Source organism: Sceloporus occidentalis, unplaced genomic scaffold, assembly GCF_023333645.1.
Source record: "Sceloporus occidentalis isolate IW3139 unplaced genomic scaffold, rSceOcc1.0.p SCAF_36, whole genome shotgun sequence".
Taxonomy (NCBI): Eukaryota; Metazoa; Chordata; class Lepidosauria; order Squamata; family Phrynosomatidae; genus Sceloporus; species Sceloporus occidentalis.
The window spans coordinates 149105-212039 of NW_028317016.1; the positions used below are offsets into that span (position 1 = coordinate 149105).

The 62935-nt window shown below is 40.0% G+C and overlaps 1 protein-coding gene across 1 annotated transcript; it reads left to right on the top strand.

The window, feature by feature from the left end:
• The first annotated feature begins 33045 nt into the window (after positions 1–33045).
• On the top strand, positions 33046–51608 carry LOC149297830 (bifunctional heparan sulfate N-deacetylase/N-sulfotransferase 1). The gene is made up of 14 exons (XM_089488039.1): positions 33046–33558; positions 36310–36792; positions 37190–37277; positions 37710–37864; positions 41236–41421; positions 42114–42242; positions 46005–46187; positions 46878–46974; positions 47910–48033; positions 48739–48913; positions 49089–49259; positions 50864–50973; positions 51057–51159; positions 51489–51608. Exons 1-14 carry the CDS (start codon positions 33046–33048, stop codon positions 51606–51608), a joined length of 2637 nt encoding a protein of 878 aa, XP_089344165.1.
• The last annotated feature ends 11327 nt before the right edge of the window (positions 51609–62935 follow it).

Consider the following 62935-nt stretch of genomic DNA (forward strand, 5'->3'; position numbering starts at 1 on the left):
TAGACAGTATAGAAAGGGAAGGAGATTTACTTCGTAACCAGGTGGGTGGATCTGGGGGCTTGGTCTATACAGATAATAGGGAGAATATATGTTACCCCCCAAAACAAGGACAGAAAGCAATTGCAGCATTAGTGTTAAATGACAAGCTAAAGGTCATGTCTACAAATGCTCGCAGTTTAGGGAATAAGACCCATGAACTTGTAACAGTAGTGGCAACTGAGAATCTTGATATAGTGGCTGTTACTGAGACATGGTATAATGAGAAAAATGACTGGGACATATCAATACCGGGCAGTGGCGTCGCTACAGGGGGCAAGGGGGGGCAATTGCCCCCCCTAGGTTAATCCTTGCCCCCCCTGTTGCCCCCCTGCCGAAATTGGAATAAAGTCGCAATGCGACTTTAAATCCAGTCTTTTTTTTTTTTTTTATGTGGAGGAGAGAGAGGGTGCGGCCCGCGTAAGATCGGCAGCCAGGGCAACCGATCTTACTTGGGCCGCACCTCGAGCCCTGCTACTTACCTGTGGGAGGGTCTTCTGTACTCTGCATAGAGGAAGCGGAAGCTAGCAGAGAAGGCAGAGGGAGGCCGCGCCCCCTGCTGAAGTCTGTCAGCGGCATCGAGGAGCTGCCGTGCAGGTAAGGGGGTGGGGAGGGTGTTTGAATGGGTATGGGTGATTGAGGGAATTAATCTGTGAATGAATGAGTATATGAATGAATGTGTGTGTGATAGCATGGATGTGTAAGTGCTGGAACCTTGGCATGATGGAACTGTGATTGCTGTTAGCAATCACACTCCTATCATGCCAAGTCAGCCAGTACATGCTGAAACCTAGCTAGCTGCCCCCCTTGTGTATTGATGCTGCCAGCAGTATGGGGTCTGCACATCACTTACAGCCACCCTGTACCAGCATGTACTGGCTGACTTGGCATGATAGGAGTGTGATTGCTAACAGCAATCACAGTCCCATCATGCCTAGGTTCCAGCATTTACTGGATGGATGTGTAAGTGCTGGAACCTAGGCATGATAAGACTTTGATTGCTGTTAGCAATCACACTCCTATCATGCCAAGTCAGCCAGTACATGCTGAAACCTAGCTAGCTGTCCCCTTGTGTATTGATGCTGCCAGCAGTATGGGGTCTGCACATCACTTACAGCCACCCTGTACCAGCATGTAGTGGCTGACTTGGCATGATAGGAGTGTGATTGCTAACAGCAATCACAGTCCCATCATGCCTAGTTCCAGCATTTACTGGATGGATGTGTAAGTGTTGGAACCTAGGCATAATGGGACTTTGATTGCTGTTAGCAATCACACTCCTATCATGCCAAGTCAGCCAGTACATGCTGAAACCTAGCTAGCTGCCCCCTTGTGTATTGATGCTGCCAGCAGTATGGGGTCTACACATCACTTACAGCCACCCTGTACCATCATCTACTGGCTGACCTGGCATGATAGGAGTGTGATTGCTAACAGCAATCACAGCAAGCACAGTCCCATCTTGCCTAGGTACCAGCATTTACTGGTTGCCTTGGTATGATAGGAGTGTGATTGCTGTGTGGGCAGTGTGGACGCAACTTGTGATCTATGCCTGTAATTTAGGGGGTTTTAAATATACCTTTTAATGCCGTGTTTTTATGTGAATTCCAGTTGATCTATGCCTGCAAAGCTGGGTTTTTGCGTTATTCTGTAGAGCCATATCTATATATTTCCATACATTATTTATGTATACCTGCAAATACAGTGTTTGTATGTCTTATTCAGTTGATTAATACCTGCAATGCTGTTTCCATGTATTTATTTGATCTACACCTGCAAATACAGGATTTGTATGTCTGATTCTGTTTATTTGATATATACCTTCAGTGCTGAGATCACAAGTGAATATCAGTTGATCTATACATGTAAAGCTTGGTTTGTGTGTTAATGTGTTGATCTATACCTGCTATCGGCAACTGGGGCTAATATTAATATATATATGGGCAGCAGAGGTATCAATACACAAGGGGCAAAAACACTAAGGGGGGTATAAACGACAATGCAGTGTGAAAAATCCATCCTGATGTAGACGTCTGTGACGTAGATTGTGTCCTGCTGTTTGTGTGTTTTTGGTTATCAGTGTAGCAGAGCCTGTCCTTGGGTGTGTGTGTATAGGTGTTGGTGTGGCAGAGCCTGTCCTGGTGTGTGTGTTCAGTTGTCAGTGTGGCAGAGCTTGTCCTAGGGTGTGTGTTTGGGTGTCAGTGTGTCAGAGCCTGTCCTTGTGTGTGTGTGTTTGGATGTGGGTGTGGCAGAGCCTGTCCTGATGTGTGTGGGTGTCTGTGTCGCAGAGCATGTCCTGGTGTGTGTGTGTGTGTGTGTGTGTTTGGTTGTCGGTGTGGCAGAGCCTGTCCTGTTGTGTGTGTCTGGGTGTTGGTGTGACAGAGCCTGTGTTGGTGTGTGTGTTTGGTCATCTGTTTCTTGGCACTTAACTTACAGTAGGAATTATTTAATTTATATTTATCCAGAGATAAAATGCCCTCCTGAAGTTGTAGTGACTTCAGGGGACAAAACGTTCAAGGCCCTGAAATCATTTAGTGGAAAAGTTATTTATTGTGTTATAATATTTATTTCAAGGATTAGTCGCACTCAATTGTGGCTTCAGGCTTCCCATGTTGAATGATCAAGTATTATTTTAGCCCAATAACAAAAGTATAATTCCATAGCACATTACTTTTGGAAATTATGAATGCCCCCCCAGTTTGACTGTGATATCTTGTGTGCCCCCCCTATATATTGTTTCTAGAGTCGCCACTGATACCGGGGTAGTCTATATATAGAAAAGACAGAAAGGGCAAGAAAGGGGGGAGGGGCCCTATATGTGAAAAATAACATAAAATGTAACTTAACACAAGTTGGTGAGGAGAACATAGAATCAATTTGGGTTACATTACAGATTATTACTAGATAATCTACTAGTGGAGGAAATAGCTAAAATGGTGAAGGGGGATATTATAATCATGGGTGACTTTAATCTTCCTGATGTGAACTGGAAAACCAAAGTAGCTGGTTGTGCCTGGACTGCAGATATTCTGAACTCCCATTGTACAGCACTACAGAATTTGATTGTGCTATATAAAAGAATAAATAATAAATAACAGCTCCCTACTGGGATTATCTTTAAAACAAGTAGTTGAGGAGCCAACTCCATTTAGTGTTCACAAATGGAGATTTGTTAACGGATATTTCTGTAGATGAAAGCTTGGGAGTTAGTGATCATCAGTCTGTGTGGTTTAATATACGAACAGTGACTGAGTCATACCACACAAAAACAAAAGTTTTAGATTTTAGAAAAGCCGAGGGAAAGGGACCTCAGTTAGGGGCAGAGTTTCTACTTAGTATAGTTCATAAGGTTGAAAAAAGACCTAAGTCCATCAAGTTCAACCCTTCTTCCTAACCTTTCTATTCTTGATCCAAAAGAAGGCAAAAAAACCCTAATTAAGCTACTTCGAATTCTCCCATCAGGGGAAAAAATTCCTTCTTGACTCCAAGAGGCAATCGGCTTTCTCCTTGGATCAAGAAGCTCTAAAATATTAATATTATTCTATTTATATCCCTGTATGTCATGCCTTTCTAAGAAAATATCGAGGCCCCTTTTGAAGGTATCTAATGTATTGGATAACACTACCTCCCTTGGAAGTGAATTCCATACCTTAATTGTCCTCACTGTGAAGAATCCCTTCCTTTGTCGTCTATGAAACCTGCGCTACTTCAGTTGTCTAACTAATTTCTTTAACGAATCATTGGTAACGGGAGTCGTCCCAGGGGATTTGAAATTAGTGAATGTTGTGGCCATTCACAAAAAAGGTAGTACGGAGGAGTCGGGCAACTACAGGCCAGTAAATCTTACGTCTGTAGTGGGGAAATTAATGGAAACATCTGAAGTCACATGGGTTTCAAGATCAAAAACAACTTGGGTTTACCTCAGGAAGATCATGCCAAACTAATCTTATAATTTTTTTTGATTGGGTGACTAAAGTAATTGACCAAGGTGGTGCAGTAGACATTGCGTATGTGGATTTCAGTAAGGCCTTTGACACTGTGCCACGTAGAAGATTTATCAACAAACTGCAATCTCTGAGTTTAGATCCCAATATTGTTGAATGGATCAGGCAGCAGCTGAGTGACAGAAAACAGAGGGTTGTAGTCAATGGCGTATATTCAGCAAGATCTTGTAACCAGTGGGGTACCTCAGGGATCTGTACTTGGACCCATTCTCTTTAGATATAGGATAAGGCCAGGTACTGAGGGAAGTATTCAGAGGTTGGGCAGACGGATGGGCCGAATGATTCTTATCTGCCGTCACTTTCTATGTCTCTATGTTCTTTTTCTAGGTGATATATTCAATAATTGTCAGGGGCCATGGCTTACAAAAATCTAACACCTGTGCAGTAATCATTATAAACATAGTTGTCACGGTAACCCTCTGAACCTGAGGACACATGGGGGTAGGTTTGAGCAAATAGAGTGGACACATAGAGTGAGTCCTTACCTGCCTGCCCAATCCCCTCGTATGTCTAAGTCACCCTGTGCTCATTGGGGGCTCGGGGTGAAACCTCGTCTGGTCTGCCCTAACCAGACTTCCATGAACTAGCCGGGTATACATGGCTGGAAACGGTCCATCCGCCTGACTGGGACCTAGCCACAAATACCAGCACCGTCGCTCAGGGTCCCGACAACTGATCAAGTCACCTTTTGGAACATAACATCTTTGGACCGTAAGATCACCATCTGTACCCTGGGAATGACACCGCTCCTTCGGGATCACCCCAAAATAGTGACTGTTTGTCAGGTGGGCATTGCTGGCCATAAAACTGTATGGAGGTGCTGGGCTCTCTGGTAGTGAAGGGATTATACTCCTGATCTAATAATGTTTGTGTGTATAGATAGCTGTGATGTTTTCCACCTCAACATTAGTTCTGTCTGATGATTGGGGTGGGCTGCTATATCAACTTATTGTCATTCTCAGGACAATATTAGCACTGTGTAGCTAAGCTCTGGCTAGCCACAGTGCCGTTGTATTGTGGTCCCACTTTGTTTCGCCAGCGCTAGTCTTGTCCAGCGCTGAATGGGTTAACCGTTGGTGTCTCGGCAGAAGGAAGCACAATTTGGCAGGTGTACCCAGACGGGATGCAGATCGTCCCATCACAATACTCATCTTCATAACATCCTGAATGGAATTTGAGTATTTGGATGCAATGCAATTTTGTGTTATACTATGCTCACATAAAGTTAATATTCAACAAGATAAATTGTCCAGTTCACATTGACTATAATAAATATATTTTATGACATTTGGACTGAACACCTCAACTACTTCTTAAGTATTACTTATCTTATTGTTTAACAGAGGTTCAGGGAGACACATCAACTGGCACCATCAGTTTTGATCAGGTCACCATAACCTAGAGTCTTAAGGTCTTGCATAAAGACCTCAGAAGTGTTTTATATATATATATATATATATATATATATATATATATATATATATATATATACACACAGACACATAGTAATCTACAGAATAGACCAAGCATATAAAGTTTCCAATTAAGTTTTGTCCTGGAGTTGAAAAAGCAAAATTAATCCACAACCAAAAAAATTATCTTTCCATTATCTGCCTATTTTGAGCATTATCTTACACAGGAAATTGGAGAATGTCAACAGTTGTCAGCCTTCATCAAATTGATTAGTAAAGAGAAAACAGAGAAAAATGTGATAGTACTAAACATCTAACTTTTAAATTAAAAAATACCAAAAATAAAAATAAAGTTGTTGACTGCTAGAAAGTGCTACTAGAGAATTGTTGCAACAAAACATACATTTTACATGTTTAAATAAACCTAAATATTTTTACCAGGTGGAGCTAAATTGATAGGTTTCCAACACAATTTTTTATTCATGGTTCCACAAAGAGGGTTATGAGACGTCCTTCACACAGCATGGGAAATTATTTTAGCATGCTACAACTACATGACATTATTATTATTAAGCTGAAATAAGTTGTAACAATGATTTCCTACAGTACATATTTAACAGTTCCTCTGCTAGAATTCTGGATTCTAAGACATACTTACCCTAGACACTCCATTAATCTTTTACTCTACAACAATCTCTATGCATCAGTGTGTCAACGTAGATCATAATCATTGAGTTATAAACATGGATAACTATAAAGCATCAGAGACTTATTGATTTGCAGGGCTAGTAGAGGGGGCACCCAAGAAATAGTTTGTGGCACGAGAATCTCTAGAGCTGGCCCTTCTTGAGCCATAAGAACTCTTTTTTAAGGATTGCACTTTCATGTGACAGCATTGAGACACTGTGGTCTGCCTGTCATAACGAATAAGTATATGGCAGTGCTTTTTAAGATTTAGGCCAATAGCTCCACTAAAAAAGGACACTTTAAAAGTGATATCATATATCACATATGTGCCTTAAATGTGTATATCTACTTAGTGCATAACAAGAGGGTGCAAGAATTACGCGAGAATAGAAAAGTTATATGCTTAGTAACAGTACGATGTTTAATAGTCAAATATTCATAATTAATGCTCTTTTTAGATACAATTATGTTTCACCTACATCTTAATATATAGTGGTGTGTCTCAATATATAGTTGTGTGAAAAAATTACATTGCTTGGAAATGGCCTTATAACTCTTCCCAGATTGATGGTCAGCACCTGCAATTGCTTCTCTAAAATCATTGCTGATATCTTTCCTCCTTGAATGCTCCAGACCAACACACTATTAAAACTGTGTTGTTTATAGAGGTGGTCACACTCGCTGGCGATCAATTAATCAAGGGCATTTGATTAACAGCACCTGTCTGCTACTTAGCATCTTAATTTTTATGAAAGCATTAAGGGTGTACTTAGTTTTTTATACATGACTTCTCCATTTTGGCTTTATTTTTGTTAAATAAATAATGACATGGTGTAAAATGTCATGTTTTGTTGTTCATCTGAGGTTGTATTTACCTAATTTTAAGACCTGCTAAGGAACAGATGATTGTTGCTAAGTTGTGGTATGTTAAACCGTAGAATTCAAAGAGGGTGTGCTTTCTTTTTTATGCGAATTTATGCAAATTGGCTTTTATTTTATCCTACAACTCCAGTGGTTCTTAAAGATCTCCTTGTGCTTTAAAGGGAATTCAGTCGTACTACCAGTTTTCTCCAATAAAGTGTGTTACTCTTCTGCATACTGACTGGCATATTGTGTCCTTCTTTGTGAATATATATATATATATATATATATATATATATTAGCCGTATTAGTCCAGTGGTGACAATATCAAATAACAGATGGAATAAGTATCTTGTGATAATACCTTTTTTATTGGACTAACAGAATTTTGGAATGACAAGCTTTCGGGAGCTCTTCTCCCTTTCTCAAGTCTAAAACATTTCTCAAATGAAATGTTTTAGACTTGAGAAAGGGAGAAGAGCTCCCGAAAGCTATATATATATATATAAATTTTATTTTTATATAATGTATAATTAGATAGGTAACCACATTCGCTTAACCTAGTATAAGAAGAGAAACAGCTTAAATAATGATCCATCAATACCACTGAATTGTATTGAAATCCTTTTAAACGTGTTTTTAGAATAGAACGATCAGCGGCATCGTCTGTGAGTGTTTTTTCAATAATAAAAGCAGGGGTGGATCTAGGGTCTGGCCTCGGGAGGGGCACTCACGCTAAAAGAAACACCCAGACTCTCATACCTATACACACTCAGACACACAAACATTCCCAGCCACTCACACCAATAGACATACATTGGCACTCAACACTAACACACATGCACACACACACTTATACACACACCCAGACACACACTAATGTACTCAGATACCCACATTAACACACGCAACAAGACACTGACACAAATATACATTGAACACTACACACATGTACACACAACCCCCCAGACACACACCAACAAATACATCCAGACACTCACACTAGCACAACTAGACAAACACTAACACATGTATACCCAGGCACTCACACTAATACATACTTCCAGACACTAACACAACCAGACATTTACACTAACACAACTAGACACACTAACACACATGAACACAGACACTCATACTAACTAACTCACACTAACAATCCCAGTGTCAGGTTCCCACGGCCGCACTTACCTCCTTCCCGCGCTGCGTTCTCCTCTCCACGTGGGTCGCCAACATGCTGGCGCACAGAGGGGGGTCTGGCGTGCTGCGGCCCTCTACCCCACATTGCGGCTCGCAATTCGCCAAGAACATGAAGGGGGCCTTTGAAACAGAAATAGAGGAATGTCCTACATTTCTCACAGGCCCCTTAGGCGCGCATGCGCACAAGACGGCCTCTTAAAGGGGCAGCAGGCAGGGCAACTCCAGATGGGGTAATTAGGCACAATTATGATGTCAGAGGGGTGTGCCCCCCCCTACCCAAATTGCTCAGATGTACTGTGCTCTCAGTATACTCACTACTGTGACATTCTATCCTGTCTATTTGTCTCCCTGGATTCTGACCCCTTTGCCTGAATATCGCTTGTGAACCTACGCTGCCTAACCTGACCCTCTGCTATTCTTGACCACGATTACGTGTGATCCCTACCGGTACTACGCTTTTGGCTTTACCAACATATCCAGACATACACACATTTACCAAGGTACAAACACTAATGTACCCACACACAAAGGTTAACACACCCAGATACACATGCACTAACATAACCAGATATACACACATACCCAGAAACATATGCTGACAGACCTAGACACACACACATGCCTAGACACACACATGCAAACCCAGACAGACACACACAAAAAAAAGTATACCGCAGGATTTAAACTTCTGGAATTGCAGTTTTGTGGTCCTGTTATGCTGCATTTGCCGTGAGACTTCTTTTATTTTGAGATTTGATCCTTGGCTTGTCTGGCTACTCTCCTGCATTGTGATTCTGCTTTAGTTTCATCTGTCTGTGTACCATTTCTGGCTTGTCTGACTATATGCTCTGTGAACTCACATTTGGCTTGAATGACTAACTCTTTAGTGTAACAAACCTGGCTGTGTCTGGCCATCCATCCCATGGTATCCTGTGTCAGCTACCTGTGACTTCTGCCTGCAGTTTCCCAATACAGATATCTAGATACAACCATGCTTTGCTTATTACACTCAGCACCAAACTACCACCTGAATACACCTGAGCCTCCTCACTGCTGACATCGTCCTGTGCCCTTAGCTTTGCACTCACCCTTGTAAGGTGCTTCAGATCTGATGAAGTTGCATGATAAGTGCTTGTTAGTAACAAGTATTAGTGGATACTTACCTAATTCTCATGAAATCGCCTTGTCAATATTCCCTGGAGGAGATGTTGCAGGAGATTTGGGAAGTAGCACAACAACAAGGGCCTAGTTGGCTCCAGGAGACCTTGGGGGCCATTAGAAGGCAACAGAAATCTCCCAATGCTTTGTCTGGGGCTGCAGGGCCTACTCAATCTAATAAAACAGAAAGGGTAAAAGCACTAGAAAGATAAAACAATTAGGTAGTAATGGCTGGATAGTAAAACAGTAGTCACAAGGGGGTAGTGGTTGCGCTTCACACAGATAGTCATTATAAAAAAGAAAGAAAAGCACAATGGTGTAGTATGTGTTATCTAGCAGATGAAATAAAAAGCCAAATTATGGTACTCATAATTTATGGGGGCTTAATGATTAGCCCCAAGGTATGCGCTTGGGCGATATGATCCTCGCCTAGGGATATTCTTGCGTCGTACTCTTACGGTTCTTTTGAACTTTTTGGTGTATATTACGCCCAGTCCTTCTGCTGCTCCTTGGGGTTCCTGTAGGCCCTGTGACTACTCTGGAAATTCGTTCCAGCCCATCTACTCCAGGTAGGCTAAGGTGTATCCTTTAGCTGGAAGACACCTGGATTGGATTTGGAGGTTGGTATATGTATTCTCAGGTTTGGTCTTAGTGGGAATGGTATTTTTGGCATAGGCTGGAAGCACCACATCAGTGAGAAGGTGGTGGTTGTACTTTTGTTTATAGGTTTGGAATTTGCTGGAGAACTTTTGTGCCCTCTTTGTATACAAAAGTGTTAGTATTGGCATTTTATTTCAAGTTGATCAGTTATACAGGCCTTACTAAGCGTTTGTGTTTTTTTGGTATGGCTGGTGGGGGCAACGTAGACCCTTGGTTTGGAGTAGCTTCATTTGGAGCAGAACGAGCAAGTATCCAAGTAGTAAACATGTCAGAGTGTTTAATGAAAAGCTGCTGCAGCCTTAAAAATCCAGCATCATCTCCACTGATTACCAGTGCAGTCATGTGCTATTATGTTCAAAATATGGAGGGCATTCAATATCAGAGCATTTTTAGCCATTTATGTAGCGCTGTAATATAATAAAACATACTCCATGGTCCCCTTGGGGTTATATTTAAAGTTACCAAATTTTATTACTGAATTGCAAAAGATGTTGCTACATTTATATGGGTTTCCATACACATAAATACATGGGATGTATCTTACTATTAGGATTAGCCTTTGTATTCATTTTCATCCTTCAGATAAATTTGGGGGGGGGAGTTGCAGCTCTGAAAGGGTTAACTTATTTTAATATTTTAATAATGAATTATAATTTGAAATCTTTGGTTTCCAATTTTTTTTTTTCATTTGTTTATACTAGTTTTACTTTGTGGGCTAACATTAAATTTTAAATTTGTAATTTTACGTATGAATCTGATTTACTGTGTCATGTGGGAATATTTTTTTATTTAGTTTTTCCATTATTCTGCTGATCAACAGAAAAGTCACATTTTAAGTGTTTTAATACTTAAAGATAAAAGATTGCTTAAAATGTCTTTTAATAATTTGAGAAATAACAATTTGAGCATTTAGTCATTTATCCTCAAAACGTAATGACAGAGATTGCATGCATTCCCTGAAACCTACAGGCAGGCAAACTTATTTAAACGGACAAAAATACCAATATTTTATCAGAAAGTAGTGCTGCAAATGGTTTCAGCCATACTATAAAGAGTATGCCTGGAAACTCTCTGGGTTTTGCAGCTTCTCTGGGTCTTCTGGTCACCACAAAGAAACTCTTGGTGGTGGGAGCAGCATTGCGGCACATGCTCTCCCGCCAACAAAGACAACTTTCTAACTCAACATTAGCAGACATCAGATGGACTGCCTACCCACGTCCTGAAAACAGAGGGCTCCGGGTAACTAGAACCTGGATATTCCCAGGTATGAGTATAAGTAAACTATGGGGTAGGGGATTGCATTGGCTGAATAGAACAATTGTCACAAAATTGACATGACTCTTCTTTTTTTTTAAAAAAAAAATCTAAAAAATCTTTAATTATATGCTGAAACAAAAACACTTTGGGACCATGCAGCCGTTTAGGAATACCATGCAAGTGGGAGGGCATAGGAAATATGAAATGCTGGGGCAAAAGCTGTTTTTGCCCACTGGATAATCTACTTGTGTCTGGGTCCACATAAATATTGTCAGGACCGATGGTTTAAAATAAAACGAACCAAGCCTACTGGTTTTGAGTGGTTACTCAGCAATGCTTGATGTAGGGTATCCACTGGTGTAGTTCAGTCTCTGACTTGTAGTGTATTTTGTACAGGACTGTTCATTATATAATGGGTTTATTGGGTTGATATTCTGTGTGGTAAATATGTCCTTCAGCTAATATTTTGCCGAGCTAAGAAAGTTGCTATAGATAGGCCAGGGTTCACCTCCATGAAAACCTGTAAGTTGTCACTTTGGGGGAACTCTGGTCAACTTGGCCTCCATTTTATATTTATTATTATTATTAACGGTCTGAATGACAATATTTGTAAAGCTTATGAGTACATCATCATGGGAGATTACAATTGATAACACTTCACAAGTCAGTAAATATAACCTTACCAAATAGGGGTCATAGCATACATCATGTTGCACTCATTCAAGACATTTAAAACCAAATTCTTTTTTTTAAAGGAATGCAAACAAATTTAAACCAAGCATTTCGTCTGCTATGGTCTGTTTGAAAAATAACCAGATTTGATATCATCTGAACTGCTACAGCTCTGTTTGTCTTGAAGTGTGTGATTAACATAAAAGTTCACATATGGTCTATCATAATAGTATTTGCACTTATCCCTGTAGTCTATACATAATGTATGCAATTAGTGCATGACTCCCAGAGACAGGCCCGTATATTTTAGCCTGGGGTCAAGCTTAGCCAAATGGACCAGTAATAATGTAGTCAAAAAAACGTATCTGACTTTGTGAAAACATTAATGCATACACGGTATTTGCGTCCAAAAAAGAGGCAGCTCACATAGTCCAGAGAATAAGAAGGTTTGTGATGAAACAGACAAACACACTGAGAATAATTATTTTTTTTCTAAAAATGTTGTTTTTGTAAAGGCTAGACTGGTATACCCATATGGCCCATAAAAAATGCAGCCTCAGTGCACTTATTTGAATGCAGCCTTAAGCATGCATTTTTTCGCAGACATAACAGGAAAATACAAGCACTGTAAAAGTGCTGAACAGCATAGTAAATCATGATTTGCTTCGCTATGGTTTACTACCCCTTTAATCAACATTTTCATCACAAATGGACCCCTTCTGGACTCAGTCTTGAAATGCGTTATTGGTAGTAAAAAATATTTGTAAAATAATTAAAAAAATAGTAATTTAAGTTCAGAAATAGAACTGAAGCCCTACATCTGGCTTGTCAGGATGGAAGACACACAAGCTGGATCCCAGGCTTTCCCCTTTTTTCTTTCTTGGAGCCCTCGCATCCAGAATGCTTGCAAGACTCGATGTGCCCAGTGGCCTGAGTCTTGCTTCCCCCATCATTAGCTTGTGCCACATTATGGCTGCCTTGCCTACCTCTGTGCAAAATGCTATAAAAACAGTAATCTGGAGAAGAGTAGTTGGGCTTCTTGCATCAAAATCCCACCCACCCATAAAATGAATCATTTGCATTCTTTTGTTTAGTATTTAAGCTGCTAATTACCCTCTTTAAAATCCTTACAATCCACCAGAGGTGAAAATGCATACCGTACACCCTTTCTACTCCTAATCTACATACAGTGACTCACTCCTCATAGCCTAGTAACTGTTCTCTTTCTAATCTATTTTAGGCTCTTTTGTAGATCCTCTTTCCTCATCTTAACTTTGGCCCTAGGCTAGCTAATTATTAGTGTGGTGATATAGGGTCTTTTCAAATGCAAAAACTCCTCATTCCTTTCCTGGGGAGAAATGCCATTATCTCTGAAGAGCTAAAAAAAAAAAAAAGTTATTTTCTTATTTCATGTTTGGAAGAGATTGTATTTATTCCCAGGAAACCTCTGAATCTGGAATGAATCAGTGTTTATAAGAATGTTTCCTTTTTGTCTAAGAGAGCAGTTCTTCTGTAATGGTACAAACAGTTGAGAAATTTGAAAGCCACGCATGAACATTTAAACTTTCTTATTAGAGTGCTAACGCTTTTAAAATCAGTAGCATTTACAATCCATATGCTGCAGACTAAACTAACTTCAATAGTTAAATATTTAATTTATTTATTTTTGTAAAACACCACTGAAGACAGCTGAAAACATAAAAAAAAAACATGAATGGCGTGTCACTGATCCCACCAAACAGCCCACTATCCCACTTTTGGGGACTGTAGGGATCACGGGTAAGCTGAGGAGATTCTCTTATCTCCCTTATCAAGCCCAGCAAGATATGACATTGATTGTGCTCTATGCTTTTTGCAGCCTTGACTGAAAACATGTAGTTTAATACATTTTTAATTGAGATCCCTGTGCTCCAGCTGGGAAATCCAAAAGTTGTTTTCTGTTTGTGTCACTCAAGGACTGAAGTTGCACAACCCCAGGGTAAAGCATACTACTTTTTCTTCATTTTCTAAAGTAAAAGTGTAACCACACTAGCCCCAATCAGATGTCTGGGTTGCATAGCGATGCTCCGTGGTATGTGGTGTCATGTCAAGTCCTACCCCAATATGTAACATGTGGTGTGACATCATGGAGCATCTTTGTTGGAGCATATTGATGAAGTGAAGTGTGAGGTGTAAGTGTGTGTATGTGTGTGAGAGGGAGTGTCTATGTAGGTGTTATTGTTTGTGTCTATGTGAGTGCATATGTGTGTTAATGTGAGTGTATATGTGTAAGTGTGTGTTAGAGTAAGCGTGTGTGCGTGCAAGTAGATATGTTAAAGGATGTAAAGGGGCTGGGGGTTACTCAGCTGCACCAACCTATCCAGGCCAGAAGGTCTTAGCCCTCCCCTGTAGCTATGAATGCATATTTGATCTTCTAGATTTCCTTTACTATAATTTTTGCCCCTATAGCATAAACAGAACACATTTCAGCCTCCAGGGTAGCACAAGGAAGCTACACATATCAGCTACAAGGAATGCAGGGAATTTGAAAGCAGGCTAGGACACGACACTAGCATCCCTAGCAGCTAAGTGAATTGCTTAAGCAGTAAAAGACCAATGTCATCTATTAACAAATATCAAACGAGATTGGTGCAATAGTGTTATACATGAGACTTATCAATATCACTTAAAGTTATTTTCACTTTTATTATAGGCATTATACACTTCTTTTAACATGCAATTTAATTTTAGTACTATTGGTAAATTTTATAGAAAACCGTATGTCTGGCTGCTGCATGATCAGTATGCTGTGGAACAGGAACAGGGTTGAAACCCAAATCTCATGGTTGCATGATTACTATAAGGGAGATTGTAGAGATCAAGGTAAATAAAGGCAAATAAAATATTTTTTTTGAGCAATATATTATACTGCTTTGCTGAGGCATCGGGAGGCAATTAGGACTGATGGTTGACAAGCACCATTCCCCAAACTGCAGCCTTTATCTACATCTAAGCCTCAAGCTAAGTAACTAAAGCGCCATGCTTCGCAGTATTTGAAAATATAATTTAATTTTTTTCAGATTGCAGGATTGAGTATAGGCGAATAGGTGAATACTTCGGTTGCTGAGAATTATATAGATAACTAGAATGCCTATGTTTCATTCTAATACTTAGGGCTTTTACACCAGTATGAGGTTATCATATATATTTTTATGAATAACTATTAAAGCACTAATTAATACTCTCCAGGATAGGTTTATTTCCCATATATTCACAAGATGTCATAGGCTGCCTTGTATCACATGGTTTGCTGTCCCATAGGAGACTAAAAAGCAAATTAAATTTACTATAGTTCAGGGTTTTTAAAATTGGCAAAATTTCCTGATTTGCTTTTCTCATCATGTCATACATAGAGATTTTGTTTTGTAACAAACTGGATGAAAAATGCAAACAATTCAATAAATGTTTATACAATACTTTAAAAAAACATTGCCATGAAAAGAATAACTGATTTATTTTTAAACCTCAATAACAGCCCTTAAGACCAGACAAACAGATCTGTAAGATGTTCTTAACAAACATATTCTGCTTTATCTCACCAGCTCCGGCCACAGGTGCAATACTCAGATTCCGAAAAGAACATTGTGTGCCGATGATCAAAGTTAAAAGCTAGAACATCAAAAGTGCACTAAACTGAAAAGAAACTCATTCATATCACATTAAGGACACCTGTCACCTTTTTTTTCTTCCTAATGGCTCCAGACAGTATGTCTTCTTAGTATAAGGACATCAGGGACATTGGATTGTCAATACACCAAATTCTTATCAAAGAAACACTAGAAAGAGTATAAAAACAGTTGTATTTAAAAGGCAGCTCCCACAGTTTTTTTTACTTTATGTGGAATATTTAAATTGGCAGTAGGGTTCGTAAGTAGATATTTGTATAACAGAACGGCAGAATAACATACAAGTTTTGCATGGGTGTTTGTTAGTTCCAAGTATTCCCAGTGGCATCCATTGTTTGCCATGGTTCTGTTTCTCTTTTCCTAGACCAAGGAGTGGTACCAACCTGAGCTAAAGCCAAAAGCGCCATATGCAAAGCCAGAATATTGTGGTATATACAGGAGCATCTTGCAACAATATGTGGCTTGTTTAAGGACATTTGACACCATTCATGACATAAATATATATCTACGTGATTCCATTCCCTGGGAACTCCCAGGATTTAGCCCAAAATCTCTGAAGAGGGGGGGCTCTGGCTACCCGGAGCCTAGAAGCTTCCTGGTACGCGTGTGACACAATCAGTGTTGTGAACCGATCTCCAAGAGGCTTTCAAGTCACGAGGACTATCTTCTGAAATAGCAGAGGATTATGGATACTTAAGCACTTTGAGTGAAACATAGGAATAAAAGACAAAGTTATTACGTATGTGATATGTGTGATGACATCATGAAATACAAGAAATCACTGTACGCCTTGGAAAATATACCCTCAATTACCTTTATGCTAGAATTTTACCGTCTAGGCTCTTAAGGTGTCCGTTTCAAATAAAATCCTGCAAAATTCATTTTTTGACTTAGATTCTGAAAAAACCCTTCCCCCATGAACGACCATTGTTTTCTATCTGCATGGAACCTCTGGTAAAATTAATGTGACACAATCCAGATGTAACAGGAGCCTTTTCATGGCACAGAATAATACAACTATTGTTGTGTGCAGGGCTATTGATTAGATCTCTTACATCATTTCCTCATTTCCACACATTTTTCTGTCAATCAAGCATGGCATTGCCAGTCATTGCAATGTAACAACAGCATGGATATCCCTGAAGAAGTGCATACAGGGGCATAAATAGACTTATTTACAAACATCTTGGATTATATGGAGATACCGAATGTTCAGAATGAAACCATCGGTTGTGTAACAGTAGGATAGCGAATAGATCTTAGTTTTCACATAAGAAACCTGTTTGTCTAGGGTTGATCCAATATGGCCAGTGCAGAACCAAATATCCAATAAATCTTAATTTGAGAATTATCTGCAATTAATAGTATTTTAGCAGCACGACCCACTGAGAGGTTACTATAACCCCCAAACCCAATGTGGCTCAAACTCAGCAGTGATTGCTTATTCTATTACATCATACCCAAGTCCACTTAGTCTCTAATAGAAAAAACAGAGAGCTTCAGAGACACAGTTTCCTTCAGTCATTTTACTATATCACTCATAAGGATAAATGGAGGAATTGTACACCTGGTAAGTCTTGGGAGGACTCACAGCTTGGAAGCAACATAATTCCTTGCAATATTAAAAAAACCCAAAAATGTAAGGTAGGATATTCCGTTTGGCAGCTTCCAATACATCACTGCTTGGAATGCTTTTGGTAAATCTTTTCGTACATTTTATATCGGATTGTATAACAAAACAAACACATGATTAATATTAGGGAAGAGGTATTGGATGATTATGCCATTTTTTTTTTTTTGCCACAAAACAATTCCTTACTTTTAAATCAAATATATTCACAGGTACTTGTAGTTAGTTAATTTAGTTATACTAAAAGCAGTATGAGGACAGTTCCCCTTTAACTCCAGCATATACCTGTAATGTATTTCTTTTTTTCCGTTTGGGTTGTTTTTAGACATGGGGTTACACAATATGATCTCTATAATTGTGCTTTTGATTGGCTGAAATATTTGACAGTACTTTTTATTATATTTTCTCTGTTTTTGTCAAATCTGTGCAAATTCAATATATTTGCTCAATGTCCACCAACTGATTATATGTATTTTTAGAAACTATCCAAAGTCCGATTTTTTGCTGTTTTTAATGCTGTCATAAGAGTTGGGGGTAATAAATGCCCCTGACCTGCCATGCTGATGTTTTTGCCTAATATCTAAGTTACGTTGGAAATATTAAGGCTTTTGCTAGGGAAACTGGATTCAGTCTCCAAGCTTTATTTGAGATTTACAACTCAAACATTTGCTTCCGACAAACTCTTTGTGTACAATATCATTTACACTCCGGATTTGCGACCTTAGTCTGAAACAATATACTAGACCCCTTCTAGTCTGATCCATTGAGCCCTTGTATTTAGCAGAAACCATGCCTAGAAACAATTATTCAACCATTTTTAAGGGCAAATTTTGACCCATTTATATTTTCTCTAAGCAAATTACCAAAAAAGTGACATTTATTGAATGTACTTTATAGCCATAAGATTGCCATGTTGGAGAACTCTGTATTTTTTTTCTTCTTAAAAATCCAGCAGCTTTTAAACTTCAAGGTAGAAGTGGCAGAGCTAGCCATGTAACGAAAGTACAGGAAAATGTGAGGACCAAAATACAGATGCAAAATAGGGGCTTGAGCCAGCTAGGCTCCAGCTTGCTTTCCTCCATGCTTTAAGAAGGCCAAATAAGTATATTTGCTATACCTCAGAGGACATGCTTGCTGTGCATACTGGCTAATCCCCCACCCTTTCAATGCCTTGGGACCATACCTCTACATACTTAAATAATTACAGGATCTCTGCAGGTGCCTTTAATGGGCAACCTTCCAGTGGTCATATATGAAGGACTTCAATGAGGGTTTTCCCTCCAACCCAGGTAGCGATTTATAGGGACATCAGTGACGAAACGGGAAATCTAACGCAGAGAGAGACGGTGAACAGATGCTACAAAGATTTTCATACACATAATATGATTTAAAGATGCACAGCATTTAAGGGAACTTAATATGTACATACCCGGCAACTCTCATGGCTTGACTATGAGTTTCAAGGTTTTTGCTCCAAACTCACTCTCGGGGTGAAGGGCAGATTCTCAGGGTCACACAGTCTGGATATGACTCATTCATGCTCTACAATTACCTGATGATCTCTAAAATCTAAGTGGTGCTTTCACTATCAGTATGTCATGGTCGATATCCCTGTTTAAAAGCATGTTTTTAAGTCAAGTTTTCAGCGAGGATGGGTATTAGATGGTTACTTAGTTAACACATTTGATGAGTACCTACATAAAAAAGATGGACTGCTGGACTGTTTCAATAAATGGCTCCAAGGAGAGGGCAAAAAGAAGGGGTGACAGGGGACACCCCTGTCTAGTGCTGTTGAGAATCTTTATACATTGAGACAAGGTCCCGTTAACCCTAACCGTAGCTGTTGGGGCAGCATAGGGTGCCCAAATCCAGTCAATGACAATAGGTCCCAGACCCATAGCTGAAAGTGTCTCCCACAGGAAGGGCCACGTAACCCTATCAAATGTTATTTCAGCGTCTGTAGATAAAAGCAACTTACACTGGGAGATGTGGATCGCGTCTAGAGTTTTGATGGTATTGCCCACAGCATCCCTACCCGGGGCAAAACCCACCTGGTCCGACTGCACCAGAGAAGGGACATAGGCTTGTAGCCTAAGCGCCAACACCTTTGCCAAGAATTTGACATCAGTGTTGATGCCTCCTTAGGCATAACAGTAACAGTGACTGCCAAGGTGTGAGCATCCAGAGTCTGTCCCTCTAACAGGACATTTAACATTTATCCACGGAGATTGGGGTATTTAGAAGCTCTGCCTGGGCGGTTGGCAATTTTCATCAAATATCCGTTGCCAAGTATTCATGGGCCTGGCTCCCAGCCGGCAGCGTTCTGAGGTTATGGAGGGCTGAGTAGCACAAGTGAAACAAATCTGCAATGTTGAATCCCACCGCCCCTATTACGCATTTTCGTAATCTAAGCCTGCCCCTGGCATTTCCTAATTGTACGAGCTATTAATCTCCTACACTTATTTCCCTTCTCTTGAAATAAGTGCTCGGTAAAAGTGGCAGAGCGCATGAACCCATTGCTCAGGAGAGCGGACAGCTCATTCCTCAGGATGTATGCATCTCCAGACGTCTGCCAGGAAACTTTTATCCCTGCAGAGGGAGCATAATGGTGCCACCCAGAGACCATTGGAGGTGTCCAGTCTGGGGTCTAGTGGGACACTGATATCACCTCCCATTATGAGGATCCCCTCCTGGAAATCTAATAGCACCCTAGTGATCTCTCGCAGACACAAATGTTGCCTAGAATTGGGAGGTATATACATCCAAATGTATATATAGTTTTGTCAATCTAGGCCTTTAACCAAAATGTAACGGCCAACTCGCTCAAGTACTTGGATCTTGGATTCTTGGATATGATCAGTCATCCTGGGCTCAGCTGATCACTGTGATTTACCAGTCCCAGTAGATCAGCAGTTTCTTAAATACTCAGATCACCCCGTCTGGCACCAACAATCATGCTACGTTCAAAGTCACTTAAATCCCCTTTTTCCCCCATTCCGATGCTTGGTTTGAACTTCACAAGTTGTCTTGACTACATCTACATGCCTAAATGCATTGAGTTCCTGCCATGTGATAGGCTGATTAGCTATTTGTGTTAACAAGCAATTGAAATTATATATATATATATATATATATATATATATATATATATATAATGTGGTAAAGAAAATTCCTAGTCCTTAAGAGGTTAAAAAATGCGATAATTTACATCTACTGTTTTAATAGGCCTTTTTTTACTAGAAGGAACAATAATTACATCAAGAATTTTTATGTTCTACCAAATTACACTCCAAATTACAATATTATCGATTATATGAAATGATGCCATAATGCATACAAATTTACCCTATAAAACCTATGATAATGTATAGTGTAGAACTTAAATATACTGTGTATTTAATGACATTAAATGTCCATGCATAGCCATGAATTATATGAAGGTGCAGCTAATAAATGAAAAACAATATGCTTTCAAGTTTTCCCAGAGTGGGTATGGGAAATTCAAACAGCATGAAATATGAGAAGGATATGAGGGGAGATAATATGGGATTTGGGAATTAGGAAAAATGTGGAATTAGGGTGTGGCGGTAAAGAAAAAGAACAGAATATTCCATTAAATGGTCTATGATAACATATTTATCTGTTAAACCATATTGTCCTGAATATAGGCTACCCCAATTTATAGGCAACAACCTAAGGCATGTACTTATGTATTTGCCTCTTTCCCCATCTGCTAGCCAGAGGTTGTACATGAGATGTGTTCAGCAGACATATCTCCCTACATGTGACCTCGAGTCAGCTCCAGGTGTTAAAAGAGTAGCAAGGGACAGTTTTGAACATGTTATTTGGGGACCATTATTTCTGTGTCACAGTGAGATCCGAGCATTCCTTCTATAGCAAGTGTCATAGTAGCTTCTTTGGGGTTGCTGGCATGTACATGATGTTCATGGTGTAGCTCTGCCCACATTATGTGAGTAGTGTTGATCTTCATCATGTCTTGTGATATCATGCCACACGCTGCCAGGTGCTCCCTGACCCTAAGACCGCCGACCAGCCCGGCACCAGAGCAATGGACCCTTCATGGCCAATGCTTTGTTGAGTACTGACCACGTGTAAGAAGGGATTTCTTATACGTGGTCAATACTCAATAAAGCATTGCCCATGAAGGGCCATTGCTCTGGTGCGGGGCTGGTCTGCGGTCTTAGAGTCAGGTGAAGTCATGCAGCCTAGAGTGACGTGGCCAGGGTGGCATCAGCAGTCACCCCAGAAAAGGCCTCTAATGTGTAGGAGTCAGTCTGGTATCTGACAGGGGGTCCAGTGAAGCCTTTATAATAGGCAGGGGACGTGCACAAGGGATCCTCGCTCACATTGCATTCTATGTGTATAAAAACACATGGCGCCTCTGTGTGTGGAGCCACGAACGGTCTTCTTGGCTGGGGTTCTACTTGGTTGAGGACCGGTCTTGGTCCTGTTAGTAAACCGAATTTGGACTTTGGCAGCTCTGGAAAAAAAATCTTTAATGAATTATTGTCCGGCTGCTCTTGAGGTTATAAATTCCTCCAATGAACCGGAAGCATTTCTGAAAGCCAGACCCTTAAAGGAAAAAAAAATACTTGTTTATTGTTTTGTAGATCTCCTGAAACAAAACTGCATAAACTCATACAATCCCGGTACCTTTAGGCTGCACATTTGGCGGGGGTATCTGATTCTTTTGTCTAACATAACCAGATGAATTTCTTATTAGTAGGAAAGGCCAATGTGATGAGTATCATCGACCTGCTTTTTAAAGTCATGACATTGCACTAAATATAGCACAAAGGCTTGTCCCGTACAGGACAGAGGTCCACACAGATCTGTGTCGAAGGGGACAGATGGTCAACCTTCTTGTGCTTGCAATGGCTTCCACAGTATTTGAGAGATGGTATTAAAACTCAGAACAAGTTCCTTGGCCACTTATATCATTTCTACTAAATGGCAGATGTGGGCTTTGGCTCAGTGTCTAGCGTATGTGCTTTATAATAACGTAAAATAGAATAGAAATTTTGGTATTTTCAAGCAGACTTGTTGCCATTTAAAACCCCCTGGGGGGTCATATCTGGCCAGTGGGCTGTCAGTATAATGAGGTGTTTTTTTTTCTAGTGTCAGCTATAAACCAAACCTCAACATTTGCATGCAGTCTGTTGCTTCAGCCACAAAACACGACTGTCCCTAACCTGTGTAACGCATGTATAACTGTCCAGGTATCTGTTTCAGTGACGTAATTATCCATCTCCAATTAATTAAACACATTACGGATTACAATACTACTTTTTTTATATCAAAAATGTCGAACAAATGATTGGGACATTCTGATGCAATATATATATATATATATATATATAGTATATTATATATATATAGTATATGTATATATATATATTGTATATATATATATATATATAAAATATAATATATTGTGTTTAGATATGTATATATAAAATATAATATATTGTGTTTAGATATATATATATATTTATTTAATAGTTAGAGTGCAAAGAATTATAATAGTGTAATTGTCATTTACAGCCATTAAAACCTTGATTTCATCCCGAAAACGTATACTTTCCATCCAGATGCGATATCCATGGGGAATAAATGGATTCAGAAGACAACCACACCTGAAACACACACGTTGATACATATGTTTCGAGGCATGCCAAGATGATACATTGTTTACAGCAGCTCCCGTAGTGGTCTCGGTTTAACCCCTTCACACCCCCCTCGGCGCACGGCAGCAGCGCAGGGGTTAATGTGATTCAGCACTGCCTTTGTGAAGGATCTGCTAACCTCCCCCTCTCTCTCTCTCTCTCCTCCCTCTGTCCCCTCCTTGTTGCAGGAGCTGGGATCCTCTCTGGCCGCCTGTAAAAAAAAACAAAAACCTTTCCCAGCATAGGGACCGGCCGGGGGAGGGAGCGGGAGAACGGGCAGGCCGGGGATCGGGGATCGGGCCGGGGATCGGGGATCGGGCCGGGGATCGGGCCGGCGAGCTGCAAGCATGAGCACAACAGGTAATCGGGGGCTTGGAGGGGCTTGCGAAATGTGATTTCCCGCTGGTCAGAGCCAGTGGGTGGCTGTGTGTTTCAAAATATCATGGAGGAGGGATGTGTGCACGTATATATATATATATATATATAATGTATGCTTATAAGCGCACTCTATGTGTATGTATGTATGTATGTATGTATGTATGTATGTATGTGTTTGTGTACACATACAGAATGTCTGGATATTTGTGTGTATGTATGTGTGTCTGTATGCTGCATGTGCAGATCTGAGCCTGTCTGTGCCTTTAATTATGTGTGCGATGTCCATGCCCTGGAGGGTAGTGTCAGATCTGGACAGGGGAAAGGTCCATGTGTATGAATGCCTGATAGTTGTGTGTTGTTTGTGAATAAAATACTTAGGCCACATCCAGGGGGTAAAGTTGTAGCTGCAGGCTGGTGGGCTGACAAGCTGCGGAGCTTAAACAGTCCCTGGAGCAGGCTGGGAGTTATGGGGAGAATATAAAGGCCCGGGGACGAGAATATAATTTATGGGGCAATTAAGAGTGGGCATGACTGTCAGCTTGTCTGAAATCACTGGGACGCCCAAGGGGAGAGAACGCGTATGCCTTCTGCTGCTGGTGTAACTGGTGATGTGATTGGTAACTGCGAGACTAACTGGTGAATTTATTTAGTATGATTTAGTGTATTTTTTCCATGTTGGGAAAACAAAAATCCCTTTAAAAATGTGCGGACAATCATAACGGAACCCTGTCCGATATGTAGCCGGAGTCTGTAGTGATTTCCATTCAATTACTGCTTGTCATACTGTATGTCTATCAATGTCGTGCAGAACAAAAACACCGTGGATGTAAAAAAATAACCTATTGTGCTTGCGACACCTGATTTTATGAATATTGCCATCATCCGTTACCCTTGGCATGTAAACGATGACTTCTCAGTGTCTTTCTTGGTCACGCAAATGGTTGACTGACCATGAAGCCACAGGAGGTTTATCTTTCACAGGTACATTAACTTTTTTTGGGGGCCAGCTATATCAACACTGAGTAATACTCACTAGACGTTCCTACCACCCTAAGGGGTTAAACTAAAAGTTTGGAATGATCTGACCATTGATAGCATTTATAGTTCAGAAGATGGCTCATATTGCTGGTCCTTCTCTTTCTTTCTTTGTTGGTCAACCCACTCATTTTTTATTATATTTTTAGAGTAAAATATATTGATTTTAGGTTTCTAATTTAGACTGCGCATGTCCATAAACACATCTTCTTCCATGGCTTGTATCGACATTTCTATCCAATTGGTACTTTGGCGTCTAGACTTCTGTTTGACTCAACAAGGATGGGGCTTATCATTTGTAGCAGAGAATGCTGGGGCTGAGTTTAAGTGGTCCGTTGGCCCAAAAAAAAGCTACATGTGGCTCAAAACTGATTTATTTCTGAATCGTATTACCAGGAAGGATACATTGAGATTTCTCTTGTTTTCAAACATGTCCTGGGTTTACAAACATTACATTGTTACAATAAATATTAAAATACAAATATACAGATTTAATCTCCCAAGAGATGAGAAGCAGCCAGTACTATATATTAATATCTATTGACGACGGTGTTGTACTCGTCTGTGTTTAATTGGCTAGGTCACTAATTGAGCCAGTGATGTAATAACGGCCGTCCTTTATATTGGTTCCCTGCTAGCATATTCTTTCTGAAATGCTATTAACGTATTATAGAAATACCGATTTTTCTTAACCTTCCTAATAATGATCGGGGGGGGGGGAGAAGCATGCTTTCTTGTAATATGTATATTTGTTATTTCTTCTGCTGCGGTGTGACATTTGGATTGTAAGCTCTCATCAACGCTCACAAAGCTTATTGTGTAAACTTCAAGTCTCCTATGTACGCTTTTTCTATTGTATAGTGCTGTGGAAGACATTCTCCCTGTATAAATAAAGCCCAATAATTTGTCGTTCAGTTCTTCTTGTACAACGTGATTTGACAGCATGGACCTTATGAAAATAAAGAGTGTTCGTCAGTGCTGTGCGTACGCGGCATAAAGGTTCACATCCCAGAAGCAATTACCGAATTTTAATCCCTTTACTGCAAAAGCATTAGCGGTCCAGCAAATGACGTGATTAACCGGTACGTTCTTTGCGGATGCTATTATGAAAAATAATGGAAAGCTTGTGTTTTCCTTTGGGAGAGTGGGCTCGGCGCATGGTTTGTGCAGATATCTCCGTCACCAGACAGAGGCAGGAGGCACAAGGTGAGCTGTAAAGATATAAAATCTACATATTTAGAGCTTGGAAAAAAATGGGGAATCTTCAACGACCAGTTACCTGCCCGGGGCAGACGCGTTTGAATTTATGGTATGTACCGGTGAGATTCCAATGCAGCTGTTGATTACAGCTGGCCTTCATCAGTCTTCTTTTTTTTTTTTTTCCTCCCCGGAGGGGGTGATTATATGTATATGTATACATACATTTTTATATATAATAATCTAATAATCTATAATCTAATATCTTTTAAAATGTAAATACTGGATTTTTTTTAATTTTTTTTTTCATTTTGTGGGTTACTGTAAATACATCCATCCAGTCAGCGACCAATTCTCTTGCTCGGTTTTTAAATGATCTTGATGAATGGGGTTCTGTGTTGCACCCATTCAGTCTGTAAAAGATCATAAAATAGTTCTGAGCGTTATCAGGCTGCACTGGACCAGAGAGGGAAAGGCCATGACAACATGAGACCATACGTATGATGTCACCATGTTAAGCTATAAACCAGATGAGAGTCTATCTGAATTAGAATTATCTTGAAGAAACAGTGACTTGGTTTGCTTTACTAATCCCTGGAAAGAAAAAAAAATGGTGTTGCAGTCCCTTTAAAAACGTTTTATGATTTTTTTTTTTGCATTGTCGGCACTAATGAGCTGGTTTCTTATGGCAGTGCTAATGAACTCATCTGTTATTCAGTGCTGCGCATGTGTGCATGCTCACCTCCAGCCTTCCCCTGCTCTCGTTGGACACATGAATGTTTCTCGTTCATTATATTTCTTAGAGTTGCCTTTATGTACAGTTTGATGGGTTGGGGGACATTAATGCTAATGACAGTCCTGTTGGTCAGGGTTGGCCGAATGTGTATGGACATTATGACCCAGACAGACACATCTTGGAGCTAGTTTGATATTTTTAAGGGGCCAGGAAGAAGTACACCCATGTAGATCACTATAAAATGGCACAACAATATTAGGAGCCATGGCTACCCGGCACATGGCATTTGTGAAGCTCTGGCTTAGGTCCCAGTCTAGGTCTTTTTGCAATACTAACGCATTCTATAAAACAGTGGAAGCCAGCATGGAGCTCAACTGCAAGGATATTTAAGCAGTCTATAGCTTACTAATCATGAGAGTTTTAGTTTACTCCTCAAAAATTGGGTTCCTTTACAGATGGTGGTGGAGGCAAGATCTCTGTTTCACTAAGAAACATTAAAGTATTTTGGCTTTTTTTTCCCCATTTAATTTGTAATTTCTATTTTAATCATGTCCAGGTTTAAGCAATTAGGGGTTATTTCTTGCAAACCTTGTCTAAAGTTCAAAGAACTATTATTTGGGCCCTCTCAAAACTGAGGAAAATGTCACTTGAGGTCTGCAATCCATGAGTGGTCAAGTCATCGACATTCCAAGTCCTTATTGATTCCTCAGCATGTCTCGTACATGTTCAACTATGTTGTGGCGTTGCTGATGTGGCTCCTGGTGCGTTTCCTTCACAGTAAGGAATTAAAAAATAAAAAATTTGAAAAAAAAAAGTTGAAGATGATAGAGAATTGTGCCATACGGAGCACTTCATTCTCAGCTTGGTCATTCTTGTAGAATCAGTGGGATATAGGTATTCAAAAAAAAAATAGATTTCTTTGATCACCAAAATCTCTCTGCTGCTTTTAAGGCTGTAGCAAACTTTTTGAGCTTGTAGAAAAGAAAATCTCGGGAGGAAAGGGGGACAGACCTGGGAGGTATGTATGGTACCGACAACTGTCAGCAGGAACGCTGAATTGCTTGCTGTGGTGATTGGATCGCTTTTTTTATGCGTAACCACAAAATAACACTTTTTCACACAACCCGTGAGAAACTTGTGGCAATGCAGGAACTTTTGAAGTCAAAATGTATTGGGATCTGAACTCTCAGGGACTGGAAGCTGCTCAAAGAAGGGTGAATTTGCCATGTTGTGCGTTAACTCTGTTTACCCTATAGGTTCTATGTTATGCCATCAAAGTGTTTAACAAGGGCCCCTTTAAATGGAGTTGCGTAAATACCTTCAAGTAACATTATTAGATCTCAGGGAATTGTGTTGGCCCTTTATAATAATAATAATAATATGAATTTCCACTTTAAGAGGAAAACTAAAAAAAAAAAAAAAACTTTTAAATTAAATCGGGCTATGAATATTTGCATTTCTAAATACTAGTTTTTGTTAGCTGGTATCATTTAATCATATTGCTTCCTGCTCGTGGATATAAGAATGAAATTATGATGTTGCTATTCCTTATAGACTTTAGGATTTTTGGAAATTGAGTAGCTTTTTATTCTGTTTTGAGTTTGGAGTGAATTACTATTACTTTTTTTTTTTTAAGGTTATCATATACACTTTAATGCTTATCATAGCTGTGCTCCCTTTTAAAATTGTATGGAGGGTTTGCACATGTTTGTGATGACTAATAAAAGCAGATGGTGGAACGGACTTCATTAGAATTACCGGAAAGTATCGGTTGAGTGTGAAGTTTGAGCTGAGATGGTTATCCAAGATATCACATGACTAACAGCAATGGGAGCTTCCGAAAGGAAGTTTATTAGCACAAAATAAGATAAAAACCACGTGTGTTTGATTTTTAAGGCAATTTTTTGTGGGTCTTCCCCTTTAAGATTGAGACCAGTAACTAGACGATGCTTGCTTTTTGGCCATGTGTGCGGGATTCTCTGGAGACCACTTTGCACATCTTTTCTTCCTGGGTTTATGAATTAGGTGATGATGATTATTGAATGTTCCTGTGTTTTCCAGTCTTTAGGCGCTCTAACACAACTTGGGTCATCACCTGTACAGTATTTAGCTTAACTGCACGGCAAGATGTCAAACAGGGCTCTTCCTTCTAGCGTCTGGATTTTCTTCCAGACAACCTCTAGGGAGGGCGATAATCTTCCCAGGTATCCCAAGACACGGCAGATACCGGTAAAGACTTTCTGCTAAAAGGGCTCCCCCCTGTGAATTGTGCTTCTAGTAGGATATGTAAAAATTAAATAGATCCTCTTTTCTACAAATAAAACTTTTGTTATGATTTTATTAGAGATTTAAAACATTAATAGGTCTAATTTTTTTTTTTTTCTCTTTTAATATCATACCTTGTGCAACATTCTGAGACATATCAATGAGGTGGATTCTCGATGTGGTTAAACTTAAGTCGCCATTCTAGGGATAATCTAAACACATCTTCATTATAGCAAATGTATACATTCTGCAATGCTGGTGTTTAAAATGGTTTTTATCCATTATTATCTGTGCATATAGCGTTCAAACATTTAGGGAGATTAATTAACAAAACATATGCTGTCTCCCCCCGGGTGTCCCTCACACGACATTGATGTAACACAAAGTGGAATTGACGTTTTCCTTGTCCAAAGTCTCTGAAATCTGTAAAATGGCTACCACTTATCTTTGTTTCGGGAGGACTTTTGTGGTGTGTGTATCATTGGCATCATTGTGTTTCTTTGCAGATTCCTCTGTGTTCTATGGGGTTTTTTAGGGTAATGAGTATTCCTGTAGCCTGTTGTAAAAGTTCACACAGGGTTCAAATGTTTGATGGCGTTGTTTTAATTGATGGGGAACGAGAGATTTTACTGTATACTGTGTGAGCCTTTTAAAGAATCTTACTGTTGCGCAAGACTTTCTAGACGCTGAAGGCACCCAACTGAGTATCGTCTTTATGAAAAGGCAAGAAAAAATAATCTTGTGGATGCATGCTGTTTGATAAAAATCATCAGCAGTAAGGCCTTGTCGCTTCCAATTCCTCAATGTAATGGAGGCCTGGAATTACCGTATTGGCTCGGATATAGGCCGCCCCCGTATATAGGCCGCACCCTAAAAGTTTGGTGCTTTTTTTAAAGAAAAAGTTTTTTCTTTAAAAAAGCGCCAAAAAAACATGCTGCCACTCTGTCTCCCCCTCCTCGAGATATGCTGCCACTGTCCTCCCCCCCCCCCGAGATATGCTGCCACTGCCCCCCCCCCCGAGATATGCTGCCACTGTCCTCCTCCTCCTCCCCCCCCCGAGATATGCTGCCACTGTCCCCCCCCCCGACTTACCAGAGCAGACTCCCAATACGCGTATACAACTTCCGGTGCCGGCACTCAGCGGATGTGCCGGCACCGGAAGTTGTATACGCGTATTGCGTAGATGTCCCCCGCCGGCCCCGCAAGACAGCCGGGAGTCTGCTCTGGTAAGTCTTGGGGGCAGAGGTAAAACGCATCGTGCGGACGATCACCGGCTGCGGCGATGCGGGTAAACTACCTCTTTAGACAACCTCCCGTGCCGGCACCCAACCCCCGCCCCCCCCGTGGAATGTGCTGGCAGGGGAGGCTGTCTGAGCGTATCAGAGAGTAGGATGCAGGTCCCCTGCACCGCTGCGGGGGATCTGTATCCTAACCCCGCTGCCTGCAGTACCGGGCGTCGGGCGCTAGACCCCGAATATAGGCCGCACCCCCACTTTAAAGACTTAAAGTGGGGGGGAAAAGTGTGGCCTATATTCGAGCCAATACGGTAATTGCTCTAGAATATCTTTCTGCATGATGATTTAGATGTCCTTAATGGCCTTCACTCTTTGACAGTAGACCCTATACCTCCTTCTATATGGGTTCAGTGGCACCAATGATGTTGGGTTTAACGTGTCTTTGGTGCTGAAAAGCATTTCAGGCGCAGTGTGGCCATTGTTAATAAGCACAATGTCAGATGGCAGGTGTTTGCTATTTGTATGCACGTTGCTGTGATTTTTTTGGGGGGGTTTAGAACGATACGCTCGTAGAAAATAGGGGCAATGAAATTGGGGTCCAAGAGGGACACTTGGGGATATGTTTGTACTAAGTATTTAGTACTCTAGTATTTCGGTAGAACTTTTAACAGTTTTTAACGGGATGCATTGAGGAGAAAAATAGAAAGCCAGGTTTCTTGCACTTCACTTGATGTGGTTCACACCTTAGGTGTAACAGCACCTCAAAATGTACACGTTTTCTTTTAAATGTATTTATTTTGCGTTAAAGTTTACAGTATAATAAAGGGTAAATGTAATAAGTACAGGATTCTAACAGACCTTATAAACATTGTACAATAGCCTTGAATACATTAAGAAAGGTCCATCCTTAACTAAAGATGTGAACTGCGTGTATGTTCTCTTAACTGCAGTATTTCCTGTTTTTACCATTAACATGGACCTTCTTTTTTAGAAATTCAAAAAGAAACATAGAAATATTTTAAGACACTAGAAATGTATGCCCCCCACCTCTGTATAGAAGTTTGTTTTTCACCAGCCGATAAGAATTTGAGCCCCAAGGCTACCAAGCTTATCTGCTCCAAAATGGAGAATTGTATTTTATTGCTGTCTTTTTTCCTGAGTGGCTGAGAAGAAGTATTTTATCAAGATGCAAAAGCACTTGGAGGCATTTTTTAATATTCTTTAGTTTAAAAATGTGAATGTTACTTTTTCAGTGTACAATTTCATTTAAAATGAAATACGATTTATTATCCAAATCTTTATTTCTCGCTTTGGACTTTCAAATGTAAACGTTGACTTAAAACCTTCTTGTTTATTGTAAAGAATTATGTAAACAGAAAACTCCATCTATAAATAAATGATAAAACATTTTTGCAAATACCTCATTTTTGGTTTCGCTAGACAGTGCTATAACAATGTATTTTCTACATTTACATATCATAAAAATATAATGCATGAATGCGTTTTTATATATTACAAATATATATATATATATATATATATATATATATATATATTTTTATTGCTCAGAGGCAGGTACGTTTAAAGACCCTTCAATGCTGTATTATGACCTCCAAAGAACATTTCTAGACTGTTCCGGAAGATGAAATAACCCCAAGAGGTTAATTATTGGTGTCACCTCTTTTATCGCAACTATGTCTACTAGAAAGTTGTCCCAAGGGGCTAGAGGGGGAGGGTTGTAGTTTGCCTGACAATCTGGTATGCGCATTATGAATGGTAGTGGGGGGGGGGGGGCAGGTGGATGGAGAGGTAGATTTGTCTTTTTGGATATGTGGAAAAAAGGAGACCTCTCCCCAGCCGTTTGGACCCTTTTATCCTGAAGGGCTGGCAGGGAAGTGTGCAGGTTCTTGCCCCTATTGGCAAGGAATTACAGGCAGAAGTTAGTGGCTGTGTTGGTGGAATGCTAATTCTGTAATAATAGTAACATTGAAAGCTGTAGGGGCAGCCTGACGGTGGCTTTGGAAATAAAACACCTATTATTCATGTCTGTTCCCGAATGCTTGAGCAAAATAAAAGAAGCTTTTTTTTTTTTTTGTCTTGGAGTCGGATTGACCATTGTGCAGTGAAGGAATAAGTAGCTAGGGAGTACCTGTCAAGGTGTGACACAGCTTGGAGCCGTGTTCTCCCAAGAGGTAGACGTGACCTACTTTATAGACTTCTCTTCTGGCTGCCTGTCACTGGGCAGGTTTGATTTATGTGAATGCTGGGCACTGGGAAGTGTAAAGCATGCAGCGTTGTTATGGGACTTCAAATATATATCAGCTTAATGATTCAGTACTGAGCTGTTCAGCAAGGTGTCACATTTATCTTATGGGGGGGAGGGAATTACTGTATTTAGAGGTAGCTGAATGTTATTAAAGGTGCTGTCCACCTTCTCTGCTGAAGTTGGCTATCTATTATTAAACGCGGCATTATAAACATAGTTCGTAGCTCTGACCTCAGTCCCAGAAATCATTTTTGAGCAACGAAAAACAGTTTCTTCATGGTATGCATATTAAAAAATTACAGAAATGGACCTTTCAATGGATGTTATAGATAGTAATTGTCTTCCCTGCAGTCTACAAAGTATCTATGCAACTGCGGGGTGCGTCTTATCAGGTTAACTCCCCTAATAGGTATTACACATTGATGCAAAACTAAAAATTTAGTTATTAGATTAGTTTTTGTATCCTAATTGTAAATTTTGCTCTAACACAACAGTCTTAAAATAAGAAGTTTTTTTGAACATTTGGCAAATTTTACTTTCTTTCTAGGCCCATACTAAACAGGTATGTAAATGTGTTTGATCTCTTAAATTTGTAAAACATTTTTGTGCAAGGTGGAATGAATCTCGATGATTGGAAGACTAATGCCAGTGTGTTTAGTATATGACCTTGTACTATTGCAAACTGATCCATATGTTTATGTTCCTCTTACAGCAAGTAAAATCCACAGGAGTAACGGCCTACCATCAAACTCCTGATCCCACAAATGATGCTTGACGGCTGCTTAAATCCAAGGCTTCCCCCTCCGGCAGGTTTCCTAAGCCTCTCTGCCGGAGAATCCTTTCTTTGGCCGAATTCTCAAGCCTGTTTTATCCTAGACTTGGACATTGGATGGACGTGCCATGGTGACATGAACAAGAGGACTTAAGGTTACCACAAACATAACTTGTGTTGGGGACACGTGATTTAGATCTTGTTCTGCTCCTCCTAGCAAGGTAGCAGGATCATGAGCGTGTCCCTGAAGTCACGTAGATTCTGCAGGCCGGTTAGCCCACAACTGGTCCTCCTGCTTCTTGTTGCATTTTGCCTTCTGAGTGTCTTCATCTCTGCCTATTACCTGTATGGCTGGAAAAGGGGGCTTGAGCCTTCGGGAAGTGAGGCTCAATCCCCAGACTGTGATGAACAGAAAATCAGCCCTTCCCGTTTGCTCCCTGTGAAACCTATGAGGTCTGTGGAGTCTTCCCGCACAGACCCGCTGGTGCTTGTCTTTGTTGAGAGCCTCTACTCCCAATTGGGACAGGAGATAGTCGCCATCTTGGAGTCCAGCCGTTTTAAATATCGGACAGAGATTGCTCCAGGGAAAGGGGATATGCCTACTCTCACCGATAAGGACAGAGGGAGATTTGCACTAATTGTATATGAAAACATACTAAAATATGTCAACCTTGATGCATGGAACCGTGAATTGCTAGACAAGTACTGTGTGGAATACGGAGTTGGGATCATTGGATTTTTCAAGGTAAGATTCTAATGGTAGTAGTTCTGACATTTTATAGGTAAATATTTCTGAAAGAACAGCATTCCCTGCCTTTTATGTTGTAGATAGATTGTGTCACACGTGGTTTTATTTTCCTTAAAAGAAACATAATGCATGAACTCGATAGTTGCATGACAAAATTGTAAAAAGTAATAGAAATGTACAGATTCAATTTCATTGACCATGAGAAAACTGTATCAAGGAGCAAGAGAAACTTGGGAATAAATCAATCTCCTCGCTTTATTAGCCTGTCCATGTATCCACCTTTTGAAATATGCTCCCTTCTTGTACTTTTAATTTTAAACCCCTTTATAGATTTTTATTTTTTTTTATGTTTCTATCGTGAGCTGTCCCAGAACTTGATGTTGATGTCTCGTAGTCTTTCCTGGTCCTGTTTTTGTTTTGTTATACAGGACCTTCTATATTTGTGTGGATGTATTTCTGCGGCAGGGAGAAAAATCCTGCAGTGCTACTAAGTTCCCTCAAGCCTCAATGTAGCATCAGTTTTCTTGCCAACACCATCTTTTTTGTCAGGAGTTTTAACAAGATGCATCATATTTAAGGCAGACTGAGTGCCTTTAATCCTTTCTCAAATTTCTAAATGGGTCATTGTGCTCAAAACAAGGAGTCGTGCTAGACAGCTCCTTTCAGCTGGCATGTTCCAATTCAAACCATTCTTAGTCTCATCTCTGTCTGTGGAACACCAAGCTTTTATTGAACGGCTCTCGCCTTTGCACGCTGCTTTCTTCTTGAGAGAATTACATTATGTGTTGAGCATTGCTTATAAAACCATAATGTTTTGCACCAGCATTTAACATGAGACAAACTTCCTAGAAACCCACTTCTTTCGAAACCATTGCAATATATGGTTTAAATAGCTTGGCTTTAGGGAAGTGATCCAGATCAGATCTGAAACTAGCTAAAATAACTACCGCCAATTAGCAGATGGAAATTACATTGTAGGCTGACACTAAGCCAGACTTGGCTGTTTTTATACAGCTCAGCTTTGCACCTTATATTTAATATGTGTGATGTTCTGTTTTGCGTTTTATATATTAGGATGTAAAAGGGCTGCTAGTAACCAACATTAGCAGTGTAACTTTGTAAGGTTGGATGGAGCCAGTTCTGTGGGAAAGCTTGTCTGTATGTGTATATATATTTTTATTGTCTGTATGTATGTGTAAATTAAGTGTATGAGTATTGTGCGAAAGTTTTAGGCAGGTGTGAAAAAATGCCATAAAGTAAGCAGAATACTGTCACAAATAGACATGTTAGTAGTTTATTTTTATCATTTAACAAAATGCAAAGTGAGCGAACGGAAGAAAAGTCCAAATCTTTCAAAACAACATCAATTCTAACATTTCTCTCCTGCCTAAAACTTTTGCACAGTACTGTAAACAAATATAATACATTCAATTATTGTATTGACATTACAGGATCCTTTGCTGTACCTACTTTTCCCTTGTAATCCAATGTGCACATGTAAAATTAAATATTCTTTTATGTATACTTGTAGATCTTTTCTCGCTTAAAAAAAATCTGTTTTAACAACAAAAACCCCTATTTTTGTTAGTTTAGCCAAGTAACCATTTTAGGGGCAATTTTTATCATTACCATTTTTTACCATTTGATCCACATTACTTTATGGACTGAATGGCTCCTTTAAGGACACACAAATATGAATTATGGATGGTACTAATTTTAATGGAGCCTTAAAATAATCCCACCCATAAACAGCAGCAGTTAAAGCAGACTCCATGTAATGCAAATGTAATACATATCCTTCATCAACATATGTCCTAACATTGATAAATGTCTCATAGCATGAGAGCATTTTTCTTTTTTTTCTTCTTGTAATTGTATGAGAAATATGTGGTTTTAAAGTAAGATACTCTTACCGCAGCTAAACCAAGCTCAGTTTAACATGGCGGCTGAATTTGCAAAGCTATATACTTCCCCTTCCCTTACCTCGCCTTACCAAATTGTTGATGCCTATTAGGTTATATGTTGCATTTCATAGAATTTAATTGGTTCTAGCGGCTTTAAAATGAGAAGTCGTGCTTGTTACACCTGAGCTGAAATATTCCCTTAATTTCCCTTAAGAATTTTGTAATGCATTTAAACTGATAAAGAAATAAAATGCACAATGAATAGTTTATTGAATACATTGTATTAATGTCACAATTAATTTGTGACAGGTCTGTTGTAAATTGTGTGGGGGGGTGTACATTCACAAATCCACAAACGCAGAAAATATTCCCATATAGGGCTCTCTAGTTACATGTTGTGCAATCTCAAACAGTCTATTAATTTAAGGGTATGTGGATATAACCGCACAATAATTCTGTAACATTTATCGTGTTAGAGAGCCATTAGTATTTAATCAATTGCAAGATCTTGTCACCTGAGCCAAGAATGTGATCTTATTTTCCATTGTGAGCAGGTGTGAACATATCTTGTGTTGAGTAAGCAAACCTATGTATTTGGGTAGTAGTCATGGCCTCTAGTGTAAATACAAATGCTGTCAAATGTTGAACTATATGGAATTTAACTGGATCTGAGAAGGAAATTGTGCATTTTAACAAATATTTTATATAAATCTATATTTCTAGCTGCTTGCTTTGTTTATGGTCTTTACTTCTTGGCATCCAAAACAGCGCTACAGTATATACCGTAGTTGCTGTCCTGATTTGATGATCCATGTGTTTATAATATATTTTCTCCCAACTATAGGCAAATGAGAACAGTCTGCTTAGCGCTCAACTTAAAGGATTCCCCCTCTACCTTCACTCAAATTTGGGGCTGAAGGACTGCAGCATCAATCCCAAGTCCCCACTGTTATACATAACCCGGCCTAATCAAGTGGAAAAAGGTGACCTCCCTGGAGAAGACTGGACCGTGTTCCAGTCCAACCATTCTACCTATGAACCAGTTCTCTTAGCTAAGACCAAGTCGGCAGAGTCCATACCTCACTTAAGCGTGGATGCAGCCCTCCACACCACCGTGGTGCAAGACCTGGGGCTCCATGATGGGATTCAAAGGGTCCTTTTTGGCAACAACTTAAATTTCTGGCTTCACAAATTAGTGTTTGTAGATGCTGTGTCATTTCTCACAAGCAAGAGGTTGTCCCTCCCCCTCAACCGCTATGTGCTAGTGGACATTGATGACATATTTGTTGGCAAAGAGGGGACTCGAATGAAAGTGGAAGATGTGAAGGTAGGAACCGACAAACAGACTTCAACTTTGAGATCCAGAAAATTTGTAAATTTTTATATATTGCTTAACCATCTGATTTGTACTATACTTCTTTTCTTTCATTGTTGTGTATGGGAATGAAATATCCACTGTTCAAAAAAAGTTTAGCGTTTTCTTAATAAAATAATGTTAACTTCCTGTAACAGATCTGGCTTGGCCCATCATTAACCTGCTGATCATTAACCTACAGATCGCTCTTCCTGATTTTGATTGTTTATTGAACTCAATCGGGACTCAACTCCCAGTTTGTGGCTCCAAATTGAGTATTCTTTTGAGATGCTCAACTCATGCAGGTTACACTTTGTTGTGTTCACATGTACAAGTTCTGTATCCATATGACTCCTACTTTTTCTTTCAGGCGCTCTTCGACACCCAGAATGAGCTACGTACTCACATCCCGAATTTCACCTTCAATCTTGGTTTCTCAGGAAAGTTTTTCCACACAGGTGAGTATGTTAATATCGAGCATCCATATTCAAATTGAGTTTAGTATTTTGTTGTTGGTACCAAAAAAAGTTTGTTGTTGACAATATGGGATCTTTAAGGGTATATGACATAAATAAGCAGTCAAATATTACAAAAACCTATAGTAAATGTTTATTAAAAGAGATATGTTGTCAGGGTCTTGGGGACCTTTATTAGTAACCAGTCTGTCAGGAAAAAACATGTTTTTTTACAATAATTTGTGTCCACCCCCTAAAGGTGTGCAGCCCTCATAAATGGGAAAAACATCTAGGGGACAACATTGCTGGTTATACTGTAACATAGGTCATTTTTTGTGTGTGTAGGAATGAAGGCTGATAATTTTATCTTCATGCACCTATAAGAACATGGAGAATTTGTTAACTGTTAATCCCACGACTATGTTTTGGTACCAGGTACTGATGAGGAAGATGAAGGGGATGATCTCTTGCTTTCCTATGTGAAGCAGTTTTGGTGGTTCCCACACATGTGGAGTCATATGCAGCCCCATCTGTTCCACAACCAGTCTGTGCTTGCAGAGCAAATGGCCTTGAACAGGAAGTTTGCCGTGGTGAGTGCAAATCCATGTGTAAGGGTGCTACAGTTGTGCATTATTTTTTGGGATATTGAATCTAGAGTCAGTGGTGGAATTAGTGAGCTAAGTGCCCTGGTGCAAGATAGCTTATAGGATCCCCCTCCTTCATGTTCATTGAATAAAGTTGATAAATGCATTAGTACATTATTAACCCCTTCGCGACCTTTGCCGGTTCAGGACCGTCATAACAAGAAGGTCACTAAATGACCTTTGACGGTCCTGAACCGTCAAAAAATTAAATAAGCTTAGAAAGTGATCAAGGATCACTTTCTTCGCTTAAACGGCCTTGATGCAATGCCTCGATGTCGAGGCATTCAGCAAGGCCGAGATCGGCATCGGGGGCCATGTCTGGCCCCTCCCCGGGGCGTCAACAGCCGCCATACATTGTATGGCGGCGGACGCCCGTTTTAAAAGCGGTTAGGAGGCGATCAACGATCGCCTCCTAAACTTAAATGGTGTCGCTGGAATGCCTCGATCAGGAGGCATCCAGCGACACCAAACACTTACCTCTGGGTGGGCTGTGACCGCTCCGGAAAAGGTCACAGCCGCCGCTGCCGGTGATCTTCGCCATCAAGCAAGATGGCGGCGGCCCGGGAAATAAAACAATAAAGACGAAAAAGTTCGCTAGAGGGTCTCCAGACCCTCTAGAGAACTGGCTCCACTTGCTGGTTGAATACAGGTACTGCATTCAACCATGCAAGTCAATGGAGCCCAGCTTTCTAATCACTATGTGATTAGTAAAATATTCAAAAAAAATAAAAATAAATAAAAAATGGAAAAAAAAATAAAAAAAAATGTGCTAACATTTAAAAATAATTATGCAGTGATGTCACTAGATGAACCATCCAGTACCAGCAAAATGTGTAAAAAAAAATATAAAAAAAGTATTAAAAAAATAAAATAAAATTAAAAAATAAAGTTTATTATTTTGAGCAAGTGCTAAAATTTCTCAAAAATCTCAACAAAGAGTTAAAATAAAAGCACTTCAAATACCCAAGGGGTGTCTAATATATAAAAAAATGGCTGATGGGGTAAATTGGAGTGGCCGAGCTCAAAGATAGGGCATAGGTACAGACTGACCAAAATGGAGAAAAAAAGCGCACTTCCCAAATGTGGCATTTTAAATCTGAAACAACCCGACAAACCCATGCATGTCGGGTATCACTGCACTCAGGAGATGTTCCTGAACACACATTAGCGTGTTGTTTGACAGTGGCATATACCAGGACCTGTATATCTATAACTAAAGTACAATTTGTGTGAAAAAAAATAAAAAAAATTACTATTACAAAGTTTGACAAAGTGTAGTTCTATAATTGGTGCATGGAAAGGGTTAAAATAACAGCATTTGGAATACCCTGGGGTGTCTAGTTTTCAAACATATATGGTTTGAATGGGTTAAATTGAGTTAACCGGCTTCAAAGATATTCCAAAGAGGAGATGGAGGCAGAATGACCAAATGACCACCTGAATTACGCATGCCCCAAAAGTAGCCTTTTACCAGCCAAACAATCTGACAAACCCATGCATGTGGGGTATCGCTGTACTCAGGAGATGTTGCTGAACACATATTGGGGTGTTGTTTGACAGTGACATATACCAGCACCTGTATATCTATAACTAAAGTACAATTTGTGTGGAAAAAAAAATAAAAAAAATTACCATTACAAAGTTTGACAAAGTGTAGTTGTATAATTGGTGCATGGAAAGGGTTAAAATAACAGCATTTGGAATACCCTGGGGTGTCTAGTTTTCAAAAATATATGGTTTGAATGGGTTAAATTGAGTTAACCGGCTTCAAAGATGTTCCAAAGAGGAGATGGAGGCAGACTGACCAGATTTGTTAAAAAAGATTTGGAAATCATAAAACGCTGCTTGTACTTATTGCCCTATAACTTACAAAAAACAGCAAAAAAACATAAAAACATTGGGTATTTCTAAACTCAGGACAAGTAGTAGAATCTATTTAGCTAGTTTTTTTACTTGCTTTTTTAGGTGAGTAAAAGATTTTTCAAATAAAAGTCATAAAATGTGGGTTTTTTTCAATTTTTCACCATGTTTTTTTAATTTTTTTTATAGTAAATAAGATGATACGATCAAAATAATGGTATCTGAAGAAAGCCCATCTTGTCCTGAAAAAAACAATATATAACTTATGTGGGTACACTAAATGGGTGAGGAGAAAATTACAGCTGAACACAAGCACCACAAAAGTGTCAAAACAGCCTCGGTCCCACAGGGTACAAAACGAAAAATGAGCCCGGTCCTTAAGGGGTTAAACAAAAATGAAGCAACTTGAATCTACCTGAAATGGGCCTCACAAGTACTCTTTTCTCCTCTACATTTTAGCTATAACAGATACTCGGGATGAAACCGTACACTGACGGCCACACACGTGCTAAGACCAAATACTAACACACACGCACGTGCTAACATCTTATGCTTGCAAACACTAACAAGTTACATTGACATGCACGCTAACATCATACTCATGAAGACATACGCTAACACCATACACTAATACAAATACTCTAACATTATATGCTGACATACACACTCATGCTAATGCCATAGTTCATCCTGACAAAACTGGAGTTCCTTAGACTATGAGCTCAACTGTCAATACAATTTATTAAATTCAGCCTTAAACTTTCCCAAAACCCCTTACTTTTTAAATATATAAATTCTTATTAAGTTGAAAAAGACCACATGTTCTGTTCAGCAGCCATATTGTTCCGTTATCAATTGCAAAATTAATTAGAATCAAAACTGGTGATTTGCTGTGTTTCCCTGAAGTCTGCCGGTTTAATCTGTGGGTGACGGGATGGCATTTGTTCATGCTCGCTCACCCGAGTTCTGCCAGCTTCTGTCCGCTTCCCATCCCTGCAATGTCTAACCGGGCCTAATCTTGGCCCCTTATCACATCCATGGCCCCTTCCCTCCTCATGTAAGGTGTATGAGAGGGGGTACTACAGGGACAAGCCCTTGGAAGTTCCCAGGTATGGTTATAATCAGTATAATCAGTCTGTCACCCATGCTGCTAGAAAATAAATAGTAATTTTTTTTTATTATTATTTAAAAATGTTTTCCCTCAAAATAAAATATGAACATCTGTAAGTATCTTTTTGTTCTCCTGTTTGTTTTTTTATTGGGATGTTGAATTGCTTCCAGTTGTATATTGCACCGATTCCCTATTAACAGTGGAATGTTTTTACACTACGATCCAATTGTTCAAAACCTTCTGTAGCAGAGCATTTTTGGTTGTTCGTATAAATTATTTCATACCTGTTGGGATTTTGTTTTCCTTTTTCGTACATTGACACACAGTGTCCCTGGTTATATTTTAGGAGCATGGTATACCTACAGACATGGGGTATGCGGTAGCCCCTCACCATTCTGGTGTTTATCCTATTCATGTGCAGCTCTATGAGGCATGGAAACAGGTTTGGGGTATTAAGGTCACAAGCACAGAGGAATATCCCCACCTAAAACCTGCCCGGTTCCGAAGAGGCTTCATTCACAATGGAATTATGGTATGTTGTGGATGTCTATGGATACACTGTAATATGTTCACTGTATAGCACTTGATTATCAGAGTCAGAGTGCAGATTGTCAGTGGATTATATGTTTTACAAAGAAGTTTCACTTCGCTGAAAGGGCTGTAGGTAAGTGGAACAGCATTCCATCAGATGTTAACAGAGGTTAACACGGTTAGGCGTAAGAGTACCGAGGACTGAATGAGATTGAGTCGTTACTGCAAAACAGGATAGGCAGACTTGATGGGCCAAATGGTTCTCATCTGCTGTTAAATAGTTTCTATGTTTTTAAGTAGTTAAATTTTCATATAAAGTCTCTAGTGCCTGTGTCACTCTCTTGCTATGTTATACATTATTTATCTGGGTATGTTACATGTGGCTGACTCGGCCCTTCTTCCAAGAGAAGCCATGTTGAAAAACCCATATACAACTTGCTTTTTAGTGTACAAAACTTCAATAAATGAGATTAGTTTTTTTGTACATGAATAAAGAAAATGTACAGGATCAATAGGTAATTGAAACGATAGTCCCAATAAAACCAAACATATGGTGTGGCTTTGTGCTCTGGGTTATTATATAGCTCTCATTCAGTATTTAAAGGCATGAAAACATGAAATAAGTAAATGCCAAGTACCCCATTAATAATATCGGAAATTAATATGGCTTTCTCTTTGTCTCTTCGCTGACAGGTCCTTCCTCGTCAGACATGCGGCCTGTTCACCCACACAATATTTTATAACGAGTATCCTGGGGGCCCGGTGGAACTGGACAAGATTATTAATGGCGGAGAACTTTTCTTGACTGTGCTGCTCAATCCTGTATGTGTTAAACATTTATTTTTTTTTGTATGTGTGTGGGAGCTGACTGCCAGATGTGTATTTTTTTTGTTCTGCCCTATCCCCCAAAGTACACTTTAACTACTTTTCCATAATCTGTACTTTCATCACTATCTGTGGACCATTATTTCAGTCCAGATTGTGATAGGCCACATAAGCATTAAAGCCTTTATTGAAACTCTTTGCTGAGCTAAAGAGATGAACTGGAATAGATGAGCATACTGAATCCTTGTTATGAATCTCAGGTGTATCCTTGAGACAGTTACCGTCAATCAAATCGATAAAGTACCAGATTGTTCTTAGCAAAAAAAAAAGAACCATTACATATTGTATGAATATTTAATGAGGCCATAATTGGTTCTAGAGCTTCCTGAACTGTGAGCAATTGCTCACTCTCTTTGATGTGTTTGAACATGCTCTAATTTATATACTTGTGGTGGAAGCAGCTTTCCTGGAAGGTGTCCACTGGACTTTAGGGAACAAGTTTTTTTGGAACTCAGACAACCAGTTCTGTGTGAGCCTTGCTTATGCTTTGATATTAAGCCTAGTGAGAAAACTAGATACTAGTATCTTGAAAAGCACCTATCGCCTAAAAATGACTTTGCATTAATTGGCGGAACATAGAAAAGTGTCTAAAACACAAAACCCCCCAATAAAAACACTTTCGCAAACACTGCATGCATGCATAACAATGTAAATTTGCTGTCCCCTCAAAATAACTCAACACACAGCCATTAATGTCTAAACCTTTGAAACAAAAGTAAGTACATCCAAAGTGGAATTGCCCAATTAGCCATTTTCCCTCCCCGGTGTCATGTGACTCGTTAGTGTTACAAGGTCTCAGGTGTGAATTGGGAGCAGATGTGTTCAATTTGGTGTTATCGCTCTCATACTCTCTAATATTGGTCACTGGAAATTCAACATGGCAGCTCATGGCAAAGAACTCTCTGAGGATCTGAAAAAAAGAATTGTTGCTTTACATATATGGTCTAGGCTATAAGAAGATTGCCAAGACCCTGAAACTGAGCTGCAGCATGGTGGGCAAGACCATACAGCGGTTTCACAGAACTGCCCTCGCCATGGTCGACCAAAGAAGTTGACTGCACGTGCTCAGCGTCATATCCAGAGGTTGACTTTGGGAAATAGACGTATGAGTGCTGCCAGCATTGCTGCAGAGGTTGAAGGGGTGGGTGGTCAGCCTGTCAGTGGTCAGACCATACGCCGCACACTACATCAAATTGGTCTGCATGGCTGTTGTCCCAGAAGGAAGCCTCTTCTAAAGATAATGCACAAGAAAGCCTGCAAACAGTTGGCTGCAGACAAGCAGACTAAGGACATGGATTACTGGAACCATGTCCTGTGGTCTGATGAGACCAAGATAAACTTATTTGGTTCAGATGGTGTCAAGCGTGTGTGGCCTGCCTACAGTCAAACATGGTGGTGGGAGTGTCATGGTCCGGGCCTGCATGAGTGCTGCCGGCACTGGGGAGCTACAGTTCATTGAGGGAACCATGAATGCCAACGTGTACTGTGACATATTGAAGCAGAGCATGATCCCCTCCCTTCAGAGACGCTGAGGGTAAAGGTGATGGACTGGCCAAGCATGTCTCCAGACCTAAACCATATTTAGCATCTGTGGGGCATCCTCAAATGGAAGGTGGGAGCACAAGGTCTCTAACATACACCAGCTCCGTGATGTCTTAGTGGAGGAGTGGAAGAGGACTCCAGTGGCAACCTGTGAAGCTCTGGTGAACTCCATGCCCAAGAGGGTTAAGGCAGTGCTGGAAAATAACGATGGCCACACAAAAGATTGACACTTCGGGCCCAATTTGGACATTTCCACTTAGGGATGTACTCACTTCTGTTGCCAAGGTTTAGACATTAATGGCTGTGAGTTATTTTGAGGGGACCGCAAATTTACACTGTTATGCAGGCTGTACACTCACTACTTTACATTTCTTCAGTGTTATCACATGAAGACACAAAAATGTGAGGGGTTTACTATATATAAGTATAACTAGTGAGCAAATAGTTAATTATAATAATGAGTATATTCATCAATAATAGGGTAGCCATATAGGATTGAGAGTCGGTTAATTATGAATGAAGCATTTAGGTATTACACTAATGAGAAGATCTCTAATTGATAAATAAGAATGAGATTTCTAAATGGAGCACACTTTATGGATGGCAATAGGCTGGACATTCATTTAACCCACAACCGGTACAGCTAATTAGATAATCGCAAACACATTCCCCCAGAGGCATGTCAGAGATTGTCAAGTATACTAACCAATGCATTCTCAGGAGGAAGTGATCAAAATTCTTTATTTTAAAAAAAAAAGTGGCTTTTTTCCCATTTCCGTTCCACACGCATGATTCACTTTTTTCAGTTTCCTTTACGTAATGTATGATGACCTACTTAGTCTTTTGTTCTATTTTTGTTTGTTTTAGTTCCGATCTCTTTGAATTAAGTGTCCTGTGCTAATACAATGTAATAATCTAGCTCCTAAATTGCAGATCTGTATTTTGAACCATTTCATTGCCCAGTTGTCCATAGTCCAGCCTTTATGGGTCGCTAAAGGAATCTGTAAGGCATTGTTATGTTGGAACTAACACCTCATTTAAAGGGACACTATTACCCCAAGCAACCAGTGGGCAGGGGGAAACGGAGAAAATGTATAGAGAGCGTTCTTATGAATACCCCTTGTAAATTTGCAAGGAAAAAAATGTAAAATATAAGGTGATCCTTAGCTATTATATGCATTAAAGTGCATAGGTTGGCTGATGTCTCCCTTTTTTTAATTTATCTCTATCTCTAGAAACCAAAAAATAGTGATTCTGAATGAATGAGTATAGTCTTCTGAATGACTGTAAAGATGCTCAAAACAAAACATTAAGGTTTAGCTTGAGTGATGTCATCCTTGTCAGATGTTCTGGAACAATATTGGGAAATGTTTTAAAATATATGAATCATTATATCCAATCAAGAGCAAAGACTGCAGTGGAAACCTTTTACAAAATATTAACTTTTTAAGCCTGCGGGAACTGTACGAAATGAATTGTATGAAATTAATATGTCATACAAGTTTTACTACAAGTCTGATCGTTTTGGTTTTCTACAATTACAGGTAGTATGCACTTTTTACAATCCCATATGAAATGTCTGCTGCATACCCTTACTGTGCATGAACCATCAAGGCTTTTGTGCATGTGATTGTAAGCTCACGAGCGGGAGCCTCAAAAAGCCCACCATTCATGCCAGGGATTGTGTAAAAGCCATAGATGGCAAGCTTGTGGGCATGGTTCTCAACTTTTTGGTTCTCAATAAATAAAAGGTGGTGATAATAATAATTTAATGATTAACCTGTTGTGTACTGCATTTAAAGGCCAGCACCTCCGAATTGTCCATATACAGGTCAGGACCCTATATGTACCTACAATACTGCTATCACATCACCTATATACAATGCTGCATTCGCATTAAAATAAGCAATATCTTTAGGTACTAGACATATTAAAATGGTGCAGTTATCCTTAATTTTTTTTTTCTCAGGATATACATGATTATTCCTGTCCATTAAGTTATCTCCAATCTTTTGTTAAGTTGCTGATTGGCTGAGGCGGGAAGGGAGGGCCAGGAAATGTATTTGATGATGTTGGATATGACACCTTTTGTCACAGATCTCAGCCTTTCTGATGCAAATTATAATAACTCTGTTCGAAATTCTATTTCCTTTTTAGATTAGCATTTTCATGACCCACTTGTCTAACTATGGCAATGACCGCCTTGGACTCTATACATTCAAGCACTTGGTGAAGTTCCTGAATACCTGGACAAACCTAAAATTGCAAACGCTGCCCCCTGTCCAGCTTGCTCACAAGTATTTCCAAATATTCCCAGAGGAGAAGGACCCATTATGGCAGGTAATGTGTGAACTAGTATATTTTTTTGTAGAATGATTACTAGTGGCTGCCAGCCAATCAGAAGCATTAAACGAACGAGGGCAAGATGTCATAAGATAAAACCACTGCCCTACACTGAGGTGGTGCCGGGCTAGGGAAGAAAGGCGACCCTGACACTTTAAGGCCAGTAAAGGCTAAATGACATATGTACCGGTGTGGGCTTGGGTACATGCAGCCATATGCCACACTTTTACAATCCTCGATTAAAACTCTTTATGGGACAATTTTTACTCTCATGCCCTTGTCCACGTGGGAAAGTTGTCTGGCCGATTTGCAGTTTTTTGTTATAAGTACATGGCTTCTCTTTCTTGCCCAACATTAACAATAGGAGACAGCTGAGAAATCTCATTTTGCCTTTTTCAAACTGCTCGATGCCTCCTGTCGCATAGCTTTGGCTGTCTGGAGCTCCAGCTGCCTAACTTTACTCTATCTCAGCGAGTGAAGAGCGGCCAGAGAACAGATGGGTTGTTAGTCCTGAGAAAACCGAAAAAGAAGCAACAGATTCCTGTGGTCTCTTATTTCACTCAGTGGGGTGAAGACAAATGAAACACAGTCGTTATATTTTTACTGCCAGCTCTTGCTTGATATGCATACTTGCCTTTCCGCACACATAATGCTCAAACGATACCCGCATGTTCGTCGTTTCTGCAGGATCCATGTGAAGACAAAAGACACAAAGATATTTGGTCCAAAGAGAAGACTTGCGATCGTTTCCCGAAATTGCTTATAATCGGACCTCAGAAAACGGGTATGTTTTTATCTTGCTCAGAGTCTTGGCATTCTCTGGCTGGAGGGAACTGGGAGTTGAGTCTGAATGAGTATGAGTATGAGAATGAGTATGTCACCCAGCCTTGCTGTCCTAAAAACATCCTTCTTTTTGCATAGGTAAAGCGTTTTGTGTACCTGCAAAGTCATGCTTGGAGTAGGGGAGGTGGAATTATTAGCTAAAAGCTTTTCAGTAAGAGAAAAGGGATTACTACTGGATGCTGCGTCTCAATAGGGGGGAAATTGAGCTTAGTACAGGATGTGGTGTGTGCACAGTGGGAGCTGGGATTAGTACAGGATGTTATGTAGGGGGTGGAATTAGTATTAAAAAACTGTGTGATCATTTTAAGTTAAAATAAAGCATACTTTTGCTATTGTATATGCCAGAGGGGAGCTGAAATCTGTACCAGTCAAAGACCATATAGCTTTCTGAACTTCCAGTTGATGTTCTGTGTTTACTTTTAATTGCCATGGACAGCGTACAATATATTTTGCAGAAAGTCATGATTCAAATACGGGTTTAATTAGTAAATTGTGAGCTTGTCAGTAAACTTAAACATCACAACTCGCCTACCTCCATGTGCGTTATGAAGAGCTAAACTTGTTGCTGCAACCATTAAGGCCAAGATTGCCCTGCGTAATGAGTAGCTGTTAAACAAAACAGAAAAAAAAACCCTTCATGAGCCAGATCACAGATGAACTGGTCCACAGGGTCATTGTATACATCCTTCAGGCACATATAAGGAGCCACAGGTGGAGAGGAGGAGGTTGTTTAGCTGGCTTGACTCCAGCTCAGTCTTTTGCTCTTGATGACCTGGGCTATGCCAGCCATTGGGCTCATTCTTATGACGGATGATTATTTCAGCAGGTTTTCATTGAATAATTGAATAAGTTGTTTCTATTTGCATTTTATTTCAGGTACCACTGCACTCTATCTGTTCTTGGGGATGCATCCGGACCTGAGCAGCAACTATCCCAGCTCAGAGACTTTTGAGGAAATCCAGTTTTTTAATGGGCAGAATTACCATAAAGGCATTGACTGGTAGGCAGTTGCAGCGATCTGCCCTAACAGGGCATGTGAACAATATGCTGTGTATTCTGTGTATCGTTACGTTACATTTTTGTGAGGCAGGAGTGCTCGGTCCCTTTTGGTCCCGGGGAATGTTAGAATGGATATGTGATATCATTAACCCAGATGACTAATCTCTTATCTACATCCTACTTGCTTCTGTGCGTTAGTGAGGGAGCAATTAAAGTCTCCAGGGGAAGAAATCTATAAGTTCTATACATGGCCACTGGTGGCACAGATCTAATCACTAGGCCACCTAGTATTCTCTCCTTTATTATTAATGATACTGTTCAACTTAATCTGCTGAATTTCATACCTTTGCCACTAAGTTCAGCATTGTAATCATAATTTCTAGCTTTGCTTAATGCTCTAGCCCTTCACAGAAAACTCTTTAGTCAAGTAAATTCTGCCAAATTTTGTGACACAAAGGTAAGCATGGATTGTTTACATAAAAACATAAAGCTTTTAAAAATGTGTTATTTTTATACAATTAAACATTTTTAGATAAAAAAAATAAAATCACACATGTATGTAAGGCCTATTATTTTACCAGAGCTTTGTTTTGGTGGAACCACACATCATGTGGCTTTGATTCTATGACCGTTTAGTGAATTTTCTACCATTTTGTTATTTTTGGTGGTTTTAAATCCCCACTTCCTCTTCTTAATTACCTTCTAGGTATATGGAGTTCTTCCCAATTCCTTCCAATACCACGTCCGACTTTTACTTTGAGAAAAGCGCCAACTACTTTGATTCGGAGGCAACTCCCAGACGAGCTGCAGCTCTGCTGCCAAAAGCGAAGATTATTACGATACTCATCAATCCTGCAGACCGAGCTTACTCCTGGTACCAGGTGAATATGTTGCTTTCACTGAAATTCTGATTTGAATAAATATAAATACTTCATTAAAAAATCTGAAATATAGATATAGCACACGCTATTATACCTGTAGATTGGTCGGTGAGGCTGTGCTCATATATAGATTGTGTTTTTGTGTTAAAATCTTTGTTTCTTATTTAACCGTCAGCACCAGAGAGCCCATGATGATCCTGTGGCTTTGAAATACACTTTCCAAGAGGTAATAACTGCTGGCCCAGATGCTCCTCAGAAACTGAGAACACTACAGAACCGCTGCCTGGTCCCGGGGTGGTACTCGACCCACATAGAACATTGGCTCAACTACTACCATGCTAACCAGGTAGGAGACATATCGTTTGTTTGAAATAAGTAATAAACACATTAAAGTTAATTTTCAGCATGGAGAAGACAAATACACTTTAAGGGTGGTGTTCTACATTCACCTAATGTACCGTATTTGCTCGATTATAAGACGAGGTTTTTTTCAGAGCAAATGCTCTGAAAAATACCCCTCGTCTTCTAATCGGGGTCGTCTTCTAATCAGACCTCAAATAGAGTCTGATTAGGAGACTAAGATCCAGATCCCCCGCACCGCTGCAGGGGACCTGGATCCTCCTGTCTCACCCCCCCCCCCCCCCATCATACACACTTACCGGTGCTTCCTGCTGTATTGCCGGGGCAGCGGGTTGACGTCTACGCGATCCGCGTAGACAACGTCCGCTGCAGCCGGAAGGAGGTGTGGCTAGCAGCGGGGGTTGTCTGCGTCCGTCGCGTAGACCTTCCCCGACTGTCAGAGATCTCTGATCTCTGACAGCCGGGGAAAGTATACGCGACGGACGCATACAAACCCCCGCTGCCAACTCCACCTCCTTCCGGCTGCAGCAGAAGGCGACGTCAACCCGCTGCCCCGGCTGGAAGCACCGGTAAGAGAGGGCTGAGAGGGGAGAGAGGAGAGAGGAGAGGGGGGGGGGAGAGAGTGTGTGCGTGTGTGTTAGTTAAATGGGGGCATAGGGCATTTCTGGAGTGGCGTTAAGGGGGCATTTAATAGAGCACTCTGCCTCCTGAAATGCCTTATACCTCCCTATATGCCACTCTGCCCCATAATATGCCTTTTAACCCCCTAAATGCCAGAGTGGCATATAGGGGTATAAGGCATTTCTGGAGGCAGAGTGCTCTATACAATGCCTTTTAACTCCCTTAATGCCACTCTGCCTCCTGAAATGCCTTATACCTCCCTATATGCCACTCTGCCCCATAATATGCATTTTAACCCCCTAAATGCCAGAATGGGATATAGGGGTATAAGGCATTTCTGGAGGCAGAGTGGCATATAGGGGGTCAAAAGGCATACCATGGGGCACAGTGGCATATAGAGGGTTAAAAGGCATATCATGGGCCACAGTGCCATATTGGTGTGGCAAGCCTGGGGGCAGATGTGCGTAACTGGGGGACAGGCTGGAAAATACAAGAAATAAAAACAAAAAAAATATTTTTCTCAATCATAGCTTTTATTAAAAAAAATAGTTTACATGAATTAACATTTACTGGTAAAACTTTTTTCCTTTAGGGTCGTCTTATATTCAGGCTTTTTCTTTTTTCCTAAGTTAATATTCAGATTTTGGGGGGTCGTCTTATAATCAGGGTCGTCTTATAATCGAGCAAATACGGTAATATCTTTGTGACTAAACAAAGCACTGTTCATGTCCAAACTCTTTTCAGGAATAATTATTGTATAAAATGTTGCCTTTTTCCCCAAAAGGAATGAAATCTGTGATTGTATGAGAACGCTAGTATTTAACCTTTTTACTACACCTGACATTCTCTGCATTTAATAGGTTTCCTTTTCCTTTCACAATGACCCATTTTTAAATTTTTTATCGTTGTTTTGGTATCTTTCAATTGTTCACTTATAAATGACCTTACACGTTCTTTTTTGTGCTCTAGATATTGGTTTTAGATGGCAAGTTGCTGCGAACTGAGCCAGCTAATGTAATGGAGACAGTGCAAAAGTTTTTAGGAGTCACAAATACTATGGACTATCACAAAGCTCTGACGTACGTATTTTCATACATGTATACACACACTAACTTTGTTTGGTATTATATCGCTACAATACTATTACATTTTATTTTTTCAGATTTGATCCCAAAAAGGGGTTTTGGTGCCAGCTTCTAGAGGGAGGAAAAACCAAGTGCTTAGGAAAAAGTAAAGGGAGGAGATATCCAGACATGAATTCAGATGTAAGTTTGGGCAGTTAGAGTCCGTTCTCTCAATCATCTCTTAGCATGTCGGGGTCCTCTTAGCACTGCCCTTTCAACTGTATTTATAAAGGATGTGCCTGTGTCCTATTGTGCAAGCACCCTCTAATTTTAAGCATTAATTCTTATAAATGTTGCCGATGCCTTACATTCTGAAAAAAATTATGATACCGCAGTATTGTGCAGAGCTGGATCATTCTAGAAGCTATTATCATAGCTTTATCTCTCCTAACTGAGTGATTTTATTCTATTGTAGTATGTATTTCCATAGATTAATGTTTACTTTCATGTTTTCACCTTTGTTTCCACAGTCCCAATCCTTCCTCGCGGATTATTATAGGGACCATAACGTTGAGCTGTCCAAGTTGCTTTACAAGATGGGACAGACATTACCCACCTGGCTTCGAGAGGAGCTGCAGAACACTAGGTAGCTGCTGCTGCTGCTGGAATATTTACCGGGGAAAAGGATTCAAGACCTTCCTGGTTCTGGCCAGACGGAGACTGCATCACTGAAGTTGTGGCTGTGCGGTTTGGTGACTTTGTGGTTACCTTGACAGACTTTTCTGGAGCTGTTCTTCTAAGACCTTTTCTTCTGAAGGCGTCAAACAGCCATAGTTTGCACCCTGAAAGGCCTGTTTTAGAGGCCATCTTTATTTTTGTAGGATCCTTTCTTTTATAGGGTCTTACATATTTGTGTGACTTTTTGTTCTTGGACTAAACCACTTATTAAGTATTATGAATTGTGGCAACCTGATATTCGTTTCAAGTGGCCAATTCGTGAATCTTTTGGAGGTATGTAACAGAGGGCCCACTGCTTTAAGCTGAAAGATCTAAGCATCTGACCGAACAAACCGCCGGAAAGTGGAGAAGCCACAGACCCTGTTATGTAAGAATGAGTTCCACTAATTTAGAAATACCATGTATTTCAAGAATATGTCCCAGTCTTCCTAAGAACCAACTGCAGTGGTTTTCAAGGTGGTTATTTGAATGACCATTTGAAACTAGATGATACCTTGCTATGTGAATGCCTCTCTCTGCAAGAATTTAGTGTTTTCTGAGGTGCTTGAGAAGTCTACGTCAACGATAATACACATATGTGAAAATGTATTTATAGCTGTAGGTACTCCAGCCTTTGTAGGTGTCTCCACCCTTCAAACAAAGCAAAACATGTCCCACTTTAACATTGGTACTGTGTAAGTAATTTATTGAAGAGCAAGTTTACCTTCTCTGAGACATTGTGAAGTCGGTACCTGGACTTTTAATTACCGATGATTCTGGAGTGGAAGGTCATGATTGCACCTTGAAAATAAGGTTCTTCAACCTCCAAATAATTCTGGAGGACTCTTTCTGAACCTTAGTACCATTGCTTTTTCCTATCTCTCAACCACACAGAAACACAAATGCAGGACACTAGAACTTTAAAGGTGCAGTCCCACTTGAATTGTTTTCATAAGTCTTATTTCTTACATATGCAATGGAAAAATGACCCATTATAACATTTTGCAATTAGGCGTGAAAAAAACTACAAAGTTGAACCACAAAATTCTGAGGATATTTCAGTACTGGAAATTCTGTAAAGTAATGCTGGGGGGGGGGGCTATATTTTATATATTTTTTTCTCAATCTGAACCATTAAATGACCAGGGGTGTTAGCAACATACACAAACCCAATAGTTACCACAAGGAAGAGTTGATTGTCACATATGCACATTGTGAGATCTTTCAGAATAACTTCATAATGAAGTGTGAGCTCAAGAAGTAATCCATGTAGTACGTTTGTTACAGATATGTATTATTATCCATGATAGTGGAACTGCACCTTTTTTGAGATTATACATATGTAACATCTATCCCTGTCGCTGGGTCGCACTTAAGCAATAATATCCTTATGAGTGTCCACCTATCGTTAGATTATACCCTGTAAAGTGTGTGCAGATGGTAAAAGGCCTTATCAGAAAATCGGCCACCGCATGATCAAACCATATTCCTATGTAAGCAAACGGAACACAATTTTCATCTCTTATTTTTTTTCTCTCCTAATTCATTTACTAATATTTGGATGATCTTAAATTGGTGATTAGATTAAAGGGGTCCTGTACAACTTCATTCAACAGAGTTGAAAAAACTAGCAAGCATACCATTATTACAATAATTGACCCTTTGCCATCCTTGTTCATTAATAAAATGTGTCCTAAACATTCTTCTAATTTGCAAAGTTTGATGTACTGTAACATTATACAGGTGAAAACTTTGTTTGAAATATTTTAATTATAACAGGGGGTATTTTTTTGTCTTAAATAAATGGCCATGTCATTTTATGCATACTTTTCTTGTCTTTTCATTATTGCTGAAGTAGATAAAACATTCTCCTTGCCGTTCAGATTTCAGATTAAAGGAACACTTTTATAAACTTTGTGGTACCCCTTTTTCAAATGCATTGGAGGGCTTTGCAGAATCCCCTCTGATGCATTTGCTCCTTCACCCACCACCCAGCTATTATGAGAGAAGCAGCTCTGGCTTCGCGGATGTTGAGGACAGGGGTATAATACTACCCCATGCGCATGCGAGGCAAGCACACCTATTTTCAAGAATTGTCAAAACTTGGAAGAGGAGGGTAGATGCAGGGCTGCCTCTTCTTCACCAGGTAAGTGGTTTATTATTTTTTTTTTTAAGAATGCATATTCATTAGCCAGTAAAGTACACTGGTCATAAAAAAAAATAGTATATATGTGTGCTTTGTATATGACATGCCACCCATCATAAAAATGGTTTTGCAAATCCATAGTGGTGTTCCACATAATCCCACCATATGCATTTGCCACTTTCCACACGCCCCAGCCAGATGCAGCAAGGAGATGCGTTAGGCCGAACTCATCTCCCTGCACGTGATATATTCTCCTCCAGCCGGCTTCAGTGCTGGCTCAACAAACGCACATGTAGAAAGTGCAGCCATTGAAGAGTACTTTAATATGTGTTCTTCTTTACAGCGTGTGTCAAGGACAGTAACCAGCCCCCTTTAAACATTTTGTGGAATTGGTCACTACAACTTGGTGTCATGGGTTTAGCAGAAGTAGTTTTGAGAACTCTGTTGAATGAAACATTGTGCAAAGGTGACAGATCCCATTTTAAGGCCTAGCCCAGACTTGACAATATCGTTTCGATTACCACCGATACTTTCCTGTTGGGTAACTATTATTATTGTCACTTTGTGGAAATTTTGGTTGGTGGGTCAGACATATTTCTGGTGTATGTGTTGGAAGTCCATACCCTATTGAAATAATGATGTATTATAATAAAGCTTTTGGGTTTGGTAGGAAAGTATTGCCAGAAGAAAATCCTCGCACAATATATTATCCATGCAGTGGAATGCATGAACGCTAATTGTGATTTTTAAAGCTGACAACATTATGTATTTACTCTAGAACTTGTGAAAAATATTTGAATGTGGACAATAATGTCACCAGGTCTGGTCTAGGCTTTTGCTGTGAAATGTTAAACTAACTGTGGTCTTTCCTGTGGTATATCATAGAGCTATACAGATGTGGGGATTCCTGTAAATGGAATTTTTCATTTTTTACAAATCTGTTGTCAAAATTTGGTTTAATCATATCTATAACGCCTTAAATACAATAATCTGGTGTTCTTTTTCATGAAAGTGTCTGTGGAATATACTGTGTAACTAATTGTTGTAAGTGTTTACAATTCTCATTTCTCCTGTTTGCCAACACAACCTTTCCATGTGCTTCACGTTTCTGTGAACACCACCAGATGGTGTTAATTTACATTTTACTGATCTTCATTAATACAAATCAACACAGACACATTTTGATGGCCAGTGCTCTTAATGAGTTATCTGGTGAAACACAATTTATTTCACCACTTTTCTGATGCACTTTTAACATCATTTTTTAAACTATGCGACTGGAAAACAAAAATATGAATCTCCCTTAACCCCTTCAATCCCAGGGGTTTTTGGTACCTCAAAGCCCGGAGCAATTTTGCCATTTTTGGGGTATGTCGGTTTAGCGATTATTCTCCTTTCCTGTGAATAGTGTACCCATGTAAACTATATATTGTTTTTTCAAGGAGAGATTGAGCTTTCGTTTGATACCATAGTTGGATGATTAGCTGAAAATTTAGAATGAGAAATTTAGTAAAAACTAGCGAAGATTAGAAAAAAAAACTAATTTTTCTTTACATTTTCCCTCTGAATCCTCACAAAATTAGGTAAAGTGATGGAAAATCCCCTCCAAGTTTATCAATTCAGGTGTCCTGATTTCAGAAATACCTAATTTATATAGATTTTCCAGACTTTCCCAGCACCAGGGAGCATACTATAAGGTGTACAATTTTGTATACTTTTTATGCCTATGGGTTTGGGGGTTGTGAACGGGTTATACCGTTGTTATAACAGGAGGGTTATACTGGCTAGATGTTATGCTAGGGCAATGGGAAGTAAGGTTTTTTTAATATTTTTTTTTATATATATATATTTTTTTATATATTTTTTTAACACAGATGTCAGTGATGTCACAATGACATCACAGCTCACATTATAATTTTTTTAGTATTATTTATATTATTATTTTAATGATTTATTTAATATTATTTTTTTAATGAATTAACTTTTTTTTTCAGCTTTTCTCTTTCAGGACGGGAGGGCGAGTGAGAGACATGGTTTCTCACTCCCCTCCCCGCGATCCCCCTGCACCGATCACACTGTGATCTCTATGCAGGTCCTCACAGACCTGCATAGAGATCGCAGCGTCTCTGTGCCTCATCGGAGGGCAGGATATCCCCGCAGTGACGCAACCCGGAAGGGAATGCCCAATCGTGTGTTTGAAACTGCGCATTTGGGCAGTTTACAGTGTAACAGCTTACCAGCTTTCATGCCGGAAGCTATTACAGGAGATCGGACAGCAGAAAGCCGGCAATGCCGGCTTCTGCTGTCAGTGGGGAGTCCAGGCTGTCGTCCCTGACGCTGCACGAAGGGCTGGACGTACCGGGACGTCCATAGGGGATTCTTAATAGGCGTTTTTTGGACGTCCCGGTACGTCTATAGGGGAATGAAGGGGTTAAAATTCTATACACATACACATACACGTGTATAATATGCTCATGTCCTACCTATCCAGAGCAGGATTTTCTATAAGAATGGCTAGGCATCTACCTTTGGTGTAATTTTTCTTAAGGTGTGGTGAAGAAGTGCTGAGTAGGGGAGTTAATAGCTAGACGTGGCACACTTTTATATCTGAAACAGTGGATATGTGAGTGCGATAGTGTGCCAATTTCATTTGTCTCTCCAGGCTTCATCTTCTGGGGCTAGATTTTCTAGGTCTCCTGCCACTTAGGTCTTCAAGGGCAGGTAGGAGCCAAGAGGCCAACCTACTCCCATACAGGCTCTACCCACCTACAACCACTTTTTGTTCCTTTGGTTTTTTGTTCTCAATGCAAATTATTGGTTTCATTGCTTTTGTGACACTCGGTGTTTAAAATGCATCCAAACAGTTGGTACCCAAACACCCCCAAATTATGACATTACCGTTAAATAGTAAGTATATGGTACTGTACAGTATACTTTGCAATGTAGTAGGTATTCATATACATATGATTCAAGTTTCAGATCCTCCATCAGAAACCAGGAAAAAGAACTGAGAACTTTTCACCATAGTTCCTCTTGTCAAGCTTTGGTTAGCCTGTCACATACTTACCACCATCCAGTCTCATGAGACCCCCCTCCCTGTCGTGCTTCTGTTTTGAAGGAGGGGGGCATGTTTTTAGGTGATTTTTAGTTTATTACAATTACTAAAACATAGCACCTTTAGTGCTTTCAAAAAAATGTTATGCCAACCACGAGCTGACTTAGTTTTCAAGAAAGTGGACTATATAGTATATTGCACAGATTTATCAGAATATGTACACAGATGAGCCATAACATTATGACCACTGACAGGTGAAGTGAATAACACTTGTTATCATGGCTATTGTCAGTGGGTGGGATATATTAGGCAGCAAGTGAACATTTTGTCCTAGAAGCAGGAAAAATGGGCAAGCATACGCATCTGAGTGACTTTGACAAGGGCTACGTTGTGATTGCTAGAAGACTGGGTCAGAGCATCAACAAAACTGCAGCTCGTGTGGGATGTTCCCGGTCTGCTGTGGTCAGTACCTATCAAAAGTTGTCCACGGAAGGAAAAACAGTGAACCAGTGACAGGTCAAGGGGCAGCCAAGGCTCATTGATGCAAGGGGGGGGGGGCGAAGGTTGGCCCGTGTGCTGAAAGCTCCTACAATGGGCACATGAGCAATGGAAGAAGGTGGCCTGTTTTCTTTTACATGTGGATTGCTGAGTGCGTGTGCATTGCTTACCTAGAGGGGACTTCATGATGTATCCATGAAAGTCCTGTCTCGCAACTTACAGGACTTAAAGAACCTGCTGCTAATGTCTTGGTGCAGATACCACAGCACACCTTCAGAGGTCTAGTGGGGTCCATGCCTCGACGGGTCAGGGCTGCTTTGGCAGCAAAAGGGGGGGACATATGCAATATTAGGCAGATTTGTGTGTGTGTGTGTGTGTGTATATATATATATATATATATATATATATATATAAATATACACACACACTGTCATGCCACCTTTTTGCCATGGATTTCAAAAGGTTAAACTCATACATGATATGAAACAGGATATAGCCATAGGGCAGGCTATAGGTAGTTTTAATAAATGCATTTAATTATGCTAAAAGTTGTACCATAAAAGGCTAAAAAAGCACATTGCTCTTTTAATAGATCTCCTATTGTGAAAAGAAGCTGTGCAGACAGATGCTTGGGTTTTGCAAAAGCACTAAAGCAGCATTATATCAGAAATAAAAAGCAAACTGGCTCTGCAGTGGAAGCCATAGGTTTCCTATACAGTCTCTAAAAGTTTAGTACAAAGATCTCTATGGTGTAATCCTTGTGTTTTTTCTAAGATATTTTTATATAAATCTCTGTTTTTAATAACCCATACAAATCTAATGACATCTTATATATAAATATATATATAAAGGTCTTATATTTCCCTTTTAAAAAATTAGGTATATATGTTGCCCCAAAGGGCAACAGTCATCATCACATATTTTACAATACCTAATAAAAAAAAAACCATTTAATTTATCAAAACTACCTATAGTTGAATTTTGTGTTTTCTAATCTGCATACTTGCTAACTTAACTTTCAAGGGCCTAGTGACATCTACTAGGTTGTAAACTACTTTGAGCAGGGCCCTCCTCACCTTTTTTGCCCAAATTGTTAAGTAGCGTAGTACTTGTTTTGTCCATGCCTGGGATCTTTTCAGGTTTGGCCCGGGAGTAGCTCCGGTTCTCCGGGTCAACACCTGAATCATCTGGGTCAGGGGGTTTTGACACGCCCCACTCCCATCTTGCCTATAAATGGGGGTGTTTCCCGCGATATCAGCAGGAACGTCCCCAACGTCAGTGGGCAGACCTGGCCGCATCCTGCAAGGGTATGTTCCAGGTAACCGGAGCCCAAAAGGGAACTCTCTGGGTTAGAGCCGGAGATTCCCGGGTAAGCGCTGCTCCTCCGGTTCTCCGGGTCAAGACCTGAATCCTCCGGGTCGCGGGAGCGTGGTCTCGACATGCCCTGCTCATTTTTTCATTTACATGGGGGTGTTCCTCTCGACGTCAGTGGGACCGCCCCTGAAGTCAGCGGAACCTCCCACTGAGGTCAGCGGGACCGCCCATCGACGTCAGCGGGACCGCCCACCGTTGTCAGTGTGCAGTCCTGGCCTCGTACCGCAAGGGAAGGCTCTGGGTAGCTGGAGCCAAGAAGTTCCCAGGTATGATGATGGCACTATATAAATCGCATACAGCTCTGTTTATGGAACACTTCGACTTCAGATCATTTCTGCTTGCACAGTGCTTTAAAAAGTAAGGTATTGTTCTACTTCAGAAGCCAAAACCGGTAGCAAAAGCTGTCAAATACCAGCATAACAATAAACTTATTCTGAAATCTACCTAACCCATAAAAAGGCTGCCCAAGCCACTCAACAACAATATCATACCAGCTAAGAAAATATATTGTTACTTGGATGGTGGGGCGTAATAATGGTTTATTTAACACATACGTGTACAGTTTATATTAAGGCAGTAATTATAGCATCATTTTGGATATAGAAATGTAAAATGTAGAACTTTGGAAAGTGATTACTCACTCACGCATATATAAATATATTTTTTAAGCAACAAATGCACTTTTATTTCCTTTATTTATAATCTTAAGTAGGACCTATACTATATGGACTTAAGTATTGGGACACTTGACTATTACTATTACGACATTTAATTCTAAATACATAGACATTAATATGTAGTTGGTCCTCTCTTTTCTGGGGAGTCTTTCACAAGATTTTGGAGTGTTCATGGACAAGTTTTTGCCTGTTCTCCCAGTAGAGCATTTGTGAGCTGTTCCCACAATATTGGAAGCATAGCATTCTTAAAGATTTCTGTTTTTCAAATCCAAATAGTAAGTAACCGTATTGAAAATTGTCATAAATTGACATGGCTCCCTGATGAATTATCTAGTCTTCCTGAAAATACCTCTAATTATGTGCACTGCATGGAGTGATAGAAATTATCCACATAAGGCTGCCTGGACCTCTAATAAACGAGGATGTTCTGATTACTGAGAGCACTACACAATAAGTGAGGCTTCTTCCCATTAAATACAAATCTTTTAATTAATATGACTGGCTCCAAGGAAACACTGTCTTCCTAGACCAGGAAGGCTTCCAAAACTGACAATTCCTTCTAATTAGTGAGCATGCCTGCTATGAGTAGTTCATTATGGAGATTGAAATCTCATGTTAATAAGTGACACTAGAAATTACTTCTAACCAAAGAAATGCTGTTTTAATGGCAATCATGATCTCACTCCTGTCACTGGTTCCTTGACATTACTTCATTGATTTCATTCTGAAACTTATAATTAAATAGCTGTGGATAATTAGAACAGAGGAAGCTACTGGTTCTAATTATGCAGAATTATTATGGATTTACAGAAGCAGACCATGAAATTATCACTATTGCATTACTGTGTAATGGTTAAGTTACATATTCTTTGGTGCCGCTAGACAAAAGAATGGAGGGGATTATTTTGTCTATGGCCCTATGTTTTCTTAAGGGATTTGTAAAGAGAATTTGAGATGTATTCACCAAACCTGAACCAAACCAACATATTAATTTTAATACCAATTTGTTTTTCCTGTAAGAAGGGCTGATCTTAATGCAAAGTTGAGAAGATTAGGACTAGAGTTACTCAACGTGCTCAAGAAGATCATTGGAATCGGTCCTTCATAATACAAAGCAAATATATCTCAATGTTCTTTTCACTGTCCCTGTCTCTCTACAATGTAAGCATTGATTTCATACAGAAGTTTGGGGGCTGCTACCTATATGTCTGGCAGAGGAGTTGGGCATCTGCCCGTGTGACATCCACATTCCCTAGGAGCCCAAGTTCACAATCACATGGGAACACTGAACTCATTGTGACCATTTTAGTTCCTAAACTTTTGAAATTGCTTACGTTGTAAGCTTTTCTAATGTGGGGCCACTCATTTCTTGAGGCGCGTGACCCAGGCTTTCTTTCCTTCCTTCACCCAAACTCTCTTGCTTTCCTTCCTTCTACATATGTGAGCAAGCAGAAAGTGGAACTTGGCTTGAAAAGTAAGGGACAGGTTTAGTCATGGGTTAGAGAGAATAACTTTGGGAGCTCCATCTACCCTCGTCTGATTTTCTGGCATTTATTTTTGTCAGGTTGTATGTGGAGGCTGGTTGCAGGTTATAGCTTTGTGCCATGTAGACACCCACTCAACCCTTAAACGGATCCCCCTAGGACTCGTCAGGCACTAGCAAGGTTAGCTGCACCAGTGGAAAAGACAACCTGAATAATACGCCAAATGTCGGAGTCAAATGAAAACAAGCATGGTCCAGAAATTGAACTGTGCCATATATTCACCATGATGTACATGGTCCTTTAGGGCGTTTAAATGGCAAAAGACAGCTGCACTGTTTATGACTGTGTGTGTTGTCTAGGTGGTAAACAACATCTGCAACAGCATTTTCAAGATTGCTGAAGATGCTATCAATGCAAACATGCAGAACATTTAACAGGTGGAAGGGCTCATGTCCTGTGCACATGCAAAAATCTAACAATGGGTAAGAGGATATCATCATGACACAGCAAGTAAGTACCTTTTTTGTTCGTTTATAAGACGAGGTTTTTTCCAGAGCAAAGCCTCTGGAAAATACCCCTTGTCTTATAATCGGGGTCGTCTTATAATCAGACCTCAAATAGGTCTGACTATGAGACTAAGATCCAGATCCCACGCAGCGATGCAGGGGACCTGGATCCTCCTGTGTTATGCCCCCCCCCCAACTTACCGGTGCTTCTGCGTCCCCGGTGCTTAGTCCGGGCAGCGTGTAGAGGTCTACGCGATTCGCGTAGACCTCTACACGCTGCCCGGAGTAAGCACCGGGGACTCAGAAGCACCGGTAAGTTTGGAGGAGGGAGGGGGAGGGAGTGTTAAATGGGGGGCATAAGGCTTTTCTGGAGGCAGAGTGCTCTGTGAAATGCCTTTTAACCCCCTTAATGCCACTCTGCCTCCAGAAATGCCTTTTAACCCTCTATACGCCACTCTGCCTCCTGAAATGCCTTATACCTCCCTATATGCCCCATAATATGCCTTTTAACCCCCTAAATGCCAGAGTGGCATATAGGGGTATAAGGCAGTTCTGGAGGCAGAGTGGCACATAGGGGGTCAAAAGGCATATCATGGGGCACAGTGGCATATAGAGGGTTAAAAGGCGTATAATGGGGCACAGTGGCATTTAGAGGGTTAAAAGGCATATCATGGGGAACAGTGGCATATATGGGGTATAAGGCATTTCTGGGGCAGAGTGGCAAGCCTGGGGGCAGATGTGCATAACTGGAAATAAAAACAAAATATTTTTCTCAATCGTAGCTTTTATTAACAAACAATTGTTCACATAGTTTACATGAATTAACATTTACTGGTAAAACTTTTTTCCTTTAGGGTCGTCTTATATTCAGGCTTTTTCTTTCTTTCATAAATTAATATTCAGATTTTGGGGGGTCGTCTTATAATCAGGGTCGTCTTAAATTCGAGCAAATACGGTACATCATTAAGCTTCTTATGGTGATCCTGAAGGAGTACAACTTTCAGTGATACAGCTTGCCAAGACCATACTTGTGTCTAAGCAATGCAGAATGGGTAAAGGGAGTTGCAGGGAGTGTAGGCTAGAAAGAACATTTTTATTTTTTCTCCTAAGTTGCAGCTATGGCAACAAGGATATTTGAAAATAGATGCAGAGTGAGTCTGTGGTGGTTTATGTTGACTCTGGGCAAGTCTCTGTGAGCTCGAACCACAAAAAAGCAACATAAGCTATCACCTTCTCCAGGGCTGGTCCTTCTGACATCCTTCTGGCCAGAGGAAAGGACCTGTCTCTTTGGAAATTAAGTTGGCTTGGCTCCACTAGCCGCAAAATGACTGGCTTGGCTGTGGTATAGCTTGTGCCATTCTTTGGCTGGCTTATCCACCGTTCAGTGAGTCAACAAATTAATTTAACATGCGGTAAACTCTCAAAAGCTTTTAAGATATCAATGGTCCCTTCCTTAAATGTGGAGCCTTTGACCACCTAGGGAGCTTGTTTTTTGAGTCCTCTAATGATGTGTCTTGTCT

What these genes read in the sequence shown, in the direction of transcription:
- LOC149297830 (XM_089488039.1), top strand. Translation starts at nt 33,046, where the DNA reads ATGAGCGTGTCCCTGAAGTCACGTAGATTCTGCAGGCCGGTTAGCCCA. An exon ending in AGGAAAGTTTTTCCACACAG is followed by an intron (nt 37,278 to 37,709) that starts GTGAGTATGTTA and finishes TTTTGGTACCAG; the next exon opens with GTACTGATGAGGAAGATGAA. An exon ending in TGACTGTGCTGCTCAATCCT is followed by an intron (nt 42,243 to 46,004) that starts GTATGTGTTAAA and finishes TTTCCTTTTTAG; the next exon opens with ATTAGCATTTTCATGACCCA.